Source organism: Aquarana catesbeiana, linkage group LG03 (assembly GCF_042186555.1).
Source record: "Aquarana catesbeiana isolate 2022-GZ linkage group LG03, ASM4218655v1, whole genome shotgun sequence".
In the NCBI taxonomy this organism is placed as follows: domain Eukaryota; kingdom Metazoa; phylum Chordata; class Amphibia; order Anura; family Ranidae; genus Aquarana; species Aquarana catesbeiana.
This window is the reverse complement of record NC_133326.1, coordinates 518375714-518447802: the sequence shown is the minus strand read 5'-3', so window position 1 is coordinate 518447802 and position 72089 is coordinate 518375714. Positions and strand designations below refer to the sequence as shown.

Here is a 72089-nt window from a genome sequence, read left to right as displayed (position 1 = left end):
GCCTATTACGGCCCCCAGCCGTGCTTTATGCCAGCTCTGGGACAAATTTAGGCAAATTTACCAGCCAATACAGCCAACTATTACTCCTGCCCTTATTAGGGCAGGTACACCCCTACCATAGATGGGCCCAACCCATCTTTTTCCAAAGAAATTCACTATCCCCGCCTTTAAAACCCTACGACCTCTGCCAAGACGCCCGGCGTGAAACCTTACGCCCGCCACACCCACAGAGCTCTTTGAATGCTGTCTTGCAAGCCCAGGAACCAAAGATCAATCCCTACTGCATTCAAATGAACCCCGTCCCCTCTCAAGTACAACCACGGATCTTGCTCCAATTCCCTGTGACGAATCGCCAAACCGCCGTTGCGGACAAAAAATTTTGCTACAGCCTTATTGATCTTGATCCTGGCTCTATTAATCCGCTCCACAGATACAGCCAAACACCAGGAGGCCCTGGCCACCATGTCCGACCACACTACAATTGTGTCCGGGAACAGGGTATGCAATCTTAAGAGATCATATTTAATGTCTCTGCGTAATTCCCTGGACTCCCGGAGCCCCAAGTCATTTCCTCCCACATGAAGTAGAAGTACGTCAGGGGGCCTGTCAAGCCTGGCGTAATGGTGCACTTCTGGAAGAACCCTCGACCACAACATGCCCCTGACCCTGATGCACCTGATCCTGACCCGTTCTCTGGAGAATCCCAACTGACGACCATCCTGCCTAACCTCGGCCCTCTTAGCCCCCCAGAAAACATAAGAATGGCCCAGGATCCACACCAAACATTCCGAACCTGTAAAGTAACACAAAACATAAACAACACAAATCCCCAGCACCAACACACATGACAAGAAACCAACAATTGAACACCCACAACATGCAAGAAAAACACAAGAAACAGAAACACGTAAAACCTGATCTCCTTCCCCCACTTAACCGTGCTTACCTACGACCTATCCAATCTCACAATAGATGAGGCCGCACATACAGACGAAAACGTGACTCCCATCTACCAAGTTGACGCACCAGCTTGTCTTCCAGGCCCCATCGGGCCGCTTCGGTGGCTGCTCCAATTCTGAAAGAATGGGAGGAGTAATTCTGTGTCGAAAAACCCGCAGCCAGGAGACACTTCTTGAAAACAGCCCCAAACTGAAACCTAGACAATGCAAACCCATTACTATGTTGGAGCATAGGACCGCGGTCCGTTCCCCTGACCTCCAACCATTCCCGAACTGCCCGAACAGGGCACAAAGTAACCCATGCACCTTTACCCTGGTGGGCAGTGGCCCCTTACCTGAAGGTAATGGGGTAATCGCATTTAGCCACTTTGAGGCATGGCAGCCTTTGTAGAGACCATGGGTGTAACCAGCTGTGAGGGATGGTAGAAATATGGTCCTATCCTGGTCACTTCTCTTGTGGGGGCGTCTGGTCTTTTCAAGTAGTGAAAAGCGGTGAATATCTCATCAGCATACACAGGTCGATAATCGGGCAGGGGACATAAGACTCAGACATGTTTTAAAAATGAATAGATAAAAATAAAGATAAAAGGTTCAATAAGTAAATACATCAAATGTTAATGACTATATTATATGTCCATATAAGATTGGACCTTAAGTCTATGAAAAACCGTGTACTTTATTATAAAATAGTAAAAATAAAAAAGTTGAAAAACGGAATGGGGAATTTAAAACGATTGTATATATAAAATATATACAAAACCGCACGGTCTGGGACAGGCATCTAAAAACACTAAAACATTATAAAAAATAAATAAAAACATAACGTACACATAGTCTCATCATACAAAAGTGCTAATGCAGGGTAGAGATATATAACTACTAATGCTATGTAAACGTATATAACAGAGAGAGGCAATCCATAAATTAATACACCTAGGGATATATAAGGAAAGGTGGGTGTGTACAGCAGATGATTCCCTGGTTAGCAGTGGTGGGATTCCCTAAGTATTGTGATCTCCACCACACGCCTACATGTCAGCACTGTGTGGGGGTGATGGCGAAGTGTTCAAAGGAGATATTAAAAAACCCTTAAAAATACGATTAATGTTTAAAAATTGCTCAGGAAACAGTTTAAGTCAAATTCTATGTTGAGGCCTCTTGGCGAGAAGGTGAAAATCCACCTGGACTCTATTTGACTCAAAGTCCTAACCTTATGTCCCCCCCCGCCAGTGCCTCACATAGGGTTCAATGCCCCAAAATTTTAAATGGGAAGGATCTTTGTTCTGGTAAAGTAAAAAGTGTTTTGATACACTGTGCCTATCGTATCCATTGATTTTTTTTTAAATTTGATCATTTTTATTCATATACATACATTATACATCTCAGTGTTCTTACAGTGACATGTTATCAATCAAACGAACCATCACTCTTGGATGTACATAAAAAACTCGTGTCAAAAAGTGCTCTAATTATTCCCTTTTTCTCCTTTCCCCCTTATTCTTCCTCCCTCACCTTCCCTCCCCCCTCCTTTCCATAACCCTAACCCCCTACTCCGCCCCCTCCCTCAAACCCCCCCCCCCTCCCTCCCCTATCCACCCTCCCCCATTCACATCATTACAGCACATTTTAACATACCTATTTGAACGGGCTTTGTCTCTGTATTCCATTATAGTGGATATCCCACTTCCTCTAGCCAAGGTCTCCAGAGTTTTTTAAAATTTTTTAGGTTCCTCCTTTTTATATATACTGCCTTTTCCTTCCACATTGTTTCAGTCACTGCTTTAAACCATTCATCTTTCCGTGGGGGGTTTCTTGCCTGCCACCTTTGAGCAATTAACTTTCTTGCCTGAAAGAGACATCTCTGAACTATTGTAATTTTGCAGGTTCCTATATCCATATCCTCCCCCATTCCCAATATACATAATTTCGGATCCATTTTAAGTTCTAGTGAGAAAACTTTATTTAAAGTTTCTATAATCTCTGACCAGTACCGGAATAGTTTCGGGCACTTCCATAGCATATGGAGCAAGTCCCCTTCGTCTTGACATCTAGGGCAATTGGCATCCACTCTCCTCCCAAACTCAAACAACCTTTTAGGGGTATAATATGTCCTATGGAGTACCATTAGATGTGAGATCCTCTGGGCTGGGGAAATCGACACCCGCTGACCCCCCGCTAGTATCTCCTTCCACTGCCCATCAGAAAGTACTCCCAGCTCTCTCTCCCACTTACCTCTACTTTTAAGTTTTCCCGGGGCCTCTATACTGTTTTTACAGATGTGTGGGTATAATTCAGCTATAAGCCCGCGTTGGCCTTCCTGGTCCCCCAGTTTCTGAAGGACGGTAGACTCATCCCAGGCGGGGCCCTGGTCCCCAAGCTGTGATTTAAGGGCGTGTTTAACTTGTATATAATTATATAGTGAACTATCCGGTATACCAAATTCTTGTTTTAATGCAGAAAAGGATTTAAATAAGGATTGATTGTATAGCTGAGCTAATTTCTCTATTCCTCTTTTTTCCCATATTTTAATTATTCCTATTTCTTGTAGTTCTTGTAGATACTTATTATTCCACAAGGGAGTATGTTTGATCCAACCACCCGTTCCCAATAATTCTTTAGCTTTTCTCCAAACTTTTTTTATTAGTTTAACCGTAGGGATTTTATATACGAAGGAGTCTGCTTCCAAGGTCTCTATCAGTGTCCTATGGGGGGCGCCCGTGATCGACAATCTCTCATTGCTATCTTTCCCCAAGCACTGTAACTGAGCTGCCAAAAAATAGCTACGTGGGTGCGGTACTGCCATCCCACCTTCCCGCGTGGGTAATTGTAAGACCTGCAATCTTATCCTAGGAGATCCCCCTTTCCATATAAGGTCCCTAAATATTGTTTCTATTTTATCAAACCATTTCCTGCTTATCCATATTGGCGAGTTCTGCATTATATACAACAGTTGGGGGAGCCATAACATTTTAATTAAATTACACCTCCCCGCCGTTGATAGCGGGAGGCCTTTCCATATTTCAATCTTGTCTTTAAATTTTTTTAATAACGGGACTAAGTTATTATCTAAGTAACTCTCTGGGTCCTTGGTTATCTTAATACCTAGATATTTTGTTAGCGTTGTTACTTCTAACTTGTTATTATTTGAGGGGGTGTCTATGCTAGCTGGGTCTAATGGCAACAGGACTGATTTTTCCCAATTTATGGATAACCCCGAGATCTTCCCAAACTTTGAGAATATATCCATTACTTGATTCAGGGATCCCTCTGTGTCTCCCATGAATATGAGGACGTCGTCCGCATACAATGCGATCCGCTCCTCACTGTCCTCCCTCTGGAACCCCACTATTTTCTTATCTTGTCTTACTGTTGTGGCTAATGGTTCCATAGCTAGAGCAAAAATCATGGGAGACAAAGGGCATCCCTGCCTCGATCCCCTCTCTAATTTAAACCCGGTCGAATAATCATTATTGACTTTTACTTTTGCATTTGGTTCATTATACAATACTTTAACCCAGTTGATAAATGAGGGACCAAAACCATATTCTTTTAATACCCTCCAGACATATTCCCATTCTATGCTGTCAAATGCTTTTACCACATCCAACAGAAGCATTGCTCTCGAGCCTCTATTTACCGTGGGGATCTGCAAGTTCAAAAGAACTCTCCTGATATTCATACTGGTTGTTCGCTGGGGCATAAATCCCGTCTGGTCTGGGTGAACTATTTTATGAATCACTTTCTTTACCCTAGTAGCAAGAATTTTTGCCAAAATTTTTACATCTGCGCAGAGCAATGATATAGGTCTATATGACCCGGGGTCCAGGGGATCTCTCCCCTCTTTATGTAATACTATTATTGTGGCTTCTGTCATTGAAGTGGGCAACCTCCCCTGCTCTTTTGCCCAGTTAAAAACGCCCAAAAGTTCCTGAAATAGTACCTCCCCATACTGTTTGTATATCTCGACTGGGAGGCCATCGGGACCTGGTGATTTATGATTGGCCATTTCTGATACTGCCATTTTGATCTCTTCTATAGTAATTGGTCTTTCCAATTCCTCAACATCCATCTCCTCTAGTGTTGGTATATCAATGTCTTGAAAAAATTTGTCCATTTCCCCCTCATCCCTGGACCCAGTCGACTTGTATAACCTTTTATAGTATTCTTTAAATGTCTCAGTAATCATTTCCAGTTGAGATGTTGTCTCGCCAACCGAAGTCTTAATGACCGGGACCACGGAAGGGGGGGAGCCGGACCTAACTATATGGGCCAGTATCTTCCCTACCCTTTCCCCTTCCCCGTACATAACTTGTTTCTGGAAAGCTCTTTTATTTTCTGCTTTCCTAATTATTATATCTTTATACCTTTGTTGTTTATTTTCCCACTCTCTCTGATTTCCTGGGGAAGGTTCATTTGTGTACTCTCTTTCAGCAGCAATTAGTTCCCTCTTAAACCGCTCCTCCCAATCCCGGGACGTTTTTTTAATTTTTGACACCTTCTGTATAAGCAGACCCCTTAAGTATGCCTTTAGTGTGTCCCACAGCACCCCCCTCGATGTGGTACCTGAGTTAAACTTTATAAATTCTTTCAGTTCTGCTATTACCCCTTCCTGGTTTTCAATTACTTCCAGCCAAGCTGAGTTCAGCTTCCATGTTCTATAGATTTTCTTATGGCCCGAGTTTATCGTGGTTATAAGCGGAGAGTGGTCCGATACCCCTCTGGGGTGATAATTTATGTTTATTATTACTTGAGATGCTAAACCATTACATAGTACTAAATCTATCCTTGACAGCGAAGCACAGGAGCTCGAGTAGCACGAAAACTGCTGAACCTTCGGGTTCCGTGTTCTCCACATGTCAAGCAACCCTGCTTCTTGAAGGAATTGTTTCAACCGGTTTTCCTGCTTTCGTTGACTCTGTCTCCCCCCAGGGAATCTGTCTATTTTATTATCCAACACCATGTTGAAATCCCCAACCACTATAACTGGTAATTCAGTCTTGTCAATTATAAATTCCATAAGATTATACATAATATCCAATTTGAACGGGGGCGGGATATATAAATTAGCCAGCACACATTCCAGATTATCCATTACACAATGCAGGAGCACATACCGCCCCTCATCATCTAACCTGCACTGTCTGCAAGTGAACGCGACCCCACTACCAATCAAAATTGAAACCCCTCTAGAATAGGAGGTATATGTAGAGTGGAACTGATGTTGATATCTCCTCTTCCATATATTATTTTTAGTATCTTTTGTCAGGTGTGTCTCTTGCAGACAGGCAATTTCGACTTTGAGTGTATCTAAACCCTCATATACAGCTGCTCTTTTAACAGGGGAACCCAACCCTCTAACATTCCATGATCCAATATTCAGGACCATGATTTATTACTTGTGTTTATGAGCAGGGAATCTTAAATTAAGAGGAGAAGGCAGTGATTGAGTAATTGAAGCGAGCATGACAATAACAACAGAAAGAGAGTAGAAATAGAAGAAAAGAAAAAAAAAAAAAAAAAAGCCACCACTAGGAGATCTCCCTAACACCTTACATTCCCATTTAACTAGAGTGCTTATTTCTACTGGAAAAAGGGGCTTTTCCCCATCCCACAACCTTTTTATTTTAGTGACTACAAGTCTTAAGGACCTGTGCATAATACAAATAACATACATATTTGCCCTAACTGTTTATAATTTACTAGTGTATACAGTGTAGCCTTGTGGAAAAAAAAAGACATATTTCTTTTTCTTTTTTAAAGTGCAAACGTGCCCTTCCTGTATCTTCATATTATAATCGTTACCCTCCTCTTCCCGCCTCCCCCATCCCTCCCCTCCCCCCCCCACACCATTCTAGGTCCCCTTTGGAGGCTATCCATTGATAATATTTTTTACATGCTCCTTAATGCGGACTTTGAGCGGTCTTTTTGTGCAGCCTATGTATTGCAAACCGCAGCTACATTGTAGGGCATATACGGCCCCTTCTGTGTTGCAACAGACAAAGTTACGAACTTCATAGGTGTCCCCCGTCGATGTGGATGAAAAGTGGAACACTTTCTCATTGGGGCGTCTGGTTCTTAGACATGCGTAGCATCTTTTGCATGGAAAGAATCCTTTCCCAGAAAAAAACGTAAAAGGTTTCCTTGGAGGCTCTATCACACTTTTCACCAGTTTATCACGAATTGATGGTGCCCTTTTATAGATAAATCTGGGGTTTTTTGGCAGTCTTTCTTTCAGCTGTGGGTCTGTCATTAGAATATGCCAGTGGCGTCTGACTATTCTTTCTATTTTCTTGTATTGTGCGTTGTAGTTGAGGATAAGCGCTGGTCCCTCCATCGAACGTTTCTGTAGGGTTTTGTCTTTAATCAATGTATTACGATCCATTACTGCGACTTCTGCGGTTTTCTTCTTTAGGTATCTTTGGTCATATCCTTTCGCAGTAAACCTTGCTTCGATCTTCTCTGCCTGTTCATAGAAGACTTGAAGTTTCGTGCAGTTTCTCCTCAGTCGCATCAACTGGCCTTTTGGGATATTGTAAAGCCAATTTCTATGGTGGCAGCTTTCTAATGGGAGGTAGCTGTTCCGGTCAACATTTTTAAAGTGCATTTGTGTATAGAATCTTGAATCTTCCTGTAAAATATCCAAATCCAGGAACGTTACCTTCTCCTCGTTTATATCCCATGACAATCGAATGTTTACATCGTTTGCATTAAGTTTATCTAAAAAGTTATATAACTGGTTTGCATCGCCTTCCCATACTATAAAAATATCGTCTATGTATCGTTTATAAATTAAAAGTTCTTCTGGTCGGTTATTAAAAACAGATTCTTCTTCCCACTTCGCCATAAAAAGCCCAGCTATGCTGGGAGCAAATTTAGCTCCCATGGCTATTCCCGTTTGCTGGTGGTAATACGTATTATTGTACCAGAAGTAATTATTTTTTAAACTAAAATCCAGACATTTCACCAGGAACCTTCTTTGTAAACATGATAACTCGGAGTATCTCCTCAAACCCCATTTGGCAGCCTCACATGCCAAGTGATGGGGTATAATCGTATAGAGGGATGCGACGTCTGCGGTGGCCATGATGCACGTCTTCTGGTTCTGGGGGATCTCATCTAAAATTTGCAGGATATGCTTAGTGTCTCCCAGGTATGCCTTTGTGTTCTGAACCACTGGTTGCAAAAAGAAGTCGATGTATTCCCCTATCCTGGATGTCAATGAATCGATCCCATTTACTATGGGCCTTGGAGGTGGATTAGTCCCGTCCTTATTGACTTTGGGTAATGAATATATGATAGGGGTGCGACATGAGTCGGGTACAAGGAACCTTGTACCCGACTCATGTGCTGATTGGCCAGATTAGGCGTGGCTGCTACTGTGAGGCGCCCGCCCCCGTCACTGTGACTGGCCGATTAACATCCCAGCTGCGCCCACTAGTCCCAGGCAAAATGGCCGCTGTAACACTTCCTGGCGGCTCCGGGAAAATGGCCGCTCATTATAGTCTATGGGGAGATATTTAAGGACATCAATAGTGCCTCCCTGTGTCCCCTGAAGAAGTCATGTGACCGTGACGTCACGCGTAGGGACGGGACAGGCACTCTATGACAGCTATTGTATTACGAGCTCGCTGCTCGTCGGATCTCCACCCGGTTTTAACGTTTTGATGTGAGTACATATGTTTATGCTGTAATAAAAGTGGTGCGCTTCTATACAATACTACACTATTGTGGGCTTCCTTTTTTAATTTATCTGGGTGACCCCGGGACACTACTTGAAAAGACCAGACGCCCCCACAAGAGAAGTGACCAGGATAGGACCATATTTCTACCATCCCTCACAGCTGGTTACACCCATGGTCTCTACAAAGGCTGCCATGCCTCAAAGTGGCTAAATGCGATTACCCCATTACCTTCAGGTAAGGGGCCACTGCCCACCAGTGTGCACGTTGTTGCATGAAGATTGATCACCATTGTCACCCATTTTTTAGCACTGAAGTGATCACATACTTTTTATGGACTTTGATTAACTGTTTTTTGCCGAACGGAGCATTACACCTGATAATACTCTGCACGAATGATTTGCATGCATATAAATGAACTTTTTAGCACCTAGCCACATCTAATTTTCACTGTATGCACTTTAAGCACCTTTTACTTTGTTTATATATGCACCTGAGAATGTGTTGATTTATATCAGATATATATTAAGCCAGCCGGAGACTGGCGATGGTTTAGGCCAGCTGCTATATATTCTTTATTTATCTATTTATATGTTTATGTTTTGTAACCATGATGTTTAAGCACTGATCACTTTGCATGCTTTATATATTAGCACCAGTTGAGTATCTGTATTATTATTATTTGGGCATACATACCACCAGTACACAATTACACAACTGTCACATTAGGTTATTTTTCCACTGCTCTTTTACAGTTGCAAATATTAATTTAGGTGTACTGAGAGATACTCACCATTACAGAGCCATTATACGCCTATCTCATTAGGATTAGCGCAGCACCACATTCTATTCAATTTCTCTTTAGCCGGGGACAGGCTGTACCCCATTCGGTGTAGGCTGCTTTTCCTTGTTTCACTGAGATTGGGTTCCCCTCCTCCTTTCTCCCTCACCCCGTTTACGATAGCGCAGGAATACCCCATAACCATTTCATGCACCTTTACCACCTTGGTCAGTTTTGGACTTGCGAATGAAAAGGGACACCACTTCACCCCTAAGCACCACATCAGCCCAGTCCAAACCACCACCATCCCGTTTTGACCTGCACACCAATTCTCCAATTCTGAACGCCCCAAAAAACGCCAAAATAAATGCCGTTCTAAAAAGCGCAGCCTCATAAGGCGTGGAACAAACCTCACCCATGACACCTATGATAGCCCCTAGCATGCTGAATGAAACCGGGCGGCGGGAATCCCTTGTGTTCTTACCCCGCCTGTAGCCCCGCAAAACCCGTTTTACCAAAGCATGCTTGGTAACATCCCCAACCCCAGACAATTGAAACCAAACAGCCAAGCCCGACATTTTCTGACCAAATTTGGATGCAGAAAATCCACCTTCCACATTCCTGCCAATGAATTCTAGCACCAAACACAAATAGTCACCTTCGCTAGCACATCCACCTACCTCCCGTTCGAGTGCAAGCCACTCCCCCCAAACCTTCTCATATGCGGTCCACGTAGCCTTGATGAGCCTTGTTACCGTTCGAATGCGATGTCCCATAAGCGGTCTGGGCAAGGCCTGCCATGTCGCTCCGCTCCCGGCGCCAACATTCTGAATCTATCCCACTGTAAGCGAGACAAAGCATCAGCCACATTACTGGTCACACCCGGCACACGAACAGCACGAACGTAACAATTCAAACACAAACATAACAGCACTAAATGCCTCAGAAAACACACCACCGGTGGGGTAGAAGCGGAAATTTTGTTAAAAGCCTGTACAACCCCCAAATTGTCACAGTGAAAAAGAACCCGTTTGTTCCTAAATTGCTGCTGCCAAATTTCCACCGCCATCACAATGGGAAATAGCTCCAACAGCACCAGATTACCCAGTAAATCCGCCTTGCGCCATGGGTCCAGCCATTCACCAGCACTCCACTGACTCCCCAAGATTGCTCCGTAACCGACTGCCCCGGCCGCATCCGTATAAAGCTCCAAGTCGCACGCAGAAACCATTTCATCCATCCACAATGACCTACCATTGAACTGTGCAAGGAACAACTGCCATACCCGCAAATCATCTTTGTGTGCCTTAGACAAACGCACAAAATGGTGCGGTGCCTTGACCCCCGACGTGGCCGAAGCCAAACGCCTGCAGAAGATCCTGCCCATGGGCATAATGCGGCATGCAAAATTCAACTTGCCCAACAATGACTGCAAGGAACGCAAGCGAATCTTGTTGCTGCCGAGGGCAAAGGACACTGCTGCCTGCATGTCCTCCACCTTATCAAAGGGGAGCCGGCATTCCATGCGCACCGTGTCAATCACAATCCCCAGAAATTTCAGCGTGGTAACCGGCCCTTCAGTTTTTTCTTGCGCCAAAGGTACACCGAATAACTCAAAAACGTATTGCAACGTGGCCAACAGAATATGGCACCCCCTGCCCGTCGAAGGGCCAATCACCAAGAAATCGTCCAGGTAGTGAATTATGGAATGAAAACCGGACACATCCCTCACCACCCATTCCAAAAAGGAGCTGAATGTTTCAAAAAGTGAACAAGATATCGCACAACCCATAGGCAGGCAGAGATCGACAAAATAATGACCCTCCCACATGCAGCCCAACAAACGGAAGCTGTCGGGATGCACCGGAAGAAGGCGAAAAGCCGATTCTATATCCGTCTTCGCCAAAAGAGCCCCCTTGCCGAACTTCCGAAACCAACTAACCGCCTTGTCAAAAGATGCGTAAGAGACCGTACAAAACTCGCGGTCAATGGCATCATTAACCGACAAACCATGCGGATATGAAAGATGGTGGATCGACAGGAAAGAATTGGGTTCCTTCTTGGGAACCACTCCCAACGGAGAGACAACCAACTCAGCTACAGGGGGCGTTTCGAAAGGGCTTGCCATCCTACCCAAAGCCACTTCCTTAGCCAATTTCTCCGACACCACTGAATGGTGTTGTCGTGCCGACAACAAATTAGCAGGGACAGGAGGAACACCGGATAAAGTGCAAGGGATCCTAAAACCTACAGAAAAACCATGTAAAAGAAGCCGTGCCGCCGTTTGATCAGGATACCTACTTAGGAATGGAGCCAGTTTTTCCACCTTCACCGGCGTCCTCCCTTTTGCCAGCTTCACCAGACTTAACTTTGTTTTGTTTGAAGCATTTCGCAAGTGGATGAGATCCCCTGCAGCCTGAGCATTCATGTCGGAACCGGCATGATCCCCCAAATCTACAGTTCCCTTCATTGAACTGCCAACAGAAACCTTTCCGCTTTCCGGCCGATAGTGACACGGTTCCTGCTCCCTCACCAGCCCCCCTGAAAAGGGGGTGTTTGTTGCCCTCGCCTGGGTCATCAACTTCATCCACAAGCTGATATCCTTGTGGTCCCACCTAATTGATGGCCTGAGCGCCTTGCGTTGACGGAATTGTTCATCGTAACGCAACCAGGACACTCCCCCGTACACCCTCTGCGCCTCATCAATAGCATCCACGTAACAAAACAGCAAGGAGCACTGATCTGGAGACTTCTCGCCGATGACACTGGCAAGAATATTGAACACCTGTAGCCAATTCCCAAAAGTCCTGGGAATAAGCCGGTATCGCCTCTTCTCCTCTTCCTCCTTCTTACTCTCATCCGGCTTGACCTTGTCCAGGTTAAACTTTTCTAGGGGTAACAGGGAGAATATCTCCACGTACTCACCTTTCCAAATCCTATCACGCACTTCCTGTTTCAAGTGAGATCGCAGCGATCCCTCGAAGCACACATATACTTCGCATTTAGCCGCGTCCGCTAAACGCACACCCTCGGTGTCCCCCGTGGACTTCTTACCCTCCTCAGCCGCCTTGGCTGAGCTCTGCGATGATGCCTCTGCAGATGACGTAGCCACCACCGCCTGCCCTGCCCCCTCCTGGGGGGACGTCATCGATACCCCTCCCGTTAGCCCCCCAGTCGAGCCCTGGCTGGCCACATCCCCTGATGCAATTAGTGGAGACTGCGCAGCTGTCCATGCCTACGCCGGGGAAACAACCCCAGTCGCACTAGACGCCGTGGAAACAACCCCAGTCGCACTTGTCCCCGTGTCACACCTGGCTAGTACTTCACTGAAACCTGCCATGAACGCTTGTAGCAGTCCAGCCACACCAGTCATCCCGGCTGCCGTTGCCGGCACCACCGACGGCACCCCTAGCAAGGACCCCCCCTCACAGCCGTGTCCTGCAAGGCTATCTACCGAACAGCAGAGTCTTGCCTTATGCCCATCACAGCATCCCCCCCATAATTCGCTGTCCTTCCTCAGCCACAGAGCCCCCTTCCCCTGTACCTGTCCCTGTGATAACATTCCTGTACTAACAGCTGACTTAGACGACATAACAGCAGACACATAAGACACACATGGATAATACTTACCAGGCTGCCCAGACCGCTCAGCTGTCACTCCGGATCCCTGCAGCTGATCATCCTCTCTTCTCCTTGGGCCGGCATCTGCCCCCTCCTCTCCTTCCTCAGACGCTGAAAGATTCAGTTCTCCCTCCGACCGCTCTGCATCTTCATGTATCACGCCCGTACTGCACTTCGCTGACAGGCGCCGGCCGATGACGTCACCGGAGGCCGCCGCTCCGTTCTCCTTCGAGTTCCTCCTCCCCCGCTGCGCTCTCTGCCTAGGGCCTGTGACAGAAGCTGTGTGCAGGTCCCGCTGAGCTGTAGGCTCGGTGCCAGCTCCCCTCTGGCAACCTCCGCTTCTTCTGTTGACAGTCCCAGCCGTCCCAGGCATCAGACTGGGTGAACGCACTCTCCCCCGCAGGGCTGCTCTAATGGCGGGCGTAGCACCCGCAGAGGCAGCCGTATGGTCCTGTAAAGCTGTAGAAGGGGGGTGGGTTCGTGTGGCTGACCCACTTCTTGTCCCCGGGGGACGCCTGTGATGAGGATTCCTCCCAGCTCCGTTAGCCTGCTGAGAAGGCGTTCTCTTGGCTGCGGAAGCTGAAGGGTCCATTACTGGGCTCCCAGCCTGGCGAAACCCCCTCGGAGTCATTTCAGGGCTCAAACGCTCAGGAGGCCTTGACCTCCTAGCGCATGTAGTAGAAGGGGCAGGTGTAGCAATTACCTGCCCCAACTCCAGCAACAGTCCAGACAATTGATCACGTAGCCATTGCGGTCCATTGGTAACTGCCGCCGCGCAAATCCTGGCCAGCATATTGTCAAGATCCTCTATCTTAAGTCAGTTAACTGCCAGACACAGCTAAACACTCAGAGAATCTCCTCGGTTGCTGTCCAAATTCAAAGTGATACTGACAGACCAACACCCACCTAGCAACTCATTAGGACCACCCAGCCACACCCTGCCCCACCCTATGATCCTCCAATGGATACCTCTTATCATATCTCTCCTGATACTTGACCCTCCTACCAACTGTATCACTTTCTTAACAACCCCCACCTTGCTATAGCCTTATAGGGAAAACCCCATCATGCTGGCCCTACTCTTATGCTGCTCTTCAGCTCCAGGCCTATACTTTAAGTGGCAGTGTTAAGTTATTATGGTATATGTGTTTAGTGTATGCTGTGCTGTGATTAGTTTAATGAGGTCCATAGTCTGGTGAGATGTGTATATCCCAACTTAATCTTTCTTTTTACATGGTATATTCCACTGTTTCTGTTTATATGTGGGGTTAAATGTGATGTGTACTAATTGGTTCTTGTCCCACTTATCCTTATGCCATTCCTTTGCAGCCTGCATCTTCTCCATAAGTGGCAAGAAGGGCCCAATCACATGCTAAAGGAGGTGTTACGCAATTTGGGGAGGGGGGGGGGGGGGTTGTGGCATGTGCTGCTGTTTGCTAAAACCCAATTTCTGGAAACTACCCCATTTCTTGTCATCCTAAATAGTATTTTATAAGGATAATATTTTCTCAGATTAAAATATGTTTCACAATGTTCAGTATGGAAGGCGTTGCTGCTTTGGGTTGTTTGTTACACTTTCAAAAAGCTAATCTAATCGCAACACACTAATATTTTGGCTCACCCACAACTGTGCACATTTTAGTCCTCGTTTTTTATATTTGCTGCTTTAGGCTTTTTTTCTGTTGAGACACCCCTATCATCCAGTACACAAATTTAGAATACAGAGCACCATGTTTTTGCCCAAGGCCTTATTTTGTTCAAAACAGACCCAAACGATTGATCTGGTTGATCATAATGCAGAGTTCACTCCAGTCTGGAGGCCCACCCAGATCAGACAGGATGCATTGCTGGCCAGCAACAAAAGCATGTTTTTGTTGCAGGCTCTTAGGTCAGTAAGTTAGTTTTAAAGCGGAGTTCCACCCACTTTATAAACTTAATCTTAATCAATATATAAATGGCAATATTTTCTTCAATGATCATTATTTTTTTTTTTCTGACAGCTTACCATGAATGTAAGCTTTTCAATTTCCCTTCCGCCTTCTCTCACCCGCGGCTACCTCCGTCATTTTCTTTGGCGCACTGTCTCATGGGAGCTTAGTGTCCTAATTCCCAGGAGTCAGTGTGGATCATCGCAAGATTTGAAAACCAGAAGTGACGCAATACAAGGTGTTGCCAAATGCCATTTTAAAAGAGGGCAACCAGTGTATAGTTGCAATTGTTACTACAGCGTCGGTACATGAGGCATGCGCGGCCATCACAATGGGGGGCGGGTACTTCAGACGACGATGCCCTTTGTGATGGCAACCTGACTCGTTTCCTGAGCTGTAGCATACAGCGCATGTGCGAGAACTGGTGGTGCATGCTGGATATTCAGCAGCACCTAATCCCGGAAGATTATGCTTGTGGGCTTCACATGCCCACAAGCAAGATGGGAAATGTCAAGAACGAAAATTAAAAGATGATTTTTCTTATAAAATATTAATTTTAGAGGCGCAATGCTTAGGAATAATGTTTGCCATTATTGTATCTTATTATGTAAATATATAAATTGAAAAAAAAATTGTCGCTATGTAGTTGGAACTCCACTTTAAGTAGTTATGTCCATTGCCTTGTTGTCTTTACAATTTACATGTAATATATGGAAATCATGGTTTCTGTGATTAAGAATTTGAGGAGCAAAAAGCAATGTAACCATTCCAATACGATCTGTACTGTGGAAGCTGTACTTTAAAACAGGCAAGTGCAGGGCACTGGACTAGTCACCAGTCTTGCCTATATGCTCCATTTTCCCATTACAAACTTACCATGCCTTATTCTGCACTGTGAGGTTCATTTACTAAAGGCAAATCTGCTTGGCAGCACTAGGGTCTTCAGTTTGATTTCCAACCATGGCACTGCCTGCGTGGAGTTTGCATGCTCTCCCTGTATCTGTGTGGGGTTGCTCCAGGTACTCTGGTTTCCTCCCACTCTCCAAAGAAATGCTGGTAGTGGTAGGTTCATTGGCTCCTTCCTGTCTACAATTGGCCCTAGTATGTGTATATATGAATGCGAGTTAGGGACCTTAGATTGTGAGGGCAGGGATCAGTGGCGGCCCGTGCCTAGGGGGCGCACGGGCGCCGCCCCTCACCCCCCCCCCCCCCCCGAAGCTACTGACAAAAAAATAAATAAAAATGAAATAAAAACAAAAAACAAAAAAAAGGCCCTTTAAAAAATAAAAAAAGTAAAAAAGGTCCTTTAACACAGCTCGGCTCCCGAACACACGAACACATTGCAGTATGGGAAGCGTGACGTCAATGCAATCGCATGATTGCAGACGAGACGCTTCATTTGCGGGGGTTTTTGCTGCATTGTGGGGCAATGCTATGCGCCGCAACACTCCCATTCGTTCACCTCTATGTCACTCTTCACTGTCTATGTTTTGATTGGCACCACCGTAGGACATGGGCGGTGCTTTCCCATGTAGTCACTTCCGGTTGCTCTGTGCCAGTGAGAAGCCAGAAGTGACGTCGTCGCTTAGTGGATGGATTGCACGGCCCGAGCGGGGCCTATTTACAGAAGAATATTCCATTGTGATGGTAAGCCCCCGGACCTCCTGTCAGCCGCGAGCAGTTTGCGGGGGGGGAGGGTTTGCTGTGAGTGTGCCGCATTACAGATCATCACCACAGATGACCTCCTGTCAGCTGGCAGCCGCGAGCCACCCGCGGGGGGGGTGGAGGGTTTGCTGTTAGTGTGCCACGAGTCGGGGGGTGCTATATACTATCTGTGGTGATGATCTATATACTATCTGTGGTGATGATCTACATACTACCTGTGGTGATGATCTACAGTCAGGTCCATAAATATTGGGACTTTGGCACAATTCTAATCTTTTTGGCTCTATACACCACCACAATGGATTTAAAATGAAACCAAGAAGATGTGCTTTAACTGCAGACTTTCAGCTTTAATTTGAGGGTATTTACATCCAAATCAAGTGAACGGTGTAGGAATAACAACAGTTTGTACTCTTTGGTTGCTTTCGCAGTATGCTTCGGGTCATTGTCCAACTGCACTGTTAAGCGCCGTCCAATGAGTTCTGAAGCATTTTGCTGAATATGAGCAGATAATATTGCCTGAAACACTTCAGAATTCATCCTGCTGCTTTTGTCAGCAGTCACATCATCAATAAATACAAGAGAACCAGTTCCATTGGCAGCCATACATACCCACGCCATGACACTACTACCACCATGCTTCACTGATGAGGTGGTATGCTTTGGATCATGAGCATTTCCTTTCCTTCCCCATACTATTCTCTTCCCATCACTCTGGTACAAGTTGATCTTGGCCTCATCTGTCCATAGGATGCTGTTCCAGAACTGTGAAGACATTTTTAGATGTTGTTTGGCAAACTCTAATCTGACCTTCCTGTTTTTGAGGCTCACCAATGGTTTACATCTTGTGGTGAACCCTCTGTATTCACTCTGGTGAAATCTTCTCTTGATTTTTGACTTTGACACACATACACCTACCTCCTGGAGAGTGTTCTTAATCTGACCAACTGTTGTGAAGGGTGTTTTCTTCACCAGGGAAAGAATTTTTCGGTCATCCACCACAGTTGTTCTTCGTGGTCTTCCGGGTCTTTTGGTGTTGCTGAGCTCACTGGTGCGTTCTTTCTTTTTAAGGATGTTCCAAACAGTTGATTTGGTCACACCTAATGTTTTTGCTATCTCTCTGATGGGTTTGTTTTGTTTTTTCAGCCTAATGAATGCTTGCTTCACTGATAGTGTCAGCTCTTTGGATCTCATATTGAGAGTTGACAGCAACAGATTCCAAATGCAAATAGCACACTTAAAATGAACTCTGGACCTTTTATCTGCTCCTTGTAAATGGGATAATGAGGGAATAACACACACCTGGCCATGGAACAGCTGAGCAGCCAACTGTCCCATTACTTTTGGCCCCTTAAAAAGTGGGAGGCACATATATAAACTGTTGTAATTCCTACACCGTTCATCTGATTTGGATGTAAATACCCTCAAATTAAAGCTGAAAGTCTGCAGTTAAAGGACATCTTGTTTGTTTAATTTCAAATCCATTGTGGTGGTGTATAGAGCCAAAAAGATTAGAATTATGTCGATGTCCCAATATTTATGGACCTGACTGTATATACGATCAGTATCTGTGGTGATGATCTATATACCCTATCTGTGATACTGATCTATATACCCTATTTGTGATGCTGATCTACATATCGTGTCTGTGATGCTGAGCTGTATACTCTGTCCAGTAATGCTGAGCTATATACGAGTCTTGACACTATGGGTGGAAGCAAGTGGAATACAGGGGATGGAGTGGGTGGATTCTATAAGGGGTGGGGCTTATGAGAAGTGGGAGGGGTCAAAAAGGAAGGACGGGGCCTGGCGCCCCCCATACTAAAACTTCACCAGCCACCACTGGCAGTGACTGATGTGAATGTACAATATATACGTAAAGCGTTGTGTAAATTGTTAGCGTTATACAAATATCTATAATAAATAAATACATAAACAAACTTGTTTCCTTTGCAAGGGAAGTTGCAATTTTCAATGGAAGCTCTACTGACTTTCATTATCCAATCATGTGCAAACAATAATGCTATTATTTTCCTTCAATGTAATAAGGTCTTCTTTGCAAAGTGCAATTTCACCACATTCACTAAGATCTGTGGCAAATTACCTTGCAAAGTACAACTTCCCTTTGCCTTTAATAAATCAACTTTATGGAGCCCGCCATCTTGGTAGAGGAACAGGCTTTGCTTTCTCATGTTAGGGCCTCCTTGATGACTGGGTGGGTATTGCAGGAAGCTCAGATCTACAGAATTAACAAAGCAGAGGCAGACAGAGTAATGTAGTGCAGACCCTCAGGTACAGATTTCTCTCCAGCAAGAAGCACAGTAGTGACATTACCAAGTCTCACTCCATTTCTGGTGAGACTAGAAGTCACAGCTAGTAGTGCCTATCACACTACCAACATACAGCTATTAAAGCATTTGTTACCCCCCCCCCCCAAAAAAAAAAATGGATCCTGCTCCTTTAAAGCATGTTATATGACACAGTGCTTGTCCTGTGTCATTTGGTCCCCTGTAACACCTAAAAAAACTGGCGGATCCTGCCAGTTTCTCCCCTCTTCTCTGTAAACTGACCACGGTGTATCATGGTTGAGACCAGACGCCGTGGTCAGTTTACATGCCTGTCATCAGCAGCCTTCTATCTGCTCTCCTCTCTCCCCTGTGTACTCCTCCCCCTCCCCTTTCTGTCTGTGTGTGAGCTGCCCCAACCCCCCCTCCGCTGCTCTCATAACACTAACCTATATACACTATCAGCACTGCCTCCTATTGCAGTGTTCCCCTCTGTGAATGATTTGAATGATTTATAAATATAAATTCTGTAAATACCTAATTTAAGAACTGAGATTGCGATCACATGGCCAGCCAGCTCTCTCCTCCTCTCCTCCTCCCCTCCAGACTGATATCAGCATAGGAATCTCAGCCCCGCCCACTGCATCTCTCAGAGCAAGAAAGGAGAAAGCTGGCCAGTCATGTGATCACAATCTCGGCAGTGAAATTAGGTATTTGCAGCATTTATTTTTATAAATCACACACAGAGGGGGATACTACAATAGGAGACATTGCTGATGGTGTATACAGGTTAGAGTGGCTTACCAACCACTTTAAGCTGTAGATACAGAAGTGTCTAGATACCTGTCTATGCAACAAAGTACACTGCTAGATAGAAAGAATTCCAGACAAAACATAAATCTTTCATGGTGTTACTTAGGCACAATTAATATTTCCAGATGTTCCCTATACCATAATAAATCTTCACTTTTGTGTTCAGATCCACTTTAAGATATTTAGTAGAATGTTGTTAAAGTTTGGAAGAGCTAGGTTTCTGGACCCAGTTCAAAAATTACTCTGAAGCAGATGCTCTCTTCATAACAAATTAACAAATAACCATACTGTCTTCTTCCTTGCATGAAAAAAGGACTTCCAATCTCTGTTTTTGGGATGCTTGTTATGAGCACCGTATTTCCTCTACTACCAACACTTATACAAGAACTTTTTTAACTTTACAAATAGACACACAATTTTAGACTTTAGCTTTGTTTAAATAACTGGGGCCTTGTGGTTCAATTTAAAAACATTTCTAGCAATTAGGGAAATGTTTCTGCTATAAATCATGCGCAAATGACCTAGACAGGGCTCAAAACAAATTTTAAACATCAATCTACATTTCCCTTTACCCATGGTGAGCATGGACCTTTTCAATCCTAAATTTACCTAATATAGAATAACATTTCATGTAATGAGAAAAATTCTATAATCCTACATGACAAAATATTTATAAACAAACGTGAGTTCGTTTTTTTTTTTTTTTTTTTTTTTTTAATGTAGGCATTCACTGAAAAATGCAGGCATGCATCATTCTATGCTACAAGCTGTTTTTATTTTTGTGTTTATTTAGATTTGTCAAAATGCTATTTATGTTGTTTTGCAACAGTGGCAATTAAGGCCCCAAGGTAACAGTACTAATCTGTCTTGGAGAATGACCATAATAGAGTAAATTAGGTCTTCAATTAAAAGTTCTTTAAAATTTTGGGAAGGGCCAGAAAGTCCATGAAACACACACTTTCCTAAAAGAAGCAATGTTTACCATACTGGCAACCTAAAATCGGTTGTCATTTATCTTATAGATAGGTCAGGGGAAGCTTGTGAATGCAACTTGTGTTTAGAAGAAACAACCTAGATCTATGTAGAACTCTAGACAGAAATTGGAACTTGGCATGAAAAAAATATTTCTGCCCGTACACTCTATTCATTAGCATGACCAGTTGATGGAACAGTACCCAGAAATGTTGGGCAAGATGAAGCAAAAGACGGTGGGTGATACTGTAAGCACTGTACATTTGAGTGAATTGTGCCAGACTTGGTTTTTACTGTAGATCAGCGACTTCTCTGTTTTGGAAATTCACCCCTTTGCTTGTCCATTGTCACCAAGACAGGAAACGATGCAAAATTCAATTTTGTTATCACAAAAAGAAGAGGTAAGGGCAAGACTTCCTATGCAGACAAATGTTCTAGTGACAGCTATCTAAAAGTGGAACTCATCTCACTTTTGGGGGTTTCCTCTTATTTTCTGTTGTGTCTCTGAGACAGGAAGTGAAGGAAACTCTCCCCAGCAGGACACAGAAAGCAAAAAATAACCTGACAGGAGTTATAACCCTTCTCTACTCAATACTAAACCAAAATAAAATGTTTGGGCTACAACAATCACTTTAAATAATAATACTCGCTCCCTTTTCTACACGTAGATCCAGGCCTCGCCTGCTACAACCCTGGCAAACAGACGACATCAGAAGTCTCAAGAGACGCAGCCATGCTCTTGAGTGAGCGTGGCGTAAAACCCTACAAGATGAAAAAAAAAACACAATTGTATGGATCCTGGGAGTGTTGTGAAAAAGGTGCCTATACCCTATTAAATGAGGGAAGGTGCTTCCAAACTATACATGCCAAAAAAAACACCAAAGGAAAAACACACCTACAAAGGCTATCGATTTCAATACAAAATTTTATCTATTGGACATACTGTACATGTAAAAAGCAACCATGGCAAAGATGGGAAACCCCATCCCCACATTTTCCCCTCCCTCCTGATCCCCCAAGACTTCACCCTCTACAAACCTGCCCTTCTCAAATACAACTCCTGTCTCTACTCTGCTAAACAAGCCCACTACCCCACTCTCATCAAAACCCTCTCATCCAAACCTCGTCAACTCTTTTCTACCCTTAATTCCTTACTTCACCCCAACTGCCTCCACCCACCAACTTGCTTACTGCCCAGGAGATTGCCAGTCACTTCAAAAACAAAGCTTCTTAAACACCTTGTCCACAACCGCATGAGTTGCTACCTCACTGACAACAACCTTCTCAACCCCTACAGTCCAGATCCTGCCCACAATATTCCACTGAAACTGCCCTACTAAAACTCACCAACGACCAACTAACTGCTAAAACCAACGGCCAGTACTCCATACTCATACTCTTAGACCTTTCTGCTGCCTTTGACACAGTTGACCACTCACTCCTCTTCAATAAACTCCACTCCCTTGGCCTCCATGACTCTGCTCTTTTCATGGTTCTCCTCCTACCTACAGTATCTCAGTGCACTTTCAGTGTCACATACAACAGCACCTCCTCCACTCCTCTTCCTCTTTCTGTTGGAGTACCCCAGGGTTCTGTCCTTTGGCCCCTCCTACTCTCTCTTTACCTCTTCCCTGGGCAAGTTGATAACCTCCCATGGCTTCCAATACCATCTGAACACCCAGGTCTATCTCTCGACTCGTCAACTCACCCCCTCAATCTCCTCACATATCACAAACTTACTGAGCGACATACCAATATAGATGTCACACCACTTCCTCAAACTCAATCTTTCTAAAACAAGCTTGTAATATATTCTCCTCCCCGATCTCCTCCCCATGAATTTACCATTGAGATCAACGGCACAGCTATTGGTCTCTCCACACACGTCAGGGTGCTGGGTGTAATCCTGACCTCTCTCCAGCACCCACATCCAATCACTGGCAAAGTTTTAACGCCTTAATCTCCGCAACATTTCCAAAATTTGGCCCTTTCTGAATAATAACACCATAAAACAACTTATTCACTACTTAGTTATTTCCCACCTTGACTACTGCAACTCCCTCTATACTGGCCTACCTTTACACAGGCTTTCCCCCTTCAATCTATTATGAATGCTGCTGACAGACTATTACACCTTACTAACCGATCCGTGACTGCTGCTCCTCTCTTCTCCAATCTCTTCACTGTCTTCCCCTACCCCATCATATAAAATTCAAAATACTAACTACAACATACAAAGCCATCCACAACATCGCCCCCAGCTACATCACCAACCTCATCTACAGATATCGCCCAAAGCATTCTCTCCACTCCTCTCAGGACCTCCTGCTCTAGCTCCCTTGTTACCTCCTCCCATGCGCGTCTCCAGGACTTCTCCAGAGCCTCTACCAACCTCTGAAACTCCCTGCCCTAGTATGTTCAGTCAGCTCCTACCCTGTCTGCCTTTAGATGATCCTTGAAAACTCACTTATTCAGGGAAGAACCACTTTAAAGACATGCAGAATAAGGATTTTGTGTATATGAACATGTGTCAGTGCTCCAGCTGGGTAAAGTATCCAAGAATTTGCTATTAAAAAATAAACAAGTATATTGTACAAAGTAACAAGTACAGCAAACAATAAAAGATAATGCAGTGTGCTTAGGAAGCTTAGTTATTTACAATATCACAGCTTCTGTTAAACGGGTGGCCAACTCAACTAATCCTTGTGAATGCCTTTTCTGTGTTTATCCCTAATTAGTATTAATGGTGCAGACACATTTCGGAGTAGTAAGGTCATTTGGTGTAATCTATTACATCAGATGTGAAGCTGTTGTTCACAGGAGTTTGGCTAGTTCACGTATTTACCCCAAATTTTGCCATATTTTTTAGGTCATCTTACTTTCAGCCTATAAAGGGGTACAATGTTACTGAGCAAAAATGCATGCATGATTTAATATTTTTTAGTAGTGGTCAAATTCAACACTATAGTTTTCCTGTCATAGAAAAGAAGTAGTTGTAGAAAGGTGTTTTTTATTTTGGTATTACCAAGGTCTACTTCATCTAATACTGTTATTCTTAATTGAACTGTGTCCCATGTTTAAAGCGTTAGTCCACCTTTACAGAAAAATTGTAAGTGTGAGCCAACACTGTACACCCTGCCTACCCCCTTGGTGCCTTCTGTAATTACTTCCAGGGATGCTAGGCTGTCATTTCCCAAGCAGCTAGTCCAGCGGTCTGGGGATTTGAAATCCCTGCTCTTCTCCCACTTTTCTGTGCAGTGCTTCTGGCATGTTTCAGAGTGATGCTGATTGGTCAGCACCGCCACAGAGCATCACTCTGATCCATCCTGCAAGTGCAAGCACAGAGATAAAAGCAGGGATTTTAAATCCCCAGACCACTGGGGGGGCTGCGTGGGTAACATCTCAGCATCCCAGGAGGTAAATACAGCAGGGCCCAGTGGGTGAGCAGAGTGTAGGGTGTTACTTCACCTTTACATTTTTTCTGTAAAGAGGAACTAACACTATTAAGTGGTTGTAAAGGTACAAGTTTTTTTACCTTCATGTATTCTATGCATTGAAGTATACCTAAAGGCAAAACTTTTCTTTTTAGTTTTGGATAGAGTGCAGAGGGATTAGAATGCTTGTCAGTTTTTATTGCTGTCTGTGTCTACATTAACCACTTGCTGACCGCCACACACCGATGTACGTTTGGCGGCGGATATTGTTGTTATTACAACAGCTAGCTGCCATAACCCGGTATCCCCGTTTTCGTGCGGCGGTCGGCTTTCAGATAAAAGTGGTCTCTGCGGCGGATTCGCCGAGAGATCACTTTTATCGGTTTCGGGAGAGTCCCCCCCTCCTGCCGCGATCCGGTGCCCTCCGCCGCTTACCGGAGCCGTCGGTAGCAGCGGGGGCGATCGCGTCTGTCCCCTTGTTGTGCCTGGAGACGAGTGAAGGGAAGATGGCTCCCACTCATCTCCATGACACTGCAGGGCGAAAGCGACGTCAAAACGTCACTTCCGTCCATACATCTTAAAGGCACTTTTTTTAAATGACTTTTTTTTTTTTTTTTACATTGCATTTTAGTGTAAATATGAGATCTGAGGTCTTTTTGACCCCGGATCTCATATTTAAGAGGTCCTGTCATGCTTTTTTCTATTACAAGGGATGTTTACACTTTAAAAGTGACACATTTTTTTTTTAACAGTGTAAAAATAAATAAAATCATGTAAAATAAATAAAAAAAAAAAAAAAATTTTAAAACCCCCTGTCCCGACGAGCTCGCGCGCAGAAGCGAACGCATACGTGAGTAGCGCCCGCATATGAAAACGGTGGTCAAACCACACATATGAGGTATCGCCACAATCACTATAGCGAGAGTAATAATTCTAGCCCTAGACCTCCTCTGTAACGCAAAGCATGCAACCTGTAGAATTTTTAAACCGTCGCCTATGGAGATTTTTGAGGGTAAAAGTTTGATGCCATTCCAATTTTGAAGCGCGACATGTTGGGTGTCAATTTACTCGGCGTAACATTATCTTTCACGGTATAAAAAAAAAATGGGTTAACTTTACTGTTGTCTTATTTTTTTATTCAAAAAGTGAAATTTTTCCAAAAAAAGCGCACTTGTAAGACCGCTGCGCAAATACAGTGTGAAAAAAAAGTATTGCAATGACCGCCATTTTATTCTCTAGGGTGTTAGAAAAAAAACAATATATAATGTTTGGGAGTTCTAAGTCATTTTCTAGCAAAAAAACCTGTTTTAAACATGTAAACACCTAAATTCCAAAATGAGGCTAGTCCTTAAGTGGTTAAGGAGTCTATTTGTCATGTTTACCATTATCACTAAGAGTGAAAGGAAAAGAAAATCCCACATTTTGAGTTTTCCCCAGAAAAGTAATAGAGGGAAAATCTTCCAATGGGGACCTAGGGATCCCCAAGAAATTCCCTTAATTTGCAGGGATTTCCTCTTCCTGTTTGGTTATGGGACAGGAAGTGGAGGGAAATCTCTGCAATGGTACACAGATGGCAGAAAAAAATCGGACAGGGGTTATAAACCTCCCTTACTCTATTTAAAATGAAAAAAAAAAATGTATTTCCTATACTTCTACTTTAAGATAAAAAACCTTCTGTGTGCAGCAGCCCCCCAGCCACCCTAATACTTGCCTGAGCCCCCTCTCAATCCAGCAATGTCTATGAGAGCCTTGCCTCTCCGGGGACTGGTACTCCTGATTGGCTTTTGGCAGCCAGTGAGCCAATCAGGAGATGAAGGAGCAGCACTGAGCCGTGGCTCCATGTGTGAATGGACACACAGAGCCATGGGTCGGGAGCTTGCCTGATTGGGTGCCCCCACAGCAAGCTGCTTGCTGTGGCAGCACCCGGCAGGAGGGAGGGGCCAGGAGTGCGGGTGATCTGTCAGAAATACGCTAGCCATCAGAAAGTGCACGGCAGAGTCCTGTCTGAAAGCTGCTACACATCACAAAATGCAATGGAAGTGACGTTTCATCGCAGCCATCTTGGTACACCTGCACTCGGCCACACTAAGCCTACAGTCAGAAGGCGGCAAGCAGACATCTTTTTACACCCACCGGAGTCTTGCATTTAATACGTATTTTTACCAGTAAACTGAGCTTATACAGTGAAATACAGTATTTTGAAATCCATCAAACTGTTTTGATGTTGAATCTTAAAAGCAGTGGTGTTCTGTCAGATCAGCAAACCTGTGAGATCAGCAGGCTTGTTGCTGCTTTTAAAATTCAACTTTGTCATGGATTTCTAAATAATGTATTTCACTATATAAGCTCATTTTACTGGTAAAAATATGTGTGAAATGCAAGACTCCGGTGGGTGTAAAAAGATGTCCGCTTGCCACCTTCTGACTGTAGGCTTACTACAAGCGAGTACGAGTGTACCAAGATGGCCGCGATGGAACGTCACTTCCATTGCATTTTGTGTTGGGTAGCGGCTTTCAGACAGGACTCTGGCGTGTGACCCGAGAAGAGGAGGATCCAGGCTGATCTGTGCAAAACCGCTACAAAGAGCAGGTAAGTATAACATGTTTGTTATTTAAAAAAAAACAAAAAAAACCCAAGGCTTTAATATCGCTTTAAGGGCCTGTCTCAGGGGACATGTATCAATGCAAAAAAAAGTTTTACAAACGGAAGTTTTTTTGGGAGCAGTGATTTTAATAATGCTTAAAGTGAAACAATAAAATGAAATATTCCTTTAAATATCATGCCTGGGGGGTGTCCTTAGTATGCCTGTAAAGTAGTGCATCTTTCCCATGTTTATAACAGTGCCACAGCAAAATGACATTTCTAAAGGAAAAAATTTCATTTAAAACTGCTCGCAGCTGTAATGTATTGTCGGATCCCGGCAATATAAATAAAAATACCAAAAATACCAAAAAAAAAAGCAATTGTAATTACATGCCCCTGTTAAACAGGGGCAGAAAAATTGGGCCTTGGTTGGTGGTGGTGGTGCCACAACACTGTAACCCCTCACAAATACTTTTGTTGGGCGCAGGAACGGGCCCTGCTGTGAAACATGACTGTCAGTTTCTTGTCCTTATGTGGCACCCCCTCTCTCTAGGCTCACGTTACTCCCTTCCTCAACCTGGGAACCAACATCGGAGCCTTCAAATCGCTGCACATCCTTCAGCAGCATATAACCAACACTGTGGTCGAATAATTCTGGGGACTCCTCCATGCATGATGGTGGGGCTACGGAAGGAGTGACTGTGGACAAGGAGCCAGTGGAATAGGCTGCTTTGGCAGCTGTAGAAGAGAACAAGAAGACCTGGACAGCCGCACACCGGAATGGATAAATCTGTCTTTTTATTCAAAATACAGGATCATGGGGTACACAAAACACGACTGTGGTGTGGTACAAGAATAGCTGACACGTTTCGCACTTACACCAAGTACTTACTCATATACTCATAGCTAGCTAAAATGGGAATGAAAAGCCATATATATACTAAAAATATTAGAACATGTGACCATGCAATGGTGAGAAAATACAAAACCGCTGGGAAGCAGTCGTATGAGATCTCCGCACCTGCTGCTGGTTAGTAAATCTAAAATGGAAATCCCCATAGCAAATAGGCATAGAAATAACAATTTGGAGATGTAATAAAGTGAAATAAAGTTAAAAAGTGAATGAGATAAAAATAAAAATAAGTGTTAAAATAATGTGATATCCATAAATGTATAAAATACACATATAATGAATGAGCACATGTGAAAAAATGTGTGTAGTGATATGTGTTATAAAATGAACAAATAAAACAATTTATAACCCGGTAATCCAGGGTCAAAAATTTGTTTTCAAAATGTGAATGTGCGTAGTGACAAATGGGCAGTGATATAAATGTTATCTGAATAAACACTGAGCATGTATGAGAAAAATGTGTAGACACAGGGCAATCAATTCTAAAAAAATATATATATAATAAGATGAGGATTGAGGGTAAATGCATGTGAGTGAATATGTACAAGACATGCATGCAAAATTAATATGCAATAAATCAACAACAGGTGCCGTGATCTCAAGACAGCATGATTGTTAGATCTACATAGTCCATAATCATCAAACCCATTAAATGAAAGAAAAACAAATATGTCACAGACAAACATTCAAAAACAAGTACAAAAAATATATATATTTAGACTATATAAAGAACTTTTTAGTTATGTGGTAAAGACGTACCTGTAACCATATAAAAACATCATATACAAGATTAATATTATGTTTCTATAATGGTGATGAACCATGAACTTGGACTCATCCATATGGATGTGTAATTACACAAAGATATATATATCCATGTGCATATATTGGTTCAAAACCTAACTGAATGAAATTGGGGTACTGGAATGGCGTTGGTATGAAACAAAAACGTCAATCCAGACGCCCCTTAACAGAACTATATTGAAACACTCTCCAAAAACTTAAAAATATATGTTTAATCATTCATATTAAGCAGCTAGTTTTAGTAAAAATATGGATATAGGTACAATGAAATATATGTACGAGCTGCCAGGGAATAAAGGGGAACCTTTTGGAAAAAAAAATGTTTCAAAAAATTTCAAAAAAATAGGGCACTTCAAATAACAATTCAGCAAAGAGAAGAGAGAGGGAAAAGGAATGGGACGGGAGTTGTGAAAACAAAAAATGTTTTTAAATGTTGGAGAACAATTTAAGTCCATCCTTAGGTATAACCATGTTGGGATTAGAAGGATAAAGATCAATATTGATGTTCATTGAATAAAACTAAAGCCATAAATATGAAAAAAAAATAAAATAAAAATAAATAAAATGAGTGAACCCAATCAAAACAAAAATAATTAGATATGACTAGCAATGTATAAATAAATAAACTTGTTCATGGCATATTGGAATCATTAAATAAGAGCAGTATATATATAAATGATGGAGTAATGTATGTTAAGATGTGTAGCTCTTAGTCAGGTATTTTTTAATCATAAAAATGGGAAACATCCCATTCATAATTCAAGCCTGACGGGATTCTGGTATTTAAAGAAAAAATCCAATATACTTCACGTTTACACAACAATTGAAATTTATCCCCTCCCTTATTTAGGGATTCCAATATTCCATGAACAAGTTTATTTATTTATACATTGCTAGTCATATCTAATTATTTTTGTTTTGATTGGGTTCACCCATTTTATTTATTTATTTATTTATTTATTTTTTTTTTTCCCCATATTTATGGCTTTAGTTTTGTTCAATGAACATCAATATTGATCTTTATCCTTCTAATCCCAACATGGTTATACCTAAGGACGGACTTAAATTGTTCTCCAACATTTAACAACATTTCACTGAACATTTTACAACATTACTCTGAATCTGGGTGACAGAGGATGAGGAGGATGAGGACGGTTTAATTATCCACTCCACCAACTCTTCTGCATTCAGCAGCAAAAAAGGACAAGCGTGCCCCACGGCCACCTGCAGAGGATGCACCATGTCCACGACCACCACTGTTGACTATAGACACAAAGGCTGCTTGCCCTCTTTTAGTGGTCTGTGAGTGTCTGCCTCTCCTTGGTGGCCTTCTGGACATGATGTATGTTTTGTTTTGTTTTGCAACACCACACTACACTGTATTAGTGTATTAGTGTAGTAGAAACTGTACACACTGTAGTAGATACTGTGTACACTGCCTGAAGTGTATTAGAAACAGTACACCACGGAATGCACTGTAGATATAGGCTACACTGAATGCAGAGTGTATATATATATATATATATATATATATATATATATATATATATATATATATATACTACCGTTCAAAAGTTTGGGGTCACATTGAAATGTCCTTATTTTTTAAGGAAAAGCACTGTACTTTTAAATGAAGCTAACTTTAAACTAGTCCTAACTTTAAACAAATATACTCTATACATTGCTAATGTGGTAAATGACTATTCTAACTGCAAATGTCTAGTTTTTGGTGCAATATCTACATAGGTGTATAGAGGCCCATTTCCAGCAACTATCACTCCAGTGTTCTAATGGTACAATGTGTTTGCTCATTGGCTCAGAAGGCTAATTGATGATTAGCAAACCCTTGTGCAATCATGTTCACACATCTAAAAACAGTCTAGCTCCTTCCAGAAGCTACAAAACTGACCTTCCTGTGAGCAGATTGAGTTTCTGGAGCATCACATTTGTGGGGTCAATTAAACGCTCAAAATGGCCAGAAAAAGAGAACTTTCATCTGAAACTCGACAGTCTATTCTTGTTCTTAGAAATGAAGGCTATTCCATGCGAGAAATTGCAAAGAAATTGAAGATTTCCTACAACGGTGTGTACTACTCCCTTCAGAGGACAGCACAAACAGGCTCTAACCAGAGTAGAAAAAGAAGTGGGAGGCCGCGTTGCACAACTAAGCAAGAAGATAAGCACATTAGAGTCTCTAGTTTGAGAAACAGACGCCTCACAGGTCCCCAACTGGCATCTTCATTAAATAGTACCCGCAAAACACCAGTGTCAACATCTACAGTGAAGAGGCGGCTGCGGGATTTTGGGCTTCAGGGCAGAGTGGCAAAGAAAAAGCCATATCTGAGACTGGCCAATAAAAGAAAAAGATTAAGATGGGCAAAAGAACACAGACATTGGACAGAGGAAGACTGGAAAAAAGTGTTGTGGACGGATGAATCCAAGTTTGAGGTGTTTGGATCACAAAGAAGAACGTTTGTGAGACGCAGAACAAATGAAAAGATGCTGGAAGAATGCCTGACGCCATCTGTTAAGCATGGTGGAGGTAATGTGATGGTCTGGGGTTGCTTTGGTGCTGGTAAGGTGGGAGCTTTGTACAGGGTAAAAGGGATTCTGAATAAGGAAGGCTATCACTCCATTTTGCAACGCCATGCCATACCCAGTGGACAGCGCTTGATTGGAGCCAATTTCATCCTACAACAGGACAATGACCCTAAACACACCTCCAAATTGTGAAAGAACTATTTACAGCAGAAGCAGGCAGCTGGTATTCTATTGGTAATGGAGTGGCCAGCACAGTCACCAGATCTGAACCCCATTGAGCTGTTGTGGGAGCAGCTTGACCGTATGGTACGCCAGAAGTGCCCATCCAACCAATCCAACTTGTGGGAGCTGCTTCTAGAAGCGTGGGGTGCAATTTCTCCAGCTTACCTCAATAAATTAACAGCTAGAATGCCAAAGGTGTGCAATGCTGTAATTGCTGCAAAAGGAGGATTCTTTGATGAAAGCAAAGTTTGATGTAAAAACAATGTTATTTCAAATACAAATCATTATTTCTAACCTTGTCAATGTCTTGACTCTATTTTCTATTAATTTCACAACGTATGGTGGTGAATAAGTGTGACTTTTCATGGAAAACACAAAATTGTTTGGGTGACCCCAAACTTTTGAACGGTAGTGTATATATATATATATTAGACTGTATATATATTAATACACTACCTGACGTCTATTAGAAACTGTACACACTGTATTATATACTGTGTACACCACCAGAAGTGTATTAGAAACTGTGCACACTGTATTAGATACTGTGTACATGGCTTTCACTGTATTAGCAACTGTACAACGGCTGCACTGTATTATATACTGTGTACACCACCAGAAGTGTAGTAGAAACAGTACACACAGTATTAGATACTGTGTATATACTAGAATATATATATATATATTGAATCTTTATCCTTTATTGATCTTTATCCTTCTAATCCCAACATGGTTATACCTAAGGACGGACTTAAATTGTTCTCCAACATTTAACAACATTTCACTGAACATTTTACAACATTACTCTGAATCTGGGTGACAGAGGATGAGGAGGATGAGGACGGTTTAATTATCCACTCCACCAACTCTTCTGCGTTCAGCAGCAAAAAAGGACAAGCGTGCCCCACGGCCACCTGCAGAGGATGCACCATGTCCACGACCACCACTGTTGACTATAGACACAAAGGCTGCTTGCCCTCTTTTAGTGGTCTGTGAGTGTCTGCCTCTCCTTGGTGGCCTTCTGGACATGATGTATGTTTTGTTTTGTTTTGCAACACCACACTACACTGTATTAGTGTATTAGTGTAGTAGAAACTGTACACACTGTAGTAGATACTGTGTACACTGCCTGAAGTGTATTAGAAACAGTACACCATGGAATTCACTCTAGATATAGGCTACACTGGATGCAGAATATATATATATATATATATATAAAAATATATATTATTTATATATATATATATATATATATATATATATATATATATATATATATATATATATACACACACGAGACTGTAATGTATATATATATATTAATACACCACCTGAAGTGTATTAGAAACAGTACACCACAGAATGCACTGTAGATATAGGCTACACTGGATGTACAGTAATATATATATATATATATATATATATATACACAAGACTGTGTATATATTAGTACTCTGCCTGCACTGACTGAATATCGAGTAAACACTGAATATATAGTCTATGCTAAATGCAGAATATATATATATATATATATATATATATATATATATATATATATATATATATACACACTAGACTGACTGTATGTATATATCAAATACACTGCCACTAACTGAATAACCTGCCTGCTTAATCTAACTCAAGCTATCTCTCTGTCCATACCAACAACACTACACACGGCTGCTCTGTAAGCAGCCTAATATAGTGTGGGGCATGAACTTAGTCCCCCTGAGCCATGATTGGCCTAAGGCACCCTGCCTTTGGCCAATTATGGCTCTCTCAGCAGAGCATGCTGTGATTGGCCAAAGCATGCAGGTCAGGGGCATGCTTTGGTCAATCATCATACAGCAATACACTGCAAACTCGCAGTGCATTATGGGGCGTTCCGTTGCCCAAATTTTCAGTGAACGCCCCATATGTTTGGTTCATTTTAGAACAAACAAACACCCGATGTTTGAGTCGAACTTATGTTCGACTCATACCGTGGGCTCATCTCTACCTAGCAAACTCTGAAGGATCTCTGGCTGAGAAAGGATTCTCTATGGAAAGACCAGAACCCAGAAAGGAACTGTAGAAAAAAGATTGGTCCACTGGTGTCAACACAGCAAATCATACAGTTGAGAAAGCATAGGGCAGTAATGGGGTAGTAAATGGAGACAGAAACTGGTCAGCTGAACTTGTGGGCACAACATATTTTAAGTGCTCTGTGAGGTCCTGATTGGAGTAGACTGCTGTCTGGGAGCAAGATGGCAAGCATACAGAAAAAAAAAAAAGAGAAATAATGAGAGGGGGGCTCGCATTGTTTCAATGCCCACAGGTGATGTAGTGAAATATTAGTTGATACAGAAGATAGTTTTATTAAACTGAAGATCAGAAGTTACTTCTGATCTATGTGCAATTTATACCATCCTCTCTGTTTAATAATCCTGTGTGCCCCTGTGTCTGTGCCTTATAAAAATAAGCCATTCTTTACCTGTTTTCAGAGCGCTGCTCGGCGCTCACGTGACCCACCGCCTCTCTGCTCTCCCAGCTGCAGCAGGCGGGGCCGAGAAAACCCCACTGACGTCAGTCGAGAGGAGAGGAGGAGAGAGGTGGCGAGTCACGTGAGCGCCGAGCGGTGCTCTGAGAACAGGTAAAGAACGGCTTATTTTTATAAAACACAGACACAGGGGCACACAGCATTACTAAACAGAGAGAATGGTATAAAACTTTTTATGTAACTTCAGCAGCAGGAGGGGAGGGGCAGGCACTGACACAGGAGCCGATAGGTAGGGAGGGAGGGGGGAGAGGACAGAGGAGAGACAGGAGAGCTGTGTCAGGGCTTAGAAGCCATGATAAACTGTTATCAGTTTACAGGGGGAGGGCATAGCCAGGGAGGATCAGCCAGGTTTTTTAGGTGATAGAAGGGACCAAATGACACAGCACAAGCACTGTGCTGTTACTCATGCTTTAACCGGTTCAATACAGGGCATTTTCACCCCCTTCCTTCCCAGGCCAATTTTTAGTTTTCAGCGCTGTCGCACTTTAAATGACAATTGCGCGGTCGTGCGACGCTGTACCCAAACAAAATTGACGTCCTTTTTTCCCCACAAATAGAGCTTTCTTTTGGTGGTATTTGATCACCTCTGCGTTTTTTATTGTTTGCGCTATAAACAAAAGAAGAGCGACAATTTTGAAAAAAACACAATATTTTATACTTTTTGCTATAATAAATATCCCATTTTTTTTTTTTTTTAAACACATTTTTTTCTCAGTTTAGGCCAATACGTATTCTTCTACATATGTTTGGTAAAAAAAATCGCAATAAGCGTATATTGATTGGTTTGCGCAAAAGTTATAGCGTCTACAAAATACAGGATAGATTTATGGCATTTTTAAAAATTTTGTATTTATTTATTTTTTTTACTAGTAATGGCTGCTATCTGCGATTTTTTTTTCGTGACTGCGACATTATGGTGGACACATCGGACACTTTTGACACATTTTTGGGATCATTCACATTTATACAGCGATCAATGCTATAAAATTGCATTGATTACTGTATAAATGTGACAGGCAGGGAAGGGGTTAACCACTAGGGGGACACGAGGGGTTAAATGTGTTTCCTAGGGGAGTGATTCTAACTGTAGGGGGTGGGGACTCACAAGGGGAGGAGACCGATCAGTGTTCCTCTGCACTGGAAACACAGATCGGTCTCCTTTCACCTGACAGGACGTGGATCTGTGTGTTTACACACACAGATCCACGCTCCTGCTCGGTTAACGGGCAATCGCGGGTGCCGGCGGACATCGCGGCCGCCGGGCACACGCACCCTAGACGGCCGGGAAGCCCAGGACGTCATATGACGGCCACCTAGGATGGGAGATCCCATCTGTGGCCGTCATTTGACTATGGGCCGGTGTTGAAGTGGTTAAAGGAACAAGATCAATATTTTTTTTTTTTTTTACGATAACAAACACTTTAACTTATATACAGTATATACAGTGCATCCGGAAAGTATTCACAGCGCTTCACTTTTTCCACATTTTGTTACAGCCTTATTCCAAAATGGATTAAATTCACTATTTTCTTCAAAATTCTACAAACAATACCCCATAATGACAACGTGAAATACGTTTGTTTGAAATCTTTGCAAATTTATTACAAATAAAAAAACAAAAAAAATCCCATGTACATAAGAATTCACAGCCTTTGTTCAATACTTTGTTGAAGCACCTTTGGCACCAATTACAGCCTTAAGTCTTTTTGAGTATGATGCTACAAGCTTGGCACATCTATTTTTGGACAGTTTCTCCCATTCTTCTTTGCAGGACCTCTCAAGCTCCATCAGGTTGGATGGGGAGCGTCGGTGCACAGCCATTTTCAGATCTATCCAGAGATGTTCAATTGGGTTCAAGTCTGGGCTCTTGCCCGGGCCACTCAAAGACATTTACAGAGTTGTCCCGTAGCCACTCCTTTGTTATCTTGGCTGTGTTCTTAGGGTCATTGTCCTGTTGGAAGATGAACCTTCACCCCAGTCTGAGGTCCAGAGCATTCTGGAGCAGATTTTCATCAAGGACTTCTTCCATTTATGGATGATGGAGGCAACAGTGCTGCAGAAATTTTTCTGTATCCTTGCCCAGATCTGTGCCTCGATACAATGCTGTCTCGGAGGTCTACAGACAATTCCTTGGACTTCATGGCTTGGTTTGTGCTCTGACATACATTGTTAACTGTGGGGCCCTATTTAGACAGGTGTGGGCCTTCCCAAATCATGTCCAATCAACTAAATGCACCATAGGTGGACTCCAATCAAGTTGTAGAGACATCTTAAGGATGATCAGTGGAAACAGGGTGCACTTGAGCTCAATTTTTGAGTGTTATGGCAAAGGCCGTGAATACTTCTGTACATGGAATTTTTTTAATTTGAATAAATTTGCAAAGTTTGCAAACAAACTTTCACGATTTCTTCATGGGGTATTGTTTGTAGAATTTTGAGGAAAATAATGAATACTTTCCGGATGCACGCAAAACATTTTTTTGTTTCAGATAGAATTGAGAGGGATTAGAACTCCTGTCTGATTTATTGGTGTCTGTGTTCTTGTTAGGGAGATTTGGCCTATCTATTTGGCCTTGTGACTGTTAAATCTTGTCTTTAGTTCTGCTTCAAGTCTCATGCACACTGGGCATGCCCAGCTCTCCTGAACACTTTTCTCCTGGCAGGAGAAAAGCAACATCAAAAACGTGCCTAAAGCTGCGTTTTAGCAAATGCATTTAGGCGTGTTTAGATGCGTTTAGGCACATCAAGCACCCGATTGTTAAATCATGTCATTGGCCAGAATAAAGGCGCATTACCGTAAAGGGTTAACATGTGTTTAGGTGCATCAAGCATTTTTTTCTGCCAAAGCGCTGCTGCTCCTGAACGAGCTGGCAGTGGGATTTTTTTTCCTGCCTCTAAACACTTGTAAATGTCTGTGGGTGCAAGGACACAAAGGCTAACACTGAGGGGCGTTTAGAGGCAGAAAAAAAAGTCAAACACTCCTAAAAGTGGAGTTTTTAACATCCAGTGTGCATGAAATTTTAATACGTGCAACCACAGCCATGTTTGGACACAACCACTGTCCTTTCCCCTTTGGTCAGTGAAAAACTAGAAACTCTGAGTACAGTCAGGACCAATGTAATGTATAATGGAAAACCTGGCTTTGCTGAATTTGGTATAATGTATTTCTTAGACGTTAAAGCCTTTCTGACATTGGTTTTCAGAAATATAGCTGAATGTATTCTTCAAACTATGGGGTTGATTTACTAAAGGCAAATAGACTGTGCACTTTGCAAGAACAGTTGTTCCAGAGCTTAGTAAATAAGCAGAAGCTCTGATAACATTTCCTTGCATGTGATTGGGTATTCTTTGCAAAGTAAAGCTTTACCTCATTCACCAAGCAGAGTGCTTTTTACCTTTTGTAAATCAACCCCTACATCTAATATCTTCTGCATTTTAATTATTCTTTCCTGTTTTAGAAACAGATTTTGCTTTCTAGATGACTAGAGATGGTCCAGAACTTTTTCTTTTTAATCACTTCCCGCCCGGCCTATAGCAGAATGAGGGACGGGAAGCGGTTCTGTTATCCTGACTGGGCATCATATGATGTCCAGTAGAATAACATGCCGGTGCGCGCCCGTGGGGGCGCGCAGCACGGCAATCATGAGTGCGGCGTGTCAGTCTGACACCCCGGATCTCTGATCGTGATAAGAAGCCTCTGTGAGAGGCTTCTTACCACGTGATCAGCTGTTACCAATCACAGCTGATCACAGTGTGAACCAGGAAGTGCTGGTAAACAGCATTTCTTGGTTTGCGCTGACAGGGAGAGCCGATCGGCGGCTCTCCCTGTCAGAGGGGGGAGTGGGGTCTGTGCTGATAATCAGCACATTGATTATCAGCACAGCCCCCTCAGGAGTGCAAAAAAACACTACCAATCAGTGCCCAGCATTCCCCCAATAAAAAGCCCTTCGAGTGCCCACCACAGTGCCAGTCAGAGCCCACCACAGTGCCAATCAGTGCCCAGCAGTAACAGCTGTCAGTAACACATCAGTACCTCATCATCAGTGCTACCCATCAGTACCACCTATCAGTGCCAATCAGTGCCGCCTGTCAGTGCCCATCACACCCGCCTGTCAATGCCCATCAGTGCCGCCTGTCAGTGCCCATCTGTGCCGCCTGTCAGTACCCATCAGTGCTGCATATCAGTGCCCATCAATTCCACATATCGGTGCCTCCTCATCAGTGCCCATCAGTGCCACCTTATCAGTGCCAACTCATCAGTGCTCATCAGTGCCGCCTCATCAGGGCCCATCAGTGCCGCCTCAGTGCCCATCAGTGCCGCCTCATTAGTGCCCGTCAGTGAAGGGGAAAACAACATTTTATGACAAAAACTAAGAAAAACTTTTTTTTCCAAAAATTATGGTCTTTTTTAGTTTGTTTATCAAAAAATAAAACCCGCAGAGGTGACCAAATGCCACCAAAAGAAAGCTCTATTTGTGGGAAGAAAATTATAAAAATTTGTTTGGGTACAGTGTTACATGACTGCGCAATTGTCATTCAAAGTGTGACAGTGCTGAAAGCTGAAAATTGTCCTGGGCAGGAAGGGGGGAAAGTGCCTGGTATTGAGGTGGTTAAATCTAAATAACAGGATTATCATAATTGTTTATTTTTTTGTTTATTTGTCCTCCAAAATGAAGCTCATCAAACATTATCCTCTTGTGATACAAAAAGCTGGCTCCATTGAGAGTTAACTTTACTTGATTTTACCTTACCACCAGCAACCGATTCTATCCATTGTTATGAAACCTCAAAATAGATTTAGCCCTGTTTCACACGGCCTTTATATTGTACATGAGCAGTGTGAGTAGAAAGCATTTTAAAGAGCATTTGCAGAGCTTTCAGCAAGCTTTGTTAAAGCTTTTAAAGCACCCTTCAGCTCCAGTTTGTAAAGATTGAACACAGATCTCAATGGGAGTGCTGATTGCCATTTTAAACAAGCTACTAGCAGGCTTCAGTACTACTTGAAGCTTATTGAAAGCCTACTGAAGCCTGCTAGCAGCTTGTTTAAAGTGGCAAGCAGCACCCCTATTATTATAGTGGCTGAAAGCTTTGCAAAAGCTTGCTGAAAGTTTCATAAAGACTCTCTGTTTACACTGCTCTAATACAAGCTGAAGCCCATGTGAAACAGCCCTTAATGGGAAGCCGTAGTCATTTTTAAAGCCAAATTGAAGTTTCCATTTAAATTAGCTACATATATTCAGGGAGTATCAAAACAAATAGTGTGCAAAGTCTTACAGTTTGTTCTCTTTAGAAAGGGGGCACAGAATACAATAGCCTGTCCCCTGCCAGCATGCTGCAGAGAAGGACCATTGCTTTCTTGGTGAAAACAGTAGTCTCCCCGCAGAGGTACAACACCCCCATCCTTGCTGAGTCTAAATCTAGAGCTCACCAATCAGCAAAGCATAAGTAGAAGGAAAGGCTAAAATGACCCAGATGTAAAATATTGGGGGTTATTTACTAAAGGAAAATCCACTTTGCACTGCAAGTGCACTTGAGAGTAAAGTCGCTGTAGATCTGAGGCCCCTAAGATTTAGAGCGACTGCACTTCCAAGTGCACTTGCAGTGCAAAGCGGATTTGCCTTTCGTAAATAACCCCCATTGCTTCCTCTTGCTTAAATTATAGATATTAATTTATATATTGCATAATTTAAAAAATCACAATATATACACAAAAGTGAGTACACCCCTCACATTTTTGTAAATATTTTATTGTATCTTTTCATGTGACAACACTGAAGAAATGACACTTTGCTACAATGTAAAGTAGTGAGTGTACAGCTTTTATAACTGTAAATTTGTTGTCCCCTCAAAATAATTCAACACACAGCCATTAAGGTCTAAACCGCTGGCAACAAAAGTGAGTACAACCCTAAGTGAAAATGTCCAAATTGGGCCCAGTTAGCCATTTTCTATCCCCGGTGTCATGTGACTCATTAGTGTTACAAGCTCTCAGCTATGAATGGGGAGCAGGTGTGTTAAATTTGGTGCTATCACTCTCACTCTCTCATACTGGTCACTGGACATCCAACATGGTACCTCACGCAAAGAACTCTCTGAGGATCTGAAAAAAAGAATTGTTGCTCTACATAAAGATGGCCTAGGCTATAAGAAGATTGCCAAGACCCTGAAACTGAGCTGCATCACGGTGGCCAAGACCATACAGCAGTTTAACCGGACAGGTTCCACTCAGAACAGGCCTCGTCATGGTCGACCAAAGAAGTTGAGTGCACGTGCTCAGTGCCATATCCAGAGGTTGTCTTTGGAAAATAGACATATGAGTGCTACCAGCTTTGCTGCAAAGGTTGGAGGGGTGGGGGGTCAACCTGTCAGTGCTCAGACCATACGCCGCACACTGCATCAAATTGGTCTGCATGGCTGTCATCCCAGAAGGAAGCCTCTTCTAAAGATGATGCACAAGAAAGCCCGCAGTTTGCTGAAGACAAGCAGACTAAAGACATGAATTAAACAATGAGTAGCAGCGCTAAATAAACTTAAACACCATACACCAGTGATATTGAAATCAGCAATAATAAAAACAATATGAAACGTCCATGAATGTGGGTAAGTAGTGCTTCAAGGATCAGCCAAAAGTTTTGCAATACAGTCCAAAATAGTGAATTTCATCCTCCACCGCACCACCAGTGATAAACCATAAAAAATGCTCGCTTACCAGATGGCAAGCTATAAACAACCTATACCCGGCCAGGGCCTTTATCCAAATGAGGGGCCACAGGAAGACTCCAGGTAAAACCCTTCTAGATGATCAGCATGGGGACTGCCAAACTCATCAGCCAAAGACCGTGACAGGATGGAATATGGTGGTATTCAGATGTTCTTCACACAGGACTTTGTAAAGTGCTGGAGCGGAGAGAGTCAGCAGAACGCGTGTTTCCTCTATGGAGGACCGGGGAAAGAGGGAGGAGGCCGGACAGGGAGGGACTATGCACAGGAAGACACAGGACATGAATTACTGGAACCAAGCCCTGTGGTCTGTTGAGACCATGATAAACTTATTTGGTTCAGATGGTGTCAAGCGTGTGTGGTGGACACCAAGGGGGGGAGTACAAAGACAAGTGTGTTTTGCCTACAGTCAAGCATGGTAGTGGGAGTGTCATGGTCTGGGGCTGCATGAGTGCTACCGGCACTGGGGAGCTACAGTTCATTGAGGGAACCATGAATGCCAACATGTACTGTGACATACTAAAGCAGAGCATGATCCCCTCCCTCTGGAGACTGGGCCGCAGGGCAGTATTCCAACCTAACGACCCCAAACACACCTCCAAGATGACCACTGCCTTGCTAAAGAAGCTGAGGGTAAAGGTGATGGACTGGCCAAGTATGTCTCCAGACCTAAACCCTATTGAGCATCTGTGGGGCATCATCAAATGGAAGGTGGAGGTCTCTAACATCTACCAGCTTTGTGATGTCATTATGGAGGAGTAGAAGAGGACTCCAGTGGCAACCTGTGATGCTCTGGTGAACTCCATGCCCAAGAGGGTTAAGGTAGTGCTGGAAAATAATGGTGGCCACACAAAATATTGACACTTTGGGGCCAATTTTGACATTTTCACTTAGGGGTGTACTCACTTTTGTTGCCAACAGTTTAGACATTAATGGATGTGTGTTGAGTTATTTTGAGGGGACAGCAAACTTACACTGTTATACAAGTTGTACACTCACTACGTGAGGGGTGTACTCACTTTTCTGACATACTGTACCTGTTAAAAAAAATCACAGTATAAAAACCTTTTTTTTACTCTTGTTTGGAGTGGTCAAGTGAATGCTTAGCTTCAGCTGGCCGGTGTCAAGGAGTTGTGACAACAGCCTAAATTGAACAGAGCTGCAAAGTTACCCAAAGGCTTCCATAGCTCCCCTGTTGTCAGCGTTCCTTCCCAGCAGCAGCAGCAGCCATTCACTAACACAGAGGAGCCGGAGCTGTGTGATCCTGTGACCCAGTGTGCATCATGTATATAAGCTGGGAGAGGGCAATGTTTTAAACCTTAGACATTGTAGAGCTGTGGTTGTAGTCTTATCAAGGGTGTGACAGACCTGTGCAGAGAGACCACTGCTTCTACACAATGAATAAGGATCCTCCTCTGCAGTATCTCCTTCCACATCTATAAAAATAGATTATTGGTTTCAACCCAAAATTACATCTTTACCTTGCAAGACTGTAGCACGTATAAGTCTAGATTTACTATTAGGCACAGTAGGTCAATAATAAGGAGAGGTACAAAGTCAACTTTTCCATATCAAGAATAGTTTTCTTTTCTCCATCATCAGCAGAAATATAGATGTCTCATGAATATGTTTGAGCACATTTTACAATATTTAAATGCAGGACATTTTTTTTTAAAAAGAGACATTCCTAACAAAGGGGTGTGGCCCAGATCACTGAACGCTAGGTCTGTACAAGCTGCAGTGATGGAAATCCAGCCCTGGCCAGGGTCATTAGATTGTGTGCTCAGGGGCGTCAACTGATGTCAATGATTCAGTATTCAGATCCATGCATTATAGTAATGCATGATAAAACATGTACTTTACTGTGTGTTGGCGCAACGTGCACATGGTGGTACATTGAGAATGATGTCTTTGTCTATTTTTGGATGTGTTCAAAATAATGGGCAACATTTGTTAAAGTGGTTGTAAACCCTTCCATATACCATTTCCAATCCCAATGAAGTGACTGGACTCAGGGGATACACAGATGGAAGAAATCCTCCTATATAAGTTGTACCTGCTTATCTACAGCTGTCTTTCCCCTACATCCATTCAAAGTGCAGAATTTACACAGGATCTCTCAGCTCTGGAACACCAGGGGGCAGAAGGTACACGTACATCAGCAAGGAGAGCACTGAGCAGTGGCGGCCCATCTATTAAGGGCACACAGGCGCCGCCCCCTCTATTACGCCACCCCCCATATGTATCATGGATAGATGCATGCATAGCAGGAATCAACCCCCCTATTCAGGCATCCAGCCCCTTTTAGGACACCGGGCACCTGAATTACGGAGGCAGAGGTTTTTTTTAAGCACCTGATTAGAGCCATAGGCTCTAATAGGCTTCAAATAGGGTGGACTCGGAGCGTAGAGCATTGTGCTCGGAGCCCACCCAGGTGTATTAGAAAAGCAAACCAATATTCGCTTTTCTAACACCGAACCACCTCTCCGCCAATCAGGAAGCACGAGTCTAATACCCGTCACCTGATTGGCTGAAAGGACAGGCGCTCCTATTAGATGCCTAGCAGGAAGAAAGAGGAGACGCATAGAGGACTCAACTCGCCACTGCCTGACCCACTGCCTGTCCGACAGCTCACCGCTGTCACCCGCTGCCTGACCCACCACCAATATGGGGTAAGTGTCAGTCAGACAGTGAGGGGTTCACAGTGGTTGCATTTGATGGGCACAGTGCCTGCATTTGATGGGCACAGTGGCTGCATTTGATGGGCAAAGTGGCTGCATTTGATGGGCAAAGTGGCTGCATTTGATGGGCACAATGGCTGCAATTGATGGGAACATTGGCTACAATTGATGGGCACAGTCGCTGCAATTGATGGCACAGTGGCTGCATTTGATGGGCACAGTGTCTACATTTGATGGGCACAGTCGCTACAATTGATGGGCACAGTGGCTGCATTTGATGGGCACAGTGTCTACATTTGATGGGCACAGTCGCTGCAATTGATGGCACAGTGGCTGCATTTGATGGGCACAGTGGCTGCAAATGATGGCACAGTGTCTACATTTGATGGGCACAGTCGCTGCAATTGATGGCACAGTGGCTGCATTTGATGGGCACAGTGGCTGCAAATGATGGCACAGTGGCTACATTTGGTGGGCACAGTGGCTGCAAGTGATGGCACAGTGGCTGCAAGTGATGGCACAGTGGCTGCATTTGATGTTTTTTTTCCCCCGTATTTTTCAGAATTTTTCAGTTTGTTTGTGCCCCCCCCCAAATTTTGATCACCAGCTGCCACTGGCTCTGAGAGCTGATTAGATGGAAGGGACACACCCCTCCACAAAGGATCAGAGCTGTGGCTGTCAATCTGCCAGAGATCCCTCCCCTGTCACCATTTTTCTTTTGGTGTCAGGAAAACTTGTCAGAAGTGACAGATGCAGATAGCAGAGGAAAGAAGCAGCAGACAGAAATTACACTTTAGTGCTCTGGATTGAGACAAGTCGGAGACATGTCTGAGGTTTACAACCACTTCTTTAATGCACGTCAACACAGTGCTAAAACAGTGAACAGGCCCTCTTTGTTTTGTGTAAAATACAGTGAAAAATTGTAAACGCAGTGTTCTTATCCCAGAGACTTAAGTGTGTACGGTGTCAGTAGTCTTCCTGGCAGCTTTCGGAATCATGCAAACCCAAAGCTGAAGCTGTGATAATAGCCGTGGCTCTGTAACTTGACTATATAGCCTTTTTTGGACAAAAACCTGATTTTAATTTAATCTGCATCCGAACCAGATGAAAGCCTTTTTCTGGGTAATTATCATCAGTCTTTTATTTAATCCATTCTTTTCCTCTTAGCTTTTATTGAGGAACATTTAATTAAAAAGACTGCACATACTAACTTAGATTAGCAGAAATGAGGAAAAAAAACTAGCTGTGTTTTGGACATTTTTTGATGGCGCCAGACACGTTGAGCATAAACAGAGACCTTTTTACCATAATGTGTTTTTTTGTTTTGTTCCTTAATTATTTTAATCATGGAGAATCAGTTGTATTTAAAATTAGCTTACGTTAGCTTTTAGATTGTGGACACAATAAGGATTCATGAGTTATCAGAATCAGAAGCAAGACAAATATAGTACAATTATCAGAAATAAAATTGCGTTGGAAAATATATTACCTAAACAGATATTCAGAACATATATATATAAGGATTGAGAAACTTAAAAAATAGGTGGACTTTGTGGGCACATAATGCTAGGAGAAATCATTAAAAAAATTATACATTTTATTATAACATGATTAAAAAACACATAGAAAACATAAAATCAATACCCTATAAAGAAACAGTTACCGGTTATCCAATAGTGCAGTTACAGAAGGCTGGATCGAAAGTATAAGAATTGACTTAATAATATGTCTAATAAAAAAATTAATCCAAAAACACCTCCAAAACTTGCTCGTCGACGCGTTTCACTAAATATTAGCTTCCTCAGGACAGATTCTGGGTAGGTGCTGGTAAATCTGAGTATAGGGACAGCTCAAAAGATTAGACAGACATCCATAATGATGGAGTTTCTGGTCAAATATATATATACATACATTAGATACGGAAATGATACATATACGTGACAAATTGTCTGTAATAGACACAGCTAATGTATATCAGGTGTATAAATCAGAATGTGGTGGAATCAGAGTTCAGGCTGCCACGCAAAGATAGATTATCATATACTATGGCTATGAACGTTTTCGAACAAAGTACCAAGAACTGAAATTGTGACTCTGAAGTGCTACACCAATATATAAGATGGATATATACAAGAAAAACCCCAGATTATGAAAAACGAGACAGCATCTGAGTGTATAGATATAGTAGATAACCCAAATAGGGAGGCCTATTATTAAGGCTTTAGCAGATAATGCTGCATAGGCGGTGGAAGGTCTACAGCTGCACACTGCAAGGACAGCTGTACACATCTGAGCAGCGTTTAAGGTGCTGTAGACCTTCCACTGCCTATGCAGCATTATCTGCTAAGGCCTTAATAATAGGCCTCCCTACACACTTTAGTCAAGAATCAGTCCTTGTACTTTGTTTTTTTTTTATTGAGGGGATATAACTTGGATGGGAATAGGGTACATATGGGATGCCCACTTGATTGAAGATAGGAAATTAGGGACTAAAAATGATATACACCGCCAGTATATACAACCTCTTCTCTTCACCTCCAGCACATACACTTGCTTGCAGACTATCACTCCCAGGACCAGCTAGCCTGCACTGTTGTTGAGGACTGACACTGGCTCAGATAGGCCCAAAGCAAATGTCCTTTGCAGGCAGGGACCGCGGGCCCCTATGGTGTAGCAAATCATGGTAGTCCTAATGCTAGCTGTCCCACATGTGGCTACTGGTCCCAGTCCCACCTATTCAGGCCTTGCCAGCCCTCCTGGCTGCAGCTGTCTTTTTCCACTGCCCATGCCACACAGTTCTCCTGACTGGCTCTGACTGCACCCATCCCAGACTGCTCCATCCCAGTCCTCCTGACTGTGTGTCACTCACCAGCCCTCTTGGCTGTTCCTTGTTCCTCCTGGAGACCTGCCCGGCAGTGTTCTTCCACTGTCCTCTTTGCCCCCAGTGCCTCCTGTCCAGAAGACCTCAGTGGTTTTAGGAAGGCCCTGTCTGCACACGAGCCCAGGCCCAAGGTCACCCCCCAGACTGGGGAGCTCCCTCAAAGGCCACGACAGCCTAACACTCTATCTCCAGCTTCCACCCGAACAATTCCTCCCCAGCTGGGCTGACCCTGAGTATTTGAGGGGGCCAGCCCCCTGCCAATCCAAGTTGGGGATTGGTAAGGGCCCTCAGATTGCTCCAGGCAGCTCCACCCTACTTCCCCTCTTCCTTTCCAGAAGATTCTAGTACATTCTAGCTCTCCCTAGACCCAGGAAACAAAACAGACAGCCAAGCCTGCATAAATTTACCTACACTTACAAAAACTATGTACATTCCTAGCACTAGAGGGTGCTACACTTATTATATACATCATTCTAATTTACCATCATCGTTACTTTATTCGGACCCATTCATTTGGACCGATTAGATTTGGCTTTATCGTCTGTGAGGGTGGTGTCTGTCACTTTCCCCCACGGGCCACCCAGGACCCTACATCTGAGAAAACAACACTGTCCCCTACCACGTGTTATGTGACATGCATATATGTTTTAAGGTACCTTTTATGCTTTATTACATACTTGGCTCATTGCACCTCTATTTCATTGAACTGATATCTTTCTGAATATGACTGTACGGAATTATGTTGTTTACATACCACTAATTATAATATTTTGTTTAATTATAGTCTTAACGTTGTTTTGTGTCATATGTGAAATATAAGAAAGGTCAAAGAGGTCCTGAGGAAGCGGTATTCCCGCGAAACGCGTCAATTCCACCTGTTACGCATCTGGAACACCTTCAGTGGAAATTTCTAGGAAGGTTCTCTAGACAATTGACACACGTCATTAGTGGCTAACAGTTAAAAGAAAAAAACAAAAAAAAAAACAATGTCTCCAAGTGTTTGTTTTCTTTTTGATACTAGAATAAAATATATATTTTTTTTTCCCATAAAATATATGTGTTATTACTTTTGGGGGTATATACAAAGTCCCACTCTACCTATATTGTCTATATTGAATTTGCAAATAAGGATGATACCTCCTTAAAGCGGTACTTCAGTCATTTTTTCAACTTTCCATCTATTAAATCTACTGCCTTTGTTATTTTAACTTTGATGAGTCATAAGAGGGTCAATGAGAGCTGCAGAGCTGGAGGTGTGCCTCTGTGTGTCTGTGTAAATCCATGAAGTGAACAGGCAGCAGCTTCAGCTGCCCACAGTTAAAATGATTGCAGCCAGACTAAGTGGAGGGAGATTTCTGCAGCATATTTGGCAAGTAGAGAATCACAGTATATATAAAGTAATATGCAAAGTGGTTGGAGGGAAGCTTCAGAATGGCAAAGATGTTTTTATTACAAATTATTTGAGTAGACTGCAGTTCCTCTTTAAAGTGGTGTTCCACCCAAAAAAAAAAAATGCATAAATGTGCCTAAAAAAAAAAAACATTTGGAAACAATTTTTTTTTTACTCACTAGGGGGTCCCTCGTAGTCTGCCTCCTTCAGTGCCTGGGCTGGTGACATCACTTCCCCTTGGTGCAGGGGCCCTCAGCTCTGCCCCCTCCCTCTTGTCAATCATATGGGACACGTCACAGGTCCCGGCGAATTACGGTGTGCGGCGCTGCTCGCGCATGCGCAGTGGGTGCCCGGCTGTGAAGCCACAGCTGAGGGCCCACAGTTGCAATGCTGGTGCCACCGAACGGAGAGGGAGACGAGTGGGGCTTCCGATCCCCCGCATTGCTGGATTAAAAGTCAGCAGCTGCAGTATTTGTAGCTGCTGACTTTTATTTTTTAGTGGGAACTCCTCTTAAAGTAGTAGTTAAATCAATAATGAGTCACCAGTTCACTTGTTTATATTAACATGAGATATAGTGCGCATTAAAATCTCCACCTAAAACCACACATAGGGGATTATTTACGAAAGGCAAATCCACTTTGCACTGCAAGTGCACTTGGAAGTGCAGTCGCTCTAAATCTAAGGGGTAGATCTGAAATGAGGGGAAGCTCTGCTGATTTTATCATCCAATCATGTGCAAGCTAAAATGCTGTTTTTTATTTTCCTTGCATGTCCCCCTCAGATCTACAGTGACTTTACTTTCAAGTGCACTTGCAGTGCAAAGTGGATTTTCCTTTAGTAAATAACCTCCATTGTTTACTGTTATCACTTTCAAGAAGTCAGTCCAATGTTTTGATGTGCAGCAAAGGCTGAAGCAGATGCAAAACAGGAAGTGAATGAAAGAGGTTGGATATGATCAGTAGCACTAAGATGCAAACAAAGTTTAAAAAAGGTGAAAACAGAATTTTATAAAAAAAAAAATAAAAATAAAATGCATAGATGCCAACTATCCCAGGTTTGCCAGGACAATCCTTCCTCAGTCCCAATGATGTTGTGTCCCGAGGGATGTTCCAGAATCACAAAATTACCCTTACATGCGCAGCACCAAGGCATTCATTACAATGATTGGGGGGGTCATGTTTTGGCAGTCCCTGCATAATTAGAGGTGGGGTTTGCATGGGCCACTCTGCTCTTGAAAATGGGTGGTTTCTGGGTGGGCCACTCAATTGATGGGTTGAGATTGACTGCGGGCGGGAATAACTTTGTGCCAAGGACTGGAACTGAAATGTTGGTAAGTATGCAATTGTTTTTTATACATAGGGGTTGATTTGATAACGGCAAATAGACTGTGCACTTTGCAGAGTGCAGTTGCATTCTGCAAGAGCAGTTGCTCCAGAGCTTAGTAAATGAGCAGAAGCTCTGCTGTCTTTCATACAATCACGTGCAAGCAAAAATGCTGTTTTTTAATTTTCCTAAATTTTCCTTGCATGTGATTGGGTATTCTTTGCAAAGCGAAGATTCGCCTCATTTACTAAGCTCTGGACTGGAGCAACTGCACTTGCAGAAGGCAATTGCACTTTGCAAAGCGCACAGTCTATTGACCTTTATTAAATTAACCCCATAGTGCTTTAACAAAGTAAATGTCATAGAAATGGTTGAAGGTACATCCAGATTAAGCAACAATCAGAACAAAGGATTTCTTTTTTCTTTTTTTAAGGTAAATTTCCCTTATTAATATATTTATAATGAAGTAAAACTCATAACAAAGGTCATACGAGGAAGATGGTTGACATTTCAGACCACAGAAGGGGACTTTCTTTGTGAAGCTCCCCCCACCTCTGCTACTAATGTCACCACAAAGAAATACCATATCTGTCCAAAAATATATTAGGATAAAGGGCACAGCCATATTTACACTAAGGGGGGAGATTTACTAAAACTGGAGCACTCAGAATCTGGTGCAGCTGTGCATGGTAGCTAGTCAGCTTATAACTTCAGTTTGTTTATTTAAGCTTTTACAATAAAACCTGGAAGCTGAAGTACTGCATGCACAACTATTTTTCAGCGAACACTGCCCACACACCACAGCAACGCAATGATGTGAGCCAGACACATAGGAGACAATGCATTTGGCCTTGTCATGCAGTGGGACTGCAATGGAAAAGCCACCCAACGCAGTCGTGCCACATCTGGTGTGAATCTGCCCTAAAGGAAGCCTGGACTGAGATCATTTAGAGACTGCCATTAATGGTTTCTCCTCTGTGGAAATGCTGGTTCCCTGACTGTCATGTTTATCCAACCGATTGGTACTTATTGAATAGCCATATGAATATCAGAAGTTCTGTCCTTTGAACGTTGGACTTTCTTTTCTACGTGTTTGTTCCAGGTCTTTGCCTCCAAAAATGTTAATTCTAGAAATAGCCAGGCATCTAGCATATTCAGCTCAGCAATGACTACCAGTACGGGTTTTCTAGAAGGCAATAGTGAATACAGCAACAAAGTGCTTCAAAACTGGGTAGCATTGAGGCTGGAAGAGGAGTCACCAGGTCATCTTTAGTTAAAGTAGCACACAAGCATCTCCTCATTGTCTCTTCCCTTTAAGGCCCCATTCACACCTGAGCATAGCGTTTTCAGGCAGAAAGTCGCGCGATTTTGAAGTGTGTTTTTGCTGCTATTTTGGCGCGTTTTGACAAGATTTTGTCCAGGTCAAAAGGTCACCAATGTAAAAAGCAGAAAAACGCCCAAATTTGCCTAAGAAAAAAAACTACAGAACTTGTTTGAGGTTCAGGCGTTTTGTAGTGGAGATGTGAACCATCTCCATAGACAATAATTGATTTTTTTTCCCCTCCAGCGTTTTGTAGCTTCAGGCTTTAAGCTACAAAACGCTCAGGTGTGAATGGGGCCTTAGTGGATTGTACAGCTCTTTTCTTGCTTAGCATATAAAACAGACAACATCTTTCCTCCGACATCACATTTCTTAACTGTATTATTAGCCAACCTTTTTGTTTCAGATAGCACAGGTAACGGTAATACCCCATCAGTCTATCTTTTTCTTTCTACGTCCAGCTGAAAAGATTTCACATCATTTGCTGTCCTGGAGACACAGGAAATCAGAGGAATATCTCCAAAGTGAAGGGTTCACCCTCCTAGAGAGTTGTCACTTGAACAAGTGTCCCCTATCAGATATTTTACAGTGGTCACCAGGACACTCATACAGGAGTCCTCACTAGGAGAAACAAGAGGTGTTTGCAGCGTGTGATGAGGGCCAGAAAGGATATCTGAGTAGAGAAGACTTCAAGGTTGCCGTGGTGATGTTGTTCAGCTATAAACCCTGCAAGAAGTTGACTCCATATTATCCTCCAAGTCTGGGGGCATCCGAGCTGATGAATTTGTAAAGCTCATGTCTGTAAAAAGGAGCCCTCAGCTAAACTTCGGAGAGCAGAGACAGATCTTCTCCGTCTTTGATACCCACTGTCGCGGATTTTTAAATGTGGACAATTTTAAGAGGGCGTTTAAACGTGTGGCCCCAAACATCCCCAAGCACACTGTCCTAGAGGCCTTCAGGATTCCTGATCGCTGCCTTGCTGGTTATACCTGTTGAGTTGAGGTTCCTGGCTTGCCTTCAGTGTGTCCATAGAGAGTTGCTGCTTCTGCTGGATTGATGTTCGGATACTGACCAATTACACAGGCTTGTTAAAGCTTGCGCTCTGGTAAGCGCGCATTGTGTGTGGTGGAGGCTCACAACATTTGGTGTTTTTTGCACGGAGGAGTTTATTTCATCCTCATTCACATCACTGGACTGTTTTCTATTTAATTATTTGACGACTTTTCATTTATTGTTTATAGTGGTATTCATATTTGTTTGTGTTATACCACATTTATTCACTCACTTCATTTTTTTTTATTATTTTCATTTTTCTGCGCAGCTTTTTCTCCTTTATTATACCCACACAGGTGAGTTTCTCCAGTGAGGACAGACAGGGCAATAATCCTAACCTAACCCTTCCTAGCTTACTCCAAAACTAAAAATGTTTTGCCATTACCCACACTCTAATTTTTCAATAACAAATTATTGAGATATACAGTGGGGAAAATAATTATTTGATCCCCTGCAGATTTTGTAAGTTTGCCCATTTACAAAGACAAGAAGGGCTATAATTTTTTATCATAGGTGTATTTTAAATGATAGAGACAAAATATCAACCAAAACACATGATACAAATGTTATAAATTGATTTGCAGTTCAGTGAGTAAAATAAGTATTTGATTTCCAAGGAAAACATGACTTAGTAACCCTTGTTGGCAAGCACAGAGGTAAGACGTTGTAGTTGGTGACCACCAGATTTGCACACATGTCAGGAGGGATTTTGGTCCAGTCTTCTTTACAGATCTTCTCTAAATCCTTAAGGTTTCGCATGGCAACTCAAAGTTTCAGCTCCCTCCATATATTGTCTATAGGATTAAGGTCTGGAGACTGACTAGGCTACACAATTAGACCTTAATGTGCTTCTTCTTGTGCCACTCCTTTGTTGCATTAGCGGTATGTTTTGGGTCATTGTCATGCTGGAAGACCCATCAATGTCCCTTCTTCAGTGTTCTGGCTGGGGGAAAAAGGTTTTAATCCAAGATTTTACAATACATGGCCCTGTCCATTGGCCCCTTAATGTGGCAAAGTCAGCCTGTACCTTTAGCAGAGAAATAGCCCAAAAGCATCACGTTTCCACCTCTGAGCTTGACTGTAGGGATGGTGTTCTTAGGGTAATAGCGGGCATTTTTCTTCCTCCAAACACGGCAAGTCGAGTTAATGCCAAAGAGCTCAATTTTGGTCTCATCTGACCACAGCACTTTCTCCCAATCCTTCTCTGAATCATTTAGATGTTCATTGGCATGACTGTACATGTGCCTTCTTGAGGGGGGGACTCGACATGTTTGGAGGAAGAAAAATGCTACCATCCCTACAGTCAAGCACAGAGGTGGAAACATTATGCTTTGGGGCTCTTTCTCTGCTAAAGGTACAGACCTACTTTACCGCATTGAGGGGTCAATGGATGGGGCCATGTATTGTAAAATCTTGAATGAAAACCTTCTTCCCTCATCCAGAACACTGAAGATGGATCATGGATGGGTCTTTCAGCATGACAATGACATACCAACAAGGCAAGAAAAGAGTTGCTCAAGAAGAAGCACATTAAGGTCTTGGAGTGGCCTAGCCAGTCTCCAGACCTTAATCCTATAAAAAATTTATGGAGGGAGCTGAAACTTCAAGTTGCCAAGCAACAGCTAAGAAACCTTAAGGATTTAGAGAAGATCTGTAAAGAAAAGTGGGCAAAAATTCCTCTTGAGATGTATGTAAACCTGGTCACCAACTACAAGAAACGTCTTACCTCTGTGCTTGCTAACAAGGGTTTCTTCACCAAGTACTAAGCCATATTTTCCTTGGGGGTCAAATATTTATTTTACTCACTGAATTGCAACTCAGTTTACAACATTTGTATCGTGTTTTTGCTGGAATTTTGGTTGATATTCTGTCTCTATCATGATAAAAAAATTATAGACCCTTCATTTCTTTATAAGTTGGCAAACTTACAAAATCTGCAAGGGGTCAATAATTATTTTCCCCACTGTAGATATAGATATATATATATATATATATATATATATATATATATATATTGCCAAGAGCATACAGCCCTTTAACAGGACAGGTTCCAGTCAGAACAGGCCTCGCCATGGTCGACCAAAGAAGTTGAGCGCATGTGCTCAGCGTCATATCCAGAGGTTGTCTTTGGGAAATAGACGTATGAGTGCTTCCAGAATTGCTGCAGAGGTTGAAGGGGTGGGGGGTCAACCTGTCAGTGCTCAGACCATATGCCTCATGCTGCATCAATTTGGTCTGCATGGCTGTCATCCCATAAGGAAACCTCTTCTAAAGATGATGCACAAGAAAGCCCGCAAACAGTTTGCTGAAGACAAGTAGACTAAGGACATGGATTACTGGAACCATGTCCCGTGGTCTGATGAGACCAAGATAAACTTATTTGGTTCAGATGGTGTCAAGCATGTGTGGCGGCAACCAGGTGAGGAGTACAAAGACAAGTGTGTCTTGCCTACAGTCAAGCACGGTGGTGGGAGTGTCATGGTCTGGAACTGCATGAGTGCTGCAGGCACTGGGGAGCTTCAGTTCATTGAGGGAACCATGAATGGCAATATGTACTGTAACATACTGAAGCAGAGCATGATCCCCTCCCTTCGGAGACTGGGCCACAGGGAGGTATTCCAACATGATAACGATCCCAAACACACCTTCAAGACGACCACTGCCTTGCTAAAGAAACTGAGGGTAAAGGTGATGGACTAGCCAAGCATGTCTCCAGACCTAAACCCTATTGAGTGGAAGAGGACAGTGGCAATCTGTGATACTCTGTTAATGCAGTGCTGGAAAATAATGGTGGCCACAGAAAATATTGAAACTTTGGGCCCAATTTTGACATTTTCAGTTATGGGTGTACTCACTTTTGTTGCCATCGGTTTAGACATCAATGGCTGTGTGTTGCGTTATTTTGCGGGGACAGCAAATTTACACTGTTATACAAGCTGTACACTCACTACTTTACATTTTAGCAAAGTGTTATTTCTTTAGTGTTGTCACATGAAAAGATAGAATAAAATATTTACAAAATTGTGAGGGGTGTACTCACTTTTGTGAGATACTGTATATATACACTTAGCAAAATTATAAATGCAACACTTTTGTGCATATATAAATCAGTGTAGCACAGCAAAATAAAATATATTAAAATAAATAATTAATTCATAATGATTTATCAATAAGTGATTAAATAAATAACTAAGTATACAGTCCTCTATGGATAAAATTCCTCCGTGAATTCAATATACTGCTTCAATGTATCCAGTGACTAAACTTTTAAAAACAGTGTGATAACCCTCCACCTAGCACAATGCCTGCTCACCTCTGTGTAGATAAACAGTAAGCTTGTATCTCCTCACAACCCTGTTAGACAGCTCCACTCCTGGTTTCCTTCTTATGGCCCATACACACGGTCCGAATATCGTACAAAAACGAAGGAAGAATTGTGCGATTTTCCGATCGTGTGTACACTACTTTCGAAAGCCGATCACAACAGTTCATCCGATATTATTCGACCGGACAAGCACGAAAATGTTCCTCGTATGATACCAGATCATACGATTTTCGTTTAGTCAGTATAGTTGTCGCCCAAAAATACAATACAAATACATTACAACACATGACATCACTTCCGATTTTCTTTTCTGTTGTACCAGAATTTTTGTGACTTTATTTACCTATTCAATTTCTACTTGCGACTATTAAGCGACAGAGGTCGTACGATCTGCCGTATGATATTCGGATCGTGTGTACAGGCCATTAGTGAGATAAGGAATCAATATAGATAGAAGCAGGCTGTTGTCTCCTCTACACCTGGGCAAACGGCTCCAATCTTTCTCTCCTGTTTGATATATGATCCTATGGTCACAACTCTTCTCGGATTATATACATAATGAAGTAGAAAGGACAAACATAGTGTACTTTGTACGGAAAAGTTTATTGCCAAACTTTGCTTTAAAATACACTTACAAGAATTCAATTAAAAAATGGTATGTAATAGCAGACCCGACTCACCACCTCGCCAGGTGAGACTCCGGTAAACATCACAGAACTCTACCTCTCCTCTACACGTGTATCGCCAAGTGAAAGGCTTCCTCAGTAGGCCACTTTTGTGTTTGCCCCTATTTATCATGAGCTGAACTCAAGGATATATGACTTTTTCTATGTACACAAAAGGCCTATTTCTCTCAAATATTGTTCACAAATCTGTCTAAGCCCTGACTCACATTGGTGCGTTTTGACATGCGATTTTGACTTAGAACGTAATAGAACTTAACAGACTAAAAGAGAGCAAATAAAAGAAATTTAGTTAGTTTGCATGCACTTTAGGTTTACTTAAGTTTATGGGGATTTAAGAGTCTGCAAATTATAAAATTGTAGAAAGTTGAAGAAGTTCAACATATTTCTGCTGAAACAGAATGTGCATTTGGCAATTTCACTTCCATGCTGTTTATAAAATGTGTACATCTTGCAAAACTCTAAATAAGACTCTCCAATTCCCACAGCAGCTGAAAAAGTCTGCTTGCTAAAAGACATGACATAGGCACGTTTGAAGCAAGCTACGCTCATAGACGAAATAAATACATTTTTTGATTATTTTCTACAAAACAAATCCCATGAAGAAGTCTGAGCTATTTTGAAAGCCTGGAGCACTTAAGAGCTAAGGCGACTAGTTATTTATGAGTCCATGAGTGTTAGAACCCATGGGAAAGTGGATGGCACAGTTCAGAATGGAAGATTCAGACTTGTCTGGTTTCAATCAAATTTGATTTCCCATCCTCGCCTTTACTTTCTAACTGCGGCCATAGGCAGTAGAATGTCTCCCTCTAGTGGTAATTTTTGAGATTGGTAAAGACTTTGCCACCACAAAATCTTCATGTGGCTGTCTGTCTGTTGCTTTGTCTATTCATCCACCCATCTATTTAATCTATCTGAATGGTCAATGGTTAAAGTTATACCTTCCAGTTTTGAATGAGGGATACCATGGGATAGAGACGCCATGGCTAAATTGCTCTGAATATTTGGATTGGTTTAAAGGAGCATGGTTAGAGTTTAAACCTACATATGATATACACTGTACACATTCTGTAGTGATTGTACCAACAATGTACTCCATTAGGGTTCATGCACATGGGACTTTAATAGGCATTTTATATACCTAGCCCCCTAGCTTCCGCATCCTGCTGCTTAGTGAACATAGGAAGTTGATCCCTCAGTACGAGCACCATATAGAGAACACTTTGTATTTTTTTTAATGAATGCAAAGCATTCTCTGATTAGATGATGTGGAGATTGTAACATCACTGCCTTACCTCTCCAGCTTGTCCAATCAGAGAATGCCTTCCATTCATTAAGGAAATGTAGATCATTCCCTGAATGGTGCCTGTGCTAAGTGAGCGACCTCCTGTATTCACTAAACAGCAGGGCAACCATTCAGCATGGAATCTGGAAGCTAGTGGAAATCACTGGAGTAGCGGTGCCTACTATAGTAATTTTAAGCTTTCACGGGGATCCCAGAGGTTCAGCACATACATATGTCTTATCGGTTCAAGTTCGACCAAATTAACTTTGTAAAAATTGTCGTACCTAAACTTCAGCTTTAACCTCTTGACGCCGACTTCACACAAATATGCGGCCCCACTAGACTGGGCTTTTTTCTGTGGGGCCGTATATATGCGTATCTCCCTTTGTGCAGCACAGAGACCAGGGTCTCGCCAAGAGCCCCGGGCCCCGTACTAACAATCATGACCTGGAACACGCGATTCAGGGGTCACCTGATCGCTGTGATAGCCTCTGATTGGCTACCACATTGATCAGTTACTGTGAAGCCCGTTCCCATGTTTTCTCTCTCTGTGAATGGAGGGGAGAGATATATCCTACCTCTCTTTTTCATTGCAGAGAGAAATAAAATGTGTGAAAAAAAGAAAATAATAGTAATAAAAATAAAATACAAAAAAATGCATAGATCAAGGTTTGATCTAGGCCAGTGCCAGGGTTAGTGTTTGGGTCAAGGGTCAAAGGTCAGGGTCAGTATTTTTTTGGACAGGATTTTTTTTAGCTAGTGTCAGTAGTGTGTTTTAGGTAGTATAAAAAAGCAAAATGTGCACTATTGTTTCTGGGCTGTACTATGGGTACAAACAACTAACATACACATAAGTGGTATCGCTGCGATCATCAGAAGCAGGGAAATGTATTTTGGGTTGTCCTTTGATGGAAGGTTATGGTAATAGCAAGAAATATACAGCTAAGTTAAAAAAAAATTGTAATGATATTTACTGTAATAAAAAAAAAATTAGGAGACAACCATTACCATTTGTGTAAAAATTACTAAAGCGCTGATGTGAATGATTGTATTAAATTGTGAACCAAAAATTATATTAAGATTAACAAATGATAGTGACAGCTATTATTGTGTTATGTGCTGATATCACAAAAATTAAATACATAATAAGTTAATAAAGCGCTACCATCAACCTTAATATAGCACTGATCTCTTAAATGCGATCTTATTGCGGGGCATGTGTGAGTGCAATTGTGTTTTATTACCCACATGTCGTTTTTAGTTTATTTATTTGCGCAATGGGGTATGTTCTTTCTTTTATTCGAGCGATATTGATCTATGAAGGATTGAAAGCAATGAAGGTATGAAAGCAATCCACCACATGTGAACAACATCAGAGACTACACACCTGATCATTTGGGTATCATTGTCCTTTTGTGTTTTATCTTACAAATGAGTGGTATTTGACTTTTTTACCCAGCATCTCCAGAAATCTACAAGCATTTTGGAAGAACAGTAATTAATTTATATCTAGTGTGGTTTACTGGACACTTATATATGATTAGTTTATTTATTCTTTATAGGATCACATCCTTTATTGGATCACATTATTTATTGGATCACTGTGCTATATTAAGGTTGATGCTAGTGCTTTATTAACTTTTTATATATCCATTACCATTTACCACCTAATGAAAGTCCAATTTGTCCTGAAAAAAATAAGGTATAATCCAACTGGATGCACAAATTAGTTGTGATGATATGTACGGTTTTACTAACACATGTCAAAGTTGAAAAAATAGGATTTTTATAACAGCTTACCTGTAAATTCCTTTTCTTTTGAGGTACATCATGGGGCACAGAGCCTCAGTAATCACTTCTGGGTTATAGGGTATCACTAGGTGATTGGACACTGGCACCCCCTAGACAGGAAGTTCAACCCCCTATATAACCCCCCCCCCTTACTGGGAGAGCCTCAGTTTTGTGGCAAAGCAATATAAGTGTTATTAGAAGAGGGGAGGGACCTCTGTGTCCCGTGATGTACCTTAAAAGAAAAGGATTTTACAGGTAAGCTGTTATAAAAATCCTATTTTCTTTCTCATACATCACGGGACAAAGAGCCTCAGTAATTACTGATGGGATGTCCCCGAGCAATGCTATCTGAGGGGAGGAGAACCACACAAGTAGGGTGTAATCAGACCTGAGGACTTTGTACCACTGCCTGCAGCACACTACGCCCAAAGGCGATATGCTAATGCCCTCTTACATCCACCTGTACGTATGGACTGAAGACCAGGTTGCGGCCTTACAGATTTGAGCCATAGAGGCCTGGTGATGCACTGCCCACGAAGCACTAATAGCCCTTGTGAATTTTCTGTTTCAAACCATAAGCTTGAACAATAACTTGCCGAATCCATTTCGAAATGGTAGATTTCTATGCTGCCTGTCCTCTATTAGGACCTTCTGGCAATACAAACAAAACGTCCGTTTTGCAAATTTGAGCAGTCGCTTCCAGATAGGCTTTGACTGCTCTCACTACATCCAAAGAATGTAGTGACCGTTCTTCCATAGAACAGGGATATGGAAAAAAGGAAGGCAGAATAATATCTTGGTTTAGATGAAAACCTGAAACCACCTTTGGTAGAAAGCTAGGATGAGGGCGCAATACCACTCTATACTTATGCATGATTAAATAAGGCTCTTTACAGGAAAGAGCTGCTAATTCTGATACTCTTCTAGCAGAAGAAATGGCTACCAGAAAAATTAACTTCCTTGTCAATAGGACCAAGGGAATCTGACGCATTTGTTCAAAAGGCTGTTTCTGTAAAACTGACAGAACCAAGTTCAAGTCCCAGGGGTTTAGGGGCGCTTTAACTGGAGGATTAAGGCGCGTTACCCCCTGTATAAAGCTTCAGACCAAAAAATGCGAAGCAAGCGGCCGTTGAAACAATGCTGACAAGGCTGAGACCTGGCCCTTGATGGTACTCAAGGCCAGCTTCATTTCTAACCCCATTTGCAGAAAGTCAAGAATTCTACTTATGACATATTTTCTGGGATTCACACCAGGAGACATAAGCTTTCCAGACTCTATGATAAATCATTCCGGAAGTTAGCTTCCTTACATTAATCAAGGTAGAAATCACAGGGCCTGAAAGCCCACGACTCTTCAGAGTGTGGGTTTCAATAGCCAATCCGTCAAATTTAGCATTTGTAAGGCAGGATGGAACACTGGACCTTGGGATAACAAGTCTGGACGTGACTGTAGGGTCCACGGGGAACCTACTGTCATTTTTACTATTTCTGCATACCAAGCTCTTCTGGGCCACGCTGGGGCCACCAGAAGTACCGACTTATTTTCCTGCCTGATCCTGCGAAGAAGTCATGGCAGTATCAGAATAGGAGGGAATGCATAAATCAGTGAGAACCGATGCCACTGAGTCACCAATGCATCTGTCCCGCATGCAAGAGGATCCCTTGTTCTTGACACAAAATTGACGATCTTGTTGTTGAACCTGGACGCAAAAAGATCTACATCCGGAACCCCCCATCTTTGGCATATGGCCAAGAAGACATCGGGGTGAAGAAACCATTCCCCTGGGACTAACTGCCGGCGACTCAAGTAGTCCGCCTGCCAGTTCTCTATCCCAGGAATGAAGATTGCTGATATACATGGCACATGCTTTTCTGCCCAGATTAAGATCTGGTTTACTTCTCCCTGAGCTGCACAACTCCGGGTGCCTCCTTGGTGATTGATATAAGCCACTGCTGTGGCCTTGTTGGACTGGATCCTGACAGGGCAACCTGAGTGTCCAGGCCTTTAGGGCCAGATACACCGCATGGATCTCCAGAACGTTGATGGGTAAGGTCCTCTCAGTCTTGGACCATCTGCCTTGGACAGTCGACTGTTCCAGAACTGCTCCCCAACCCAAAAGACTGGCATCCATTGTTACCACTGTTCAGATAACTGATAAAAAGGATTTTCCTTTTTGCAGCTTTTCGGGTATCAACCACCAACTGAGGCTCTGACGCACTGTAGGAGACAGACGCATCGGAAAATCTAAAGCCTGAACCTTCTTGTTCCAGGCAGACAGGATACTGTGTTGCAGCAGTCTCGAATGAAACTGAGCATAGGGAACTGCTTCGAATTAAGCCACCATATTTCCCAGCAGCCTCATACAAAGGCGAACAGAGGGACCCTTCTTTGCCCTGACTACCTGAATCGGTTCTTTTATGGCACTGATCTTTGCCTGGGGTAAAAATATCTTCTTCTGGCTTGTATCTATGACCAGACCCAAATACTCTAGTCTTCTTACTGGTTTTAAAGAAGACTTCTCTAAGTTGAGAACCCAACCTAGGTATTCCAGGTAGTTGACTGTGGTGACCAAGTTTTGGTCCAAGCGGGCTACCGACCGATCTATCAAGAGCAGGTTGTCTAGGTATGCTATTACCGTTATACCTTGGGTCCTTAATCTGGCCAGAGGAGGAGCCAAGATTTTTGTAAACACCCGAGGCGCAGTAGCTAGCCCGAAAGGCAGAGCTATAAACTGAAAGTGGCATTTTTCTACTTGGAAACGCAGGTACTTTTGATGAGCAGGGAAAATAGGTACATGCAGGTACGCATCCTTGATGTATATAGATGCCAGAAGTTCCCCTCCTTGTAGGATGGAGACTACCGATCGGATCGATTCCATGCGAAAGGACCGTATCTTTAAGAATCGGTTTAGATCCTTGAGATCTAGAATGGGTCTGACATCTCCATTTGGTTTTGGAACCGTGAAAAGGTTTTAATAAAACCCCAATAACTGCTCTTGCGTGGGAACAACCACTATAACTTTTTGCGACAATAGTCGCTCCAACGCTAGAAAGAGACTTTTTTTTTTCTCTGTGTCTCTGGGAACATTTGATCTGAGGAAACGAGGAGAGGGGAATTCTCAGAACTCTAGTTTGTAACCTAGAGTCAATGTGGAGATCACCCATCGGTCCTGGAAATCCTCCTGCCAGAGCCTTGAGAACTGTAGCAGTCTTCCCCCCACCCGAGCGAGCGGGGGCGCTCCTTCATAAAGAGGCTTTAGCGTTTTGTCTAGTAGACTTCCTCCCCCCGGACTTCGGGGACTTTTGTCCCTGGGGTTGACTTTATTTCTGGAGCCTGACGGAGGAGGCTGCTGCGACTGCCTGGAGGCTGATGCTTCTGGCACTGGGGACAGAGCCTGTTTAAAAGAGGGACGTTTTCTCCTTTTCTTAACTGGCAAGAGTGTGCTTTTCCCACTAGAGATCTTTTGGATATAATTGTCCAAATCCTCTCCTCTGCACCACGAAAGGGAAATCCAGCCAGAAGCTTCTTATATGGTGATTTGGCTGACCAATTTTTCAACCATAAGATTCTACGCATATGCACCAACCCAAGCGTAAGGTGAGAGGTCTGAAGGATAGAATCTCTGATTGCATCAACTGCAAAACACAAAGCCGCTGGTAGGTTGGCAAACCCCCGGGCTTGCTGTTCAGGTAAAACTTTGAGGACTTGTTTAACATGGTCTATCAAGTATTGACAGACTCCGATTACTGCCACTGCAGGGTGAGCTACTGAACCTGCCAAGAAGAAAACATTTTTTAACAGGAATTCCAATTTCTTATCAGTTGGATCCCTAAGCATCTGAGCGTTGTCAACAGGACAAGTCAGACTTTTATTTACGGAGGAAATGGCGGCGTCAATTGCCGGTATACCCCACATCTTTCTCAGAATAAATAAGCTTTTCCAGTAAACTATGAACAGGAAAGGCATGTGTAGTTTGAGGAGGCTTCAGTGAACCCAAACAAGAAGAGGGTTCTTCAACTGACTCAGATACGGGTAACTTAAATGTGGAGCGGACCAATCCAGCAAGAATTTGCCCCAGCAACTTCTCCTCCTGAGACGCTGAAGAGGGCCCTTCTCCACTTGATTCCTCAGAAAAGGAGTCATCAGTTACCTCCCGATCCTCTGAGAGGGATTCCTCTCCTTTTTCCCCAGGGTTCCTCTGTTTGAGGGTCCTGGGTGGCAGAGGGGGAACTAGTGCGTTTTCTTCAACCGAGTGAAGATGCGATTAAGGCCACTAGACTTTCCTCCAATCCATTAATGGTTGAGGAAAAAAACCTCCTGAGTAATGTATACAGGGGCTGAAATGCCAGAAGCAGTTGCTGCCCCTGACCCCGACAGCTCACCCTGGCCAGCTTCCCCAGGTCCTTCAGGGGGGGAAGGTGCTGCAGAAGGGGGGTCCTCAGAGCCTGAGGGAGATCCCCTAGAGCCCCTATTTTTCGGGGTATTTGTACCTCTTCTGCCCATAGTGCAAAACAACAAAAAGCAGAGGCACTACCAGAATGCACTGACTGCTGAGCAATGTAGTTCAGCAACTGCCGCTGCTACCAAGTCTCAGTCTGGTGCTCAAGTAAATGTTGCCTGGGAATGCCTGTGTCTCCCACCTCACATGCGCCCGTCTGCTCTGTGTCCCTCCGTAGGCCGTGTGCATCTGAAAAAGAGTGCACCTTATAGCCTGTGTGCAGCCTGCAATGTGGGCGTTTCACCACGCCAACGTCGCGTTAATGCTCTGCCCCCCCTCCTCCGTCCGCCCCTCCCGCCCCCCTCATCTTTTAAAAAAATACCGCTTTCCCACACGAGCCAAGGCTCCGATCCTCGGAACCAGCATGGAGGGGAGGCTGGGGCGGAGGAGAGAGGAGGGCCGGTGGATGGGAAGCCGCTGTAATGGCGGCGGCGGTGCGGTATATTACCACTTCTCTGTGCCTTAACCCAAGCCGTGGGGGGAGAATCCCTGTAGGAGAAAACCCCCCTTAGCACATCCTACCTGGAGCATGGCTTGGAGGAGCGTACAGCGTGGACACCGAGACAAGACAGATCAAGCATAAAAAGGTATGTGCTCTTGACAGCCCCCGGTGGCGACTATAGGCATAGCATACATTTACTTAAAGGAGAAACCTATTAGAAATAGAAAAATGCTTAAGCAGTCTCCCTTACCTTATCCAGCTGCAGGGTTCTGTGTAACAGACCCAATCTTCACCTCTCACGGTGGGCTCCATTTAGAGAAAAACCTGCAGAGACTGGGGCCCCCTATGTATAGGGGGATCCGCAGTTCTGGGCCTGAAAAGCACCCTGCCGGGGATATGGCTGAAAAAAACAAATACTGGATCCCGGACTCCAGCTCTCTAAAAAGAGAAGCGTTACAGGTAAAACCTAGTTTCTTCGGATACGAGGCCTGGGTACCATCCAATTCGCCTGGAAAAGACACTTTGAATGGACACGGCTGCATGGCTTGCCCCAGTATAGGATATTCCATTGGCACTCAGCACAGCACATCTTTACTCGTGACTGACACCTAAGACACTGGCGAAAAAACTGAGGCTCTCCCAGTAAGGGAGGGGTTATATAGGGGGTTGAACTTCCTGTCTAGGGTGTGCCAGTGTCCAATCACCTAGTGATACCCTATAACCCAGAGGTAATTACTGAGGCTCTGTGTCCCGTGATGTACGAGAAAGAAATTGTGCTTAGGCTTTAACATTTGCTTTAGCCTTAGGCGCAAAGGGGATTCTCAGTCAAAAAAACTACAACATGATTAACAACCTTTGCTTTGTTCTTGCAGAGTTTGAGTTTTGTTCTTGCATAGTTAAAGCTGAACCCTGGCCTAATGCCCATAAATGCGCCATTTATTTGCCTGAATTCATGGTCATGTGCTGAACCACAGAGTGGGAGGGTCCATCCTTGCGTGCCAACTTTGCCACTTCTCATTGGCTGTCCATTTCTGTGGTACTCTTAGGTCCTGAAGACACTAGAGGCAGTATGATAACACCATGGGAAGCAGAAGTGGGTCATCTCTATGATTTGTGCATCTGCTTTAACAACCAGAAAAAAGCATGACTTCTTGTGCCCCCTTGGTGATTGATGTAGGCCACTGCTGTGGCATTGTCGGATTGAATCCTGACATGATAATTCCGTAGTCTGAGCATCCAGGCCTCTAGGGCCAGGCATACTGCCCAAATTTCTAGAATATTGGTGGGCAAGATCTTCTCTGAGATGGACCATTTTCCCAACAATTTCATGCAAAGACAAATAGAAGGATTCTTCTTTGTTTTGACCACCATAAAGGAACTGATCCTTTCCTGGGGCAGAAACACCCTCTTTTAAACTGTAACTATGATCAGCCCCAAGTACTGCAATCTCCTTGATGGTTTTAAGGAGGACTTTTCTAGGTTAAGAATCCAACCTAGGTCTTTCAGGTAGCTGACTGTGGTGACCAAAGTTTGGTTTAAGTGGGCTACCAATTGATCTATCAAGAGTAGATCGTTTAAGTAGGCTAGTATTGTTATACTTTTGGCCCTTAACCTGGCTAAAAGAGAAGCCAGGATCTTTGTAAAACACTCGAGGTGCAGTAGCCAGTCCGAAAGGTAGAGCTACAAACTGAAAAGTGACGATTTTCTACCTCGAAGTGCAGAAATTTCTGATGAGCGGGGAAAATCGACACATGGAGATAAGCATCCTTGATGTCAACTGACGTCAGAAGTTCTCCCCCCCCGTAGGAAGGATACTAAACAAGTAATAAGGCACAATGTGCAGATACCTCAGAGCGTAGTAGCCAATAGTCCAAGGGCATAGGTGGAGGAGGATATGTATGTACATATATGTACACTAGTAATGTAAAAGCAATCAGTCGGTCAGGGCAGCCACCAAGAAACCAAAAGCGAGTTCCAATGAGCTAAGAAAAAAAAACAAGGAATAGGGGCGCCTCTGAGTATATATCGTAAAACAATTTATTAAAACAATAATATCCACTCACATGAAGGAAATCATTACATTGCATTCCTTTCTCAAGCATGGAGTCTCAAAGCACGGAGGAGATTATTATAGAAAGAACAGAAGGCGGGGCCAGAGCATACATAGAGACACGAAAAAATAAAAATAAAAAGGGGGACCGGTGGGGATATGAAACAAAGCAGTAAAATGCAAACACAATGGTGGGAAAATGTGGAAAAAGGGCAGTAATATACAGGCACAATAATGAGGGAATATGGAAAAGAGCATAAAAATAAAGACACAATGCTGGAGGGAAGAAATGCATGGTACATATTAAACAGGAATGCATATTAAATACTATGTTGGGTAGGTGTATGTAATTAGTCAATTAATATGTAAAAATAGGACAATCAAAGATAGGTAATAAATAAATAAAAAAAATATATATATATATATATATATATATATATATATATATATATATATATATATATATATATATATATATATAAATAATATATATATATTTATAAATCATGGCACATAATAAAAACCTAATAGAAAATGATCAATCTAATGAGACTTTTTTTAAAACAGGGATGAAAATAAAATAATCAAGGAACCATGGGCTGAGAGGGGGGGGGGGAGATAAAAAAAAAAAATAGTTCTGACCATGATGGGGTGGGTGCAAAGATATATGCATATGTCTGCGTACACATGTCAGGAAAAGTGGGGAAGGGGAGGGAGAGAAGAAGAAAGACAAAACAATCATGAAAGGGGGGAGAGAAATAGAGGGTGGAGGAAGGGGGGGAAGAAAACAGGGGGGGGGAGAAGGGGGATAAAATTGGCAATACAGGAGGGGGGGAGGGGGGAAGAAAGAAGGGAAGTAAGGAGGAACGGGGAAAAAGCAGAGGAGGGAGGGGAATAAGGGGTCAAAGGTCATAAGAACAAAGCGGGACACCATGCTATCCAGAGTTGCCAATACTTACTGGAAACATGAGGAGCGAACCCGCCACCCCCATATATTAAAAAGAGGTAAAAAAATTAAACCTGTGATGAAAGTGACAAGGATATGCATATAAACGAGTAAGAGGTAATAGTATCATCAGAATACATAATATTAGCCATAATAACAGATAAAATGTGGAGCATAAAAAACTATAGTACTGTGGCTTTTTCTATACCTTCATTGAGGCCGCCGGGTGAGAGAACATCAAGGCAATATATCCAAAAAGTCTCTCTCGCGCACAATTTTTTGAAATGTTCAGCTTGGGTCATTGATTTAGGGATTTGTTCGATGACACAAACTTCAAGACCAATGGTAGATTTTTTGTGGTTCTCAGCAAAGTGACGAGGGACACTGTGCATGTCTTTGTCGCCCTCAATGAGTTGTCGATGTTGGCCGAACTGTTGACTCAGGGGGAAGATGGTTCCTCCTACACAACCCACAAGGGCACGTTAGGCCATATACAACGAACACGGATGAGCAGTTGTAGAACTGATCTAGTGGATATGTTTTACCTTTAGAATAAAAGGACTTTTTGCCATGCTGGACAAATGAACAGGTTTTGCAGCGAGTCTTTTTACATTGGTACATGCCCACTAAGGGTATAAGGGTGATGGGATTGGGAATGGCTTGATCAGTCGGGAGTTTACTCAGAGAATTTTATTTTTCAGAGAGGGGGCTTTACAGTAAGTAATCCTAGGTACTGGTGGGAGAATGGTTTTAAGGAGGGGATCCTGCTGCAGGTTATTCCAATGTTTATTTAAAATGTTTTCCATTTTTTTTGTATTGAAAATTGAAGGTGGTTATAAAAATCTCATAGAATGATCTATTTTGACTTCTCTTTCTTTTTTTGGTAGGTTTGCCTTTAGAGTAGAGATCGCAAGCTTGATCAACCAACTCTTTGGGGTATTCTTTATCAGCAAACTTCTTTTTTAATGAGATACTCTGTGTATTGTAGTCAGTGGCTAGGGTACAATTTTGTCTTAAACGACAAAACTGTCCTTTGGGTATGTTTTTGGTCCATTTTGGGTAATGGCAACTTCTGTAGTGTAGGAAGGAGTTGCCAGCTGTGGGTTTAGTATAATTCTTGGCAAGGATGGTTTCACCCTCATGACTCAATTCCAAGTCCAAAAAAGCCAAACCACTGGGATCAGAGACATATTTGAAGGATAAGCCATAGGGGTTATGGTTACATTGATCAACAAATAAGGATAGAATCAGAGGAGCCGTCCCAGATTACAATTAGGTCGTCAATATAATGGCCGAAAAATATGATATGGGAGGAGTAGAGATTGTTTTGTGAGATGTAGTTTTTTTCCCAGTAACCTATAGCTAGGTTGGCGTATGAGGTGGCGAAGTTGGCTCCCATGGCGGTCCCTTGTATTTGTAAGTAGAATTTGCCATCAAAGTCAAAACAATTGTGGGCCAGGCAGAAGTTGGTAGCCTCCAGAATAAATGCGGCCTGTCTGGGGTTAATGAGAGGGTCCTGTGCAAGGAAAAATTCCAGGGCTAATAGGCCAAATTAATGAGGAATAGAGGTATAAAGCGAAGTGACGTCTAAAGACAGCCATGTATAGGAGGGTTCCCACTTGTAGGGTGCAGGTAATTCCAGGAGGTGTGTGCCGTCTCTAATGTAGGATGGTAACCGTTGGACAATCGGTTGTAGGAATTGGTCAATGTACTGACTGAACCCAGTAGTGACGCTATCCATGGCAGCCACAATGGGCCTGCCAGGAGGGGAAGTGAGGTTTTTATGAACTTTGGGCAAATGATAAAAATATGGAGTCTGATAAAAACTTTTTGTAAAAAAGGAGGCTTCAGTTTTGTTGATCACTCCGCGTTCAAGAGCTGATTTAACTAAAACATTAACCTCAATAGTGAAATCTGTGGTGGGGTCTTTTTTAAGCCTGTGGTATGTGGTCTTATCAGAGAGAAGTCTGTAGGCTTCTTTGATATAATCCGCCATATTTTGCAAAACTATGCCTCCCCCTTTGTCAGCAGATTTAATAATTACATCTGACGTGTAAATTAGAGAGTCTAATGCCATGTACACACGGTCGGACTTTTCGACCGAACTTGGCCAACGGACCAAATCCGGCGGACAATCCGATCCTGTGTGGGCTTCACCGGACCTTCAGTGGACTTTTCCAGTCGCAAATCTGACGGACTTTAGATTTGGAACATGCTTCAAATCTTTACGTCGTAACTCCGCCGGACCAAGAAATCCGCTCGTCTGTATGCTAGTCCGACGGACAAAAACCACGCTAGGGCAGCTATTGGCTACTGGCTATCAACTTCCTTATTTTAGTCTGGTGTACGTCATCACGTACGAATCCGTCGGACTTTTGTGTGATCGTGTGTAGTCCGGTCGTTAGAAAGTCTGTTGAAAGTCCGCCAAAAGTCTGTCGAATATCTGTCGAACGGGCTGTCGGACTTTTGTAGCTGAAAAGTTCAACCGTGTGTACGCAGCATTAGGCATGAATTTCGGAAAGGGAGAGATTATGTATATGGGGTGGTAAGTGGGAAGAAGACTGGCAAAGCTTTAGAAAATCGTCATAGACTACTCTGTAGAAGCTTTCCAGGTAGGGGCCTTTGGACTGGGCAGGATAAAAAACAGATTTGGGTTCGAGAGATGAGTGTATTAACAAGGAATAGGGGCGCCTCTGAGTATATATCGTAAAACTATTTATTAAAACAATATCCACTCAGATGAAGGAAAGAGGAGTAGTATTCAGGTCCATAATCTGGGCTGAGAAGATGATGGTGTGGGACTGCAGGTCACAGCAGTTCCAGTTTGGCTGACACTCCATCAGATCCAGGCAGGCAGGAGTGGAGATGACTGAGCACAACACAATCTAATGTAGTTCAGTATTCCTGGCAGATGCCTGTAGCAATCCGGTGGGGAGGAGAAAAAACAGTCTAGTGCTGACAAGGGTGTCAGTGAGGGGGGTGGACATCCGGATGGATGGCGGAGCCGTGCTGTGTCTCCACAGTGTTCGCACTGCCTCTGTGTTATTGAGGGAGACACGGCCATGTATGCAGATTGAAAGCGAGGATTGGAGAGCTGACACAGGCCTGCGCCGAGCTGTGACGTCATCAACATGTGACGCGTTTCAGAACTAGCTGGCTATAGATGGAGGAGATAGCCACATTCCTTTCTCAACAATGGAGTCTCAAAGCACGGAGGAGATTATTATAAAAAGAACAGGGGACGGGGCCAGAGCATACATAGAGACACGAAAAAAAGGAAAATAAAAAGGGGGGGCCAGTGGGGATATGAAACAAAGCAGTAAAATGCAAACACAATGTTGGGTAAATGTGGAAAAAAAGGGCAGTAATATACAGACACAATAATGAGGGAATAAAATACTTGGGAATATGGAAAAGAGCATAAAAATAAAGACAGGAATGCATATTAAATACTATGTTGGGTAGGTGTATGTAATTTGTCAATTAATATGTAAAAATAGGACAATCAAAGATAGGTAATAAATATATATATATAAAAAAATATATATTTATAAATCATGGCACATAAAAAAAGCCTAATAGAAAACGATCAATCCAATACAATGAGACTTTTTTTAAAACAGGGATGAAATTAAGATAATAAAGGAACCATGGGCTGAGAGGGAGGGGGGGAGAAAAAAATAAATAAATAAACCAACCGGAGAAAAAGAAAACTCACCGGAGAGGTTGCAGAGGAGGACGAAAAAAGTCCAAGACCCAACATACAGAAATTCCGCAAACTGTGAAGATTTAATCTACTTGGTAGAGGACTTAATTTTACTCCTATAAATAAGCCCAACCCCTTTATCTTGTTTAAAGAACTGAATAGGTATATTCACAATTTGACCCTAAAAAGGTTTTTCCTTGCTAAACGTAGTAAACCCACTACAAATAGTATTGATCTCCCTCCTGTCACCCCGTCTCAAGATTTTTTCGAATATGATGGTGACATTATTGATGTTCTAGAATCTCTCACTGATGAAGAAGACACTCAGTCTCTTCACACAGCACCGATTTTCTTAAGCTTTGCCAGTATTCTTCCCACGTACCACCCCATATACATACTCTCTCCCTTTCTGAAATTCATGCCTTAGACTCTCTAATTCACACGCCAGATGTAATTATTAAATCCGCTGACAAAGGGGGAAGCATACCGTGTATACTCGAGTATAAATTTAGTTTTTCAGCACATTTTTTTGTGCTGAAAGTGCACCTGTCAACTTATACTCGAGTCAAGCACTTTTCTGCAGCAAAAAATTTCATTTTCCGAACTGACTTTGGGGCCCCATTTCTCAGGGCCACTATGTGCTAGGAACACCAAATTTGGTATGCAAACCCAGTGGAACTGGTACCATAACATATCCAAAGCTGGGGTTCCTAGGACTAAGTGGCCCCAAACCCAGTTCGGAAAATGTCATTCTTTGCTGCAGAAAAGTGCTTGACATTTTCTGAACCGATTTTGGGGCCCTGTATCTCAGGGACACTTGGTGCTAAAAACCCCAGCTTTGGATATTTTATGGTGCTAATTCCACTGAGTTTGCACACCAAATTTGGGGTTCCTAGTACTAAGTGGCCCCAAGATACGGGGCCCCAAAGTCATTCAACTGTGTCCATCTGCAGCAATGTCATTTCGGGACCATTTGGGTTCAGAGACCCCAAATTTTGGCTGCAGCTAGGGGGCATCTAGGAAACCTTAACTACCAAGTTTAAAGTTCGAGGGACCTATGGCTGCAAATGGGCACAGTGAGGCATGCAAATGGGCACAGTGAGGCTGCAAATGGGCATTGTTGACCCTCTTTTCCACTTACAGCAGCTGTGCATTTCTCACCCTCGTCTTATACTGGGGTCACTAAGTTTTTCCCATTTTTTTGTGGTAAATTAGGGCCTCGACTTATACTCGGAACGACTTATACTCGAGTATATATGGTAGTTGCAAAATAAGGCGGATTATATCAAAGAAGCTCACAGACTTCTCTCTGATAAGACCACATACCACAGGCTTAAAAAAGACCCCACCACAAATTTCACTATTGAGGTTAATGTTTTAGTTAAATCAGCTCTTGAACGCGGAGTGATCAACAAAACTGAAGCCTCCTTTTTTACAAAAAGTTTTTTATCAGACTCCATATTTTTATCATTTGCCCAAAGTTCATAAAAACCTCATTTCCCCTCCTGGCAGGCCCATTGTGGCTGCCATGGATAGCGTCACTACTGGGTTCAGTCAGTACATTGACCAATTCCTACAACCGATTGTCCAACAGTTACCATCCTACATTAGAGACGGCACACACCTCCTGGAATTACTTGCACCCTACAAGTGGGAACCCTCCTATACATGGCTCGCTTTATACCTCTATTCTTATTCAATTTGGCCTATTAGCCCTGGAATTTTTCCTTGCACAGGACCCTCTCATTAACCCCAGACAGGCCGCATTTATTCTGGAGGCTACCAACTTCTGCCTGACCCACAATTATTTTGACTTTGATGGCAAATTCTACTTACAAATACAAGGGACCGCCATGGGAGCTAACTTCGCCCCCTCATACGCCAACCTAGCTATGGGTTACTGGGAAAAGAACTACATCTCACAAAACAATCCCTACTCCTCCCATATCATATTTTTCGGCTGTTATATTGACAACCTAATTGTAATCTGGGACAGCTCCTCTGATTCTATTGCCTTATTTGTTGATCATTGTAACCATAACCCATTACCTTCACATATGTCTCTGATCCCAGTGGTTTGGCTTTTTTGGACTTGGAAATGAATCATGTGGGTGAAACCATCATTGCCAAGAATCGTACTAAACCCACAGCTGGCAACTCCTTCCTACACTACAGAAGTTGCCATTACCCAAAATGGACCAAAAAAATGGACCAAAGGCCAGTTTTGTCGTTTAAGACAAAATTGTACCCTAG

At 42.8% G+C, this 72089-nt stretch overlaps 1 pseudogene; it reads left to right on the top strand.

The window, feature by feature from the left end:
• Nucleotides 1-48649: 48649 nt before the first annotated feature.
• Nucleotides 48650-51052, top strand: LOC141133989 (EF-hand calcium-binding domain-containing protein 11-like; annotated as a pseudogene).
• The last annotated feature ends 21037 nt before the right edge of the window (nt 51053-72089 follow it).